The sequence below is a fragment of the Amblyomma mixtum genome, chromosome 3, assembly GCF_055824585.1.
Source record: "Amblyomma mixtum isolate Tamu chromosome 3, ASM5582458v1, whole genome shotgun sequence".
NCBI classification, from domain to species: Eukaryota; Metazoa; Arthropoda; class Arachnida; order Ixodida; family Ixodidae; genus Amblyomma; species Amblyomma mixtum.
Window position 1 is genome coordinate 328,439,681 of NC_143014.1, and position 71,635 is coordinate 328,511,315.

The 71,635-nt window shown below is 46.0% G+C and overlaps 4 protein-coding genes across 5 annotated transcripts; 2 read left to right on the top strand and 2 right to left on the bottom strand.

Moving 5' to 3' along the window:
• Positions 1-23,417: 23,417 nt before the first annotated feature.
• Positions 23,418-28,285, top strand: LOC149355899 (uncharacterized). The gene is made up of 5 exons (XM_089584040.1): positions 23,418-23,699; positions 24,733-24,880; positions 25,152-25,789; positions 26,932-27,007; positions 27,189-28,285. The coding sequence occupies exons 1-5, from the start codon at positions 23,557-23,559 to the stop codon at positions 27,777-27,779; spliced, it is 1,596 nt and encodes a 531-aa protein (XP_089440166.1). The 5' UTR covers positions 23,418-23,556; the 3' UTR covers positions 27,780-28,285.
• Positions 28,286-29,791: 1,506 nt separating this feature from the next.
• On the bottom strand, positions 29,792-33,986 carry LOC149355900 (uncharacterized). Of its 2 annotated transcripts, XM_089584041.1 has the most exons (3): positions 33,809-33,986; positions 32,178-32,286; positions 29,792-31,288 (listed from the first exon to the last, which is right to left on the bottom strand). In XM_089584041.1, exons 2-3 carry the CDS (start codon positions 32,267-32,269, stop codon positions 29,947-29,949), a joined length of 1,434 nt encoding a protein of 477 aa, XP_089440167.1. In that variant the 5' UTR covers positions 32,270-32,286; positions 33,809-33,986; the 3' UTR covers positions 29,792-29,946. The 2 variants fall into 2 exon arrangements, with proteins under 2 accessions (XP_089440167.1, XP_089440168.1); XM_089584042.1 differs by lacking the exon at positions 33,809-33,986 and having other exon boundaries at positions 32,178-32,815.
• A 1,587-nt stretch (positions 33,987-35,573) lies between these two features.
• LOC149355901 (uncharacterized) lies at positions 35,574-36,493 on the bottom strand. The gene is made up of 2 exons (XM_089577713.1): positions 36,364-36,493; positions 35,574-35,932 (listed from the first exon to the last, which is right to left on the bottom strand). Exons 1-2 carry the CDS (start codon positions 36,491-36,493, stop codon positions 35,574-35,576), a joined length of 489 nt encoding a protein of 162 aa, XP_089433839.1.
• Positions 36,494-58,921: 22,428 nt separating this feature from the next.
• LOC149355902 (uncharacterized) lies at positions 58,922-60,058 on the top strand. Its single transcript, XM_089576215.1, has one exon. The coding sequence runs from the start codon at positions 58,922-58,924 to the stop codon at positions 60,056-60,058; it is 1,137 nt and encodes a 378-aa protein (XP_089432341.1).
• Positions 60,059-71,635: the final 11,577 nt, after the last annotated feature.

A 71,635-nucleotide genomic window follows, 5' to 3' on the forward strand; every position in this document is an offset into this window, starting at 1 on the left:
TTTTCGATGTCTCCAGTACCTATGCCGACGAGAACACTTGATCGGGGTGGCACGCTCAACGCTTCATCGAGGACGTTTAAGGCAACGTGATGAGTCGCGCTCGTCGCAACAGGTATGGCTTTTTCCGTGGAAAGCTTGATCGACTTAGATCGAAGGTCGATGATCGCCCGATGTTCGTTCAGGAAGTCCATTCCCAAAATCACGTCTCTCGAGCATTGCTGTAGGATCAGGAAGGTTGTCGCATAGGTTCTCCCATTTACAGTAACTCTCGCGGTGCAGCATCCTGACGGCGTAATCAGGTTGCCACCTGCGGTGCGGATCAGCGGGCCATCCCAGGTTGTTGTTACCTTCCTGAGTCGGACAGCGAGTGGGCCACTCATGACAGAGTAGTCAGCTCCCGTGTCCACCAAGGCAGTAACCGCGTGACCGTCGACCGTAACTTCAAGGTCACTTGTACGCGTTCTCGTATTGTACGTTGTCTTCGGCGTCCGATAACGGCTTCGTCGAGTAGTGAGGCTGCGGTGGGCGTACTGCGACGTTACTTCACTGGGCAGCGGTAAAAGCTTCAAGTCTGGCCGCGTCGTCGTCGTCGTCGTCGGTGTCGTCGTCGTCGGAGCTGTCGTCGTCGGAGCTGTCGTCGTCGGAGCTGTCGTCGTCGGTGTTGTCGTCGTCGGTGTTGTCGTCGTCGGTGTTGTCGTCGTCGGTGTTGTCGTCATCGGTGTTGTCGTCATCGGTGTTGTCGTCATCGGTGTTGTCGTCGTAGTTGAGGCATGGTCTTGAGTACTCGTCGATGGAGGATCTTTATCATTGCGCTTAGAAGCAACCTCACCTCCAGAGGCTGCTTTATTTAGTTTAACCTTCGGGGGCTGGGGGAGCGTCCACGCATGGCGTAACCTCGGCTAGGAGATACAAAGCGCTGGGACGATGGCGACGGGGAACGTGATAGGCGGCTCGGCGATGAGTATTCTTCCCGACGTAAAAACTCCTCGATTTCGGCTGGTCGCTGGCCGGGTCGGGGTCGTGGAGCGTCGTAAGAGAACCCTCGGATGCCCAGTCTTCTGTATGGGCAGTGCCGGAGGACGTGACCGGCTTCTCCACAGTGGAAGCATAGTGGGCGGCGCTGGTCGGGAGTTCTCCACTCGTCGCATTTTCTCGGCTGCGCGCGTCGCTCGTAGGACGGGCGGGTTGGGGCGAGTGGGCGGCGGTCCAACGCAGCTGGCTGTGGGCGATAGGGGCTTGGGTCCCGTCGTCGAGGTGCAGGACGGCGCACAGCTGCGGCGTAAGTCATGGCTGGGGGCTGCAGAGGCTGCGTGGGTGTCGGCGTCACACCCAAGGCCTGTTGAACTTCGTCCCGGATTACGTCAGTAAGTGGTGAAACCTGAGGCTGCGTTCCATTTGGCAGCAATCGTCGGAGCTCTTCTCGTACTACTTGGCGTATAACCTCCCGCAGGTTATCGTTGTTAGCGGCGTCCAGGCAGTTTGCTGAAAAAACGCGCTGCTGGCGCTCATATTGGCGGGCTCGGGCGTCAAGTGTTTTTTCCATCGTGGAGGCCTCTTCTATGAATTCCGCCACGGTTTTCGGTGGGTTCCGTACGAGGCCGGCAAAGAGTTGTTCTTTAACTCCTCGCATAAGCAGCTTGACCTTTTCTTCTTCCTTCATGTTCGAGTCGGCACGCCGGAAGAGACGCTTCATCTCCTCAGTGTACACTGCAACGGTCTCGTTTGGGTGTTGTATGCGAGACTGTAGCAGCTGCTGGGCTCTCTCCTTTCTCACGACGTTTGTGAAAGTCTTGAGAAGCTGCTCTATGAAGGTTGCCCAATTCGCGAGGCTGGCTTCCTCATTCTCAAACCAGACTCTTGCTGGTCCCTCCAGGGCAAAGAAGACGTACCTAAATTTCATGGCATCGTCCCAGTTGTTAAAGACAGCCACTCGGTCGAACTGCTCCAGCCATTCTTCGGGGTCGGCGCCAGGCGAAGCGTCGAAGGTTGGTGGCACCCGGGGCTGCTGCAGAATGATTGGAGTCGTCGTCTGGGGCAAGCTCATGGTGGACGTTGCTGCTGGCTTTCGCTTCCGGGTAGGGTCCGGCAGATTCCCGAACTCTGGTGCGTCCCCTTGCAGGCGTCGGCTAGCGCGGTGGACTGGACTCAGGTCCTGCGGTTGATGACTCAGAGGGCTGGCGTCACGGCTTGTAGGGGGTGTCCGGAACATGGGAGGCTACCCAGCACCTCCACCAGATGTCACGTTGTAGTGACGTCACTCCAGTGGTCAGGAAGACACCAGCCAGTCTTGGAAACGAGGCTCTTTATTTGGGCTGACTTGCGCCCGCAAAATGACTGAATCACTCGGCGGCGGCTTAAGCAACAAACGTGCTCGTCGGTCGTCGAACTACGAATGCCCGCTGCTCGCGGCATCGTTCAATTTAAAGCCGGCAAGGAAACTTCGAGATAACAGGTCGAGATCATCTAGAGTAATCTAGAAACACGTAGATGCAGCTGTTCATGGCTGTGAACAATCGAGATAAGTCCGGTCGCTTCTCGCGTCACGAACAAAAATGATAACAGCTCTTTCCTGCAGCCTTGAGCGTGAACGAACAAACAATACAATGATACGTGGCAATATCAATGTCAAAATCACCGCCACAAGTGAAAGAATAGTTATTTTGGAAAACATAATCTATCAGGCTGTCAAAAAACGTGATAAAATCTTCGACATTACCACACGGAGGTCGGTACACAGCGCTCATGATATCATTACAGGTTTTTATGGTCAGCACTTCAAAATTTGCAGTTATCGCGGAAAATTCTGACATTTGTTCACAATGCAATTCTGTGTCAACGTGAACTACCAAGCCACTGCCACGTCTGCCACTGCGATTTTGAAAGAAATGTTGGCAACCTTCAATTGGAGGGATGTCGGATGCATGATTACACCATGTTTCAGATATCATCAAGATTCTAAATTTGAATGTAAATCCTCGCAACAGTTCATCAATCTCGTCACGCTTGTGGCGTATGGAACGTGCATTAAAGTGCAAAACAGATATGTCAGATTAACTGGTTAATTTAAGTTCAGCTGGACAAATTAATTCAAGGTACTCCATTTTGGAAACTGTACAGCCACACGATAGAGTGTTCCTTTACAGAATCTTGCACAAATCTGACTCATGCTCAAATTTGACGACCAGCTCATCATCCGATTTTCTTGCAAAAATCTGGCCGTTCAGCGTCCAAACCGATTTCCACCCCTGTTTTTACGCTTCCTACCGATAGCTGCGCCGAGAAGTTTCTTTAGGGCAGGGCAAAGGTGTTCGTTGACATAGATGCGGTCAGACTTGTCCAGATTTATGTCAGTGTTAAGAAGCCTTGCCTTCTTTCCCTTCATCAGAACAGCATCTCGCTTTGCTCTGGACTTAAATTTCGCAACAATGTGTTTTTCGGCATCATTTCGTGTCGGCACTCTGTAACATACCTCAATGTCATCCTCTGAGATTGGTTCTTTCAAGCCACTGCCGATCTTCTTGACAATGTCAACATTTTCCATTTCTTGCACAATTACCCCTCGAATTTCAATGTTTTTTTACTGGAATATTGTTCTGCCTGAGCCATACGCCCTTCAAGGTCCCTATTTTTGTTTTCCAGGCTTACGCACCTCTCCTGGAGTGCCCCGTTTTCTTTCTCAATTGTTTGATTCTTGGTGACTTCAGCATTTAGCTTTTCTTTCAGGTCTTTGATATTCTCGTGTGCATATTCTAAGTTTTGAGTTATGTTACGCTGTTCTAACTTCAAGTCGCGAATTTCATTTCGTAGCTCTCTTTCAATGGTTTCTTTAAAGGTTTTCAACTCCTGTTTTAGTTCCTCCTTTAGTTCGTCCTTCATTTTATGCAGATCCTTTGTCATTACTAGCTAAGTACACGGGTGCTGTACAATAACACAAAACAGAAACAGCGATGCAGTAGTGCCTGTACCGGTGATAGCACTTGGCAGCAGCGACAAAAATGACAAGAAAAGCTTCGAAAAATTTACACGTACCTGCGGCAAAGAGCGCAGCAAAGTGCTTAGTCCGATGAAAGCTGTTTCCGCCGCTGCTGCCAAGTGAGGGTAGACGAGGAACGGATGCTTTTCTAGCCGGCAACAGGCCACGCGGTGCAGGTCACAGGGGCCAGGTGATATGCTGTGATGACGTGGTATCGCTCTCCGTTGTAATCCGGGCAGTTAATCAGTTGTCCACTTGTGGTCACGCAGAAGGCAGGTTCGTAGCTCTGATGGAAGTAAACCTGCGGCAAAGAGCGCAGCAAAGTGCTTAGTCCGATGAAAGCTGTTTTCGCCGCTGCTGCCAAGTGAGAAAAACCTATACAGAACCTAGGAACAAAACCTAGGAACGGCCGAAACACTAGGAGACATAATTAATTTCTGCTCGATACCTAGCCACGTATGAATCAATGGCATCGAGAAAGCTGACATGTGTGCCGGAGCAGCCCGTAATGCAAAAATACGGGAAGTAAATGTACCCCACAAAGATTGTTTGAAGTTTGTATAGAAGAAACTGAGAGCAAAATGGGAGGCTTCGTCTTATAGCGAAGTAGACAACAAACTGCACCTAGTATAGCTGATCATCGAGGAATTGAAATAATATGTAGTCATCGAGAGCGGCGCATCGAAGTAATTTTATGTCGTGTTCGCACCGGACACACATCTGACACACAACCTAAATCCCATGGAACAAGATAAGCCAATGTGTGGACAATGTGTGGCAACCAATGTGTGGTGTCCTATTTTTATGTACAAAACCAGAGAAGTTAAGAGGAAATATTGTCCTCAGTTTTACAACAGAGAGATCACTTTCCACCGCAGCCTACTCCTAAGAGATATTGTACTTGTCAACATCTCTTGTGCTTTAGTTTCTTTAAGCAATCCTCCTAAACCAGTCATACTATATTAAAACCGTTCCACACCCTCACACCAAGCAAGCATATATTTAACCTTGTGTGTGGCGCATTATGGCCTTAGTTGCCTATGTTCGATGCAGCCTAAGACAACACAACGCTTACAGATCAAGGCATCCGCTGTAGAGTGCTGAGCTGCTTGAACAGTTCATTTCATTTGGTGTTCGCCTGGGTTCAACTCTTTCAAGGACTTTCGTTATGGAGAATGGGATACCGCAGGTGTGTGTTTTAAGTACTAGATTCTTTGTCATTAAAATGAATTATATAGCCAAAATTACTCCAATGTTCACATGTATTCCGCCTATGACGATCACCTTCAAATTTCATGCACATCTTCCAGCTTAGCAAGTGAGAGACAGATATACAGATCACAATAAACAGAACAGCGATTTGATAAAACATAAATCAAGTTTTGCCCACAAAAACAGTTACTGTTCTTTACTCGCTCAAAATGGCTTCCAGATTGATCCGATCCTATACTTAAATGGAACCATACATCGAGCAAAACAAGAACAAATTTCTAGGCACAACTTTCGAGAGAAAGCTCACATTCCTACCTCACATAAACAGCCTCAAAATGAAAGCTTGCGGTTTCCGAATCTACAACACTACTCGCACGAAAACACTGGGGATCTGATTGGGTGTTCCTTTTGCACATCCGCCGCCCCTCTGCACGTTCTTGCTTTGGCTATAGATGCGTTGTGTATGGGTCTGCGAGACCGTCATACTTTAACGTACTGGATCCAGCACAAAATCTAGCATTGTGTCTCTTAACAGGCGCTTACTGACCATCCACCCTGAACAGTCTTTACGTATAAAGAAACGAACCGCCCCCTGAAAACAAGGGAGCGATGCTTACGTCTGCTTCGGTACAGAAAATAGTAAGATCCCTACCAAAGCATCCTCGTTACTATATAGTTACCAAGTGCTCATCCAGAAAACTGTTCAGTAATAAACCTCAATCGATCAGACGTTTGTTATACGCTCTATATAGCGTATATATATGACATGAACACACACTACAAGAATACTTGGCTGTGACAGAAAAACATGCAAGTTATATGGGAATTTTCGCAGCTGGCTCAAAAAGAGAAACGCATGCCGGAAGTGCTGTAGTACTGAAAGTGGAAAAAAAACGAGACTGCCAAATTATGTATAAATTTTTACGGCCGTACGTTATGATGTGCGTGTGTCTGTGGGCAGAATAGTACATGAGAACAGCGACAGCAGCATAATTTATACTGTTTACCTGAACGTACTTACAACTCTACGGTGAAGAAATACAGATGAATCATTAGTAGGAAATGTCCTAGAGAACATGAAAAAGTCGCAGCCCGAGGACATATAACTTTTTGCTGGGTCCCGAGCCGCCTCGAGGTAGACGGTAACGAGGGGGCCGACACATGCGCTGTACACGTTCAGAGCGGTGAAATAAAGAATGTGAAGATACCTCATAAAGACTACGTGAAGTTAATATTTAGTAAATTGAAGAACAAAAGGAAGAAGGAATGGGATAATGAACTGAACAAAAAACGCACTTCGAAAAGCCCATCTTGGGAGAATGAAAGTCATGCAGACACCAGGAACGTTTCACTGAAGCGATTCTATGTCGTCTTCGCAGTGGACACACACCTGACGCACAACTTCTTACTGAAAAAAAACAAGACAAAACTCGTTCTGAAGAGTGTGGAGACCAGCTCAAACTAAACTATATTTTATTCCCATGGTGAAAAGGCGAAAAACTCAGAAAGAATGTTTTGCAGTATTCTACCGAGGCAACATCCCTTTTCACACTGTGCTACTGTTAGATAAAAATACACCTGGTGATCTGTCGCGCGTTTTTAAGTTTTTGAGAAAGCAGATGTCTTAAACAAGAGATTATAGTTAACGAAATACAACAGACGTTTTCGTCCTCGTGTTTAGCGCTTGATAGCCTTAGCTGCTTATGTGCCATAAAACCCAAAAGAACACAACAGAACTCGCAGATGTCTTGCTGCTTCGGCTCTTGTCAGGTGTATCCGGACAACGTCGGGATTACCGTGAGTCGATCGAGCTGCATCGTCAGCTAAGTCGTTTCAGATAATGCCACTATGTCCTGACAGCCACTGGCAGATGATGTCGTGACCTTCTTTCTTTCAGTTCCCGGTGTTGTCGAGGTTTTATACCTGCTACTAGTTGCTTGTGGTAGCGGTGGCGTAACAGTTTTGATACCTTGTAGGGAAGCATTAGGATAGCAGAACACAGCCCATTTATGGGGTGTTGATTGACCTATGTATTGTACAGGCGCACCGAGAGCGACCCATTCACTCCCGGTGGAGGATGTCTATGAGAATTAAATTTGTTTGTTAATACTGGCTCGTGTCTCAGGAATGACCACTGCGCAAACTGAACTAGTTGATGAGACCAAGCCATCCGTGTATACATGCGTGCGGTCACTATAGTCGGTGAGGGTTAAGGACACTGTCATCTGCTTAAGGCATCTGCTTGATAAGTCCGATTTCTTCGCTATCCTCGGAATTGTAAGGTGCACACAAGGGTCCCACAGACATCACACCGCAGAGGAAGGTTGTGCCACCGGGGTGACCTGGGGGAAGGCGTCGATGGTGCCAACATCCTCGCCGTGTAACGTTATCGCTACTCACACCGGCTGCTGAATCCCACTATATTCTCCAAAGCCTACAGTGTTCGTTATCCTCCTGCATGGTCTGTAGGGACATCTATGGGAAGTGGCTTCTAACAAGGCGCTACAATAGCAACTTCCGGACATCTGCCCGATCGGACCCATACTGAATCAGTCGATGTGCTCCGGGCGCCAAGCCTAGAGCGCTTGAGGACACTGGAGCTCATGTCTGATGATGTGTATCCTTTGACAGCGTTGTATCTATAGGAAAAGTACATAGAACGTTCACTGCAACAAGAAAATTGATTTTTTTTTATGATCGCATTTATAATGTATACTACATGGACGTACATATCAAGATGGTCGCATCGCATTGGGATGTGTTTTCCGCTCATGTGCATTTTAGTTCCAGACAAGGCGATATTGCTGATGTTGCTTATGTTAGGTTACTAGCTGTACGTAGGAATATTCGGGACTCGCAGCCGTGCGAGCACACCAGCAACCTGGTTCGACGGCCCGTTTTCCATGTGCTCGCGGGGGGGCCGAGAGCCCAGGCGCGGCTCATCGTCTATTCCAAGGCTCGACTCGAGGGGCAACAAGGGTCGTTCGTTCGGGACGGCCGGGCCGTGGGAAGCCCTGTTTGGCATGCGCGAGAGAATGGTCACTTTTGCAATAGGAACAGTTTTTGTGCACAGCCCTGCTGCCGCCACCCGCAGAGCAATTACCAAGGCTTCCTGTACGACATGGGAAATGCTAAATAATCTTAGGAGATTCCTTTGATTCGTGTTTTTTTTTTTACTTAGACACTACTCTCGAAGTGCATCCATTTCCATCCGCTACAGTGGCTCAGTGGCTCGTGAGCTCGGCTATCGAGCCGGAGAACCCGGTTGAAATCCTGGCCTCGGCGGATGGAGGCAAAGCGCAAAAGGCGGCTGTATGTTGCGCAGTGTCAGCGCACGATTAATAGCCATACGTGGTTCAAATGAATCCAGAGCCCTCCCCTAGGGGATTCCTCAAATCCCTCATGTAGCTTCCGGACAAGTCACAGAAAATTTGAAAGCTCTGTGACCGCATTGTGCCGTCGATGATTGGAAAGCTTTGATAGCTCCCGTGACATTATTTTTTTTATTTTACTCATCCCGAGATTTATTCATGCGTCGACACCATGGATTTGATTGTATCAGATTTTAGTTCCTCACTTTGGTCTAAACACAGTAAACACAGGGTGGAAATAATAAACTGCATCCATACTTTTTCTCATCTTCATTATGCGGTCGCGTCTGTTTATGCAAATCGTTGCCAATGCCATTTACATTGTTCTCCTCGCTGAACTTTTATAAGACAAAAACAAGCAATCATTAGGTAGAGAATGGAAGGAGTTATACGCTACTGTCACCTTTTGCCAGAATACCACCGCCTGTCTGTGATGGTGCCTCCCTCATATATTGTGGTGAGGGCCACGCCAGCCTTGCATTTCTTGATTCCTTTGTGTTATCTTGCTGCTGTGCTAGCTTGTGCTTTTCTTGTCGTGTTGCTGTTCTTCCATCTTAATTGTGGGGCCTGTAACTTCCCAGTTATTTTCATTCTCCTTTAGCTCCTTCGCCTGACCCTCACACATGTTCCGGCTTATAGTGACATGTGCACAAAATAATGTGTGTGTATGTGCACATTATGATGATAACTTGCATGAAAAGAATAAAGCAATTGTCTTGCACACTGCATGAAGCTGTTTTTAATGGGGCATCACCCTCCACCTTCACTCTCCACCTATATTCGTCCCGTTCCCCAAGCTTTGGTAGCATATATGAAGACATTTTTTTCCAGCCGACCTCTTCACCTTTAGAGACTTTAAGCCTTTCTCTGTTACAAGGAATTTTCCTGCATTAAAAACAGCTGCCTGTTGCTGCTGCAGACGCGAAACGGTTGCCTTATAGCAAAGGAATCGCTGGGCTCTGCGTGACAGATTTGCTTTCACCTTCCGCATAGTGGTGCTACCTTGCATCAGACGAGCACTCATTATCATCAACATCAGCGTGACTGCGCCCACTGCAGGGCAAAGGCCTCTCCTTCAATTAACCCTCTCCTTTGCCATCTGCGGCCACCCTATAGCCGCAAACGTCTTAATCTCATCCGCCCACCTAAATTTCTGTCGCTCCCTGCTGCGCTTCCCCTCCCTTGTAATCAAACTCTAACCAATATGGGCCAGCAGTTATCTTGCCTCGGCATTACATGCCCTGCCAAAGCCAATTTCTTTCTCTTGATTTCGACTTGGATGTCATTAACCCGTGTTTATTCCCGCACCTACTCTGCCCGCTTGCGGTCTCTTACGTTGCACCAATCATTTCTCTTTCCATAGCTCGCAGTGTAGCTGCTGATATGGCTTTGGTAAGTGAGCTGTGTTGACTTCAGACAAACTTAAAGATTAAGTAGGTTTCCAAAAAAAGGAAAAATGAAGTGGAATTATTGAGAGCCATTTTATTTCAGTGAAGGAACATATCGCCACACTACACAATGCATACATGGCGTGCTGTTTGCCTGCGCAGATTTGAGCGTCTGTTGGCTAGGGGCAGCACCAGCCAAGAATCGGCCAGGTGCTTCCTTCAGTATGTGGCGAGTATTCGCCAACAAGGGTCTTAAACGTTATTCTGGCTGCTAAGCGAATGTGCGAATTCGCCGTCGATCTTTATGAGTGTCCTAGCGCTGTTTTTTGCTCCTCGTCGGTTGCTTTGCGCGACAGTATACACTAGTCTCCGCGACGCTGCTCGCGTCTCGAAAGTACGGCGCCTCTCTTCTACTTATCAGCAATCCAGGCGTCCCTCGGTTGCAACTGACGACCGGAATGTGCGGTTCGCGTCGAGTATCCCCCCTTGGTCCGTACATAGCTCCTGCCAGACGTCCCACCGCGCGTGTCATAACACACTGTGACCGCAACTCACGCAATATATTTGCTTGCCACCTCGCTTAGCGGTGCCACTGCACCACACGTACGCACTTAGATAAATTGGTAAATTTTTTTGAGGAAAGGAAATGGCGCAGTATCTGTCTCAGATACCTCGGTGGACATCTGAACCGCGCCGTAAGGGAAGGTAGGAAGGTGGGAGTGAAAGAAGACAGAGAGAAAGAGGTGCCGTAGTGTAGATCTCCGGAATAATTTTGACCACCTGGGAATCTTTAACGTGCACTGACATCGCACAGCGCACGTGCGCCTTTTTCGTTCCGCCGTCATTGAAACGCGGCCGCCGCGGTCGGGTTCTAACCCGGGTATTCCGGCTCGGTAGGAATCGGTGTTTTTCGTGCATGGCGCCATTAGTACCAGACGACTGAAATTAGCGCGGTCCCAGTTTTTTTGAAGCGATAGCTTCACTACGCAGGCCACTTCGCCTCGTCGAGCGTGGTCGCACCTTGGCCGTGGGCTCGTGGCTGCAGCTGTGCGGCGGAGCCGCCGCAAGAGCCGTTGCCTAGCAACCACCGCACTTGCGCTTCGCCGCTCCGCCGCGCCATCTGGCATGACGTCACCTAACCGTTGCGCTCGCCATCGGCAAGAGCGTTAGGTGCGCTATCTGGTATGACGTCATCTAGCTGCCCGGCGGGGGTACATATAAGGTTTATTCGTTTCAGCTGCACCTCCTCAACTGGTTCCCAGCTCGGTTCACTGCGGTGCACGGACGGTTCAGCACTCTTGCGGCCGCAGTACAGTGGTGCAGCTAGCGCGCGATACTAGCGCCACTCTGAAACGAATTCTGAGGTGCAGAGGCTTTGCAAAAGATATGCAAGCCTTCTGCTCCCTGTGTGCCGCTGTGCGTGGTTATAGCGGGGTCGTGCCGTGCACTGTCGGTACATATGCCCGATTTTTCGTGTTTCCGCCGGCGTGTTTGTGTTCCCTTTTTGCTGCTCGTGGTGCCTAAAAGACGATGTTATCCTGTGGTGCCCTGTCAACTCTTGTCGACATAGCCATGGAACTCGTAGACTCGGACAGCGACGACGAAATCGACGACATGGCTGTGGCATTGGCTGAAAAGTTGGTGAGGATGGACAGAAACCGCGTTCCGCGGTACTACGAGGACGTAGTTGGAAGTTATTTTGATTTTGAACTCAAAAGACTCTTCCGGCTTTCACGCGATACTTTCTGCAATCAAGCAGCCCGCTATGAAACGTCTCAGTTCTTCCCAGAAGGTCACGGCGGGCGCCCTCGCATCAGTGCTGAGAAGACCTGCCTCGTTGCGTTAGGTTATCTGGGAAACCAGTGTAGCATGTATTCTCTCGCAGACAAATTTGACATATCAGAGTCCTCAGTGCATGCGTGTATTAAAAGGGTGCTCAGCTTCCTGCATAGCATCAGTGGAGAAGTCATCTCATGGCCAAGCTAGCAAGAACGAGAGCGTATTAAGGCTGGCTTTTTGTCAAAAAGTGCAGGCAAGGGACCGCGGAACACCATTGGCTGTGTGGATGGTTGCCACGTGGAAATAAACGCCCCGCCGGAGTCGGCCCCCTCGTATTTCAATCGCAAAAAAGTTTCCCTTTGTGATCCTCCAGGGAATATGCGACGACAGGAATAAATTCATTGACGTGTTGGTCGGGTTCCCAGGGTCAGCCCATGATGCTAGAGTTCTCCGTGAAGGCCCCTTCTACGACGAAGCAAAGACAAAATGCGGCAGTGACTACCGGCTGGGAGATAGTGCATACCCGTTGCTGCCTTGGCTGCTTACTCCCTACAGAGACACTGAGCACAACTTCCAGGTATGGAAGAAGAAATACAATAAATGTCATTCCCAGCAAAGAACTGCAATAGAGAACACATTCGGCCTTCTCAAGCAGCGGTTCAGAAGGCTGTATCTGGCCGATGCTGTTACCATCAAGCAGTGCTGTCTGGTCATCATGGGTGCATGCGTATTGCACAACATGTGCAATGCTGAACGGGACTTCTTCGACGAGCTTCAGCAAATTAATCAGACTGAAGAGGTAGGGAATGATGATGAAAATGACACTGTCGACCGCAGTTTGGTAGTGTACAGCGAAAGCCTGCGAAAGGCCATAGCGCAGAAGCAGTGCTGAGTCCATATTCTCCAGAAGTGTGTGCCACTGTCAGTGTTCTTGTGAAATGAATAGTGGAACATCGCATCTTTACTATTGCAAATAAAACAGTGTTGCGGCACATTGTCTGATGGAACACGTGAAAATTTATTTATCGTTATCGGAGGATGCCACCTTCTCGGCAGCCGTCACGAGGCGCTCAAAGAGCGTCATTTTTTTTCAAAGCGCTGGGCTCTTTCTTTTCTTGCCTCCCTAAATTCGTCATGGAGGCCTTGTGCTGAACTTTCTTTGCGCGTTTTTTTTTTTATGGCAGGTTTTGCCGCGCCGATGTTGACGGCTGGGGCTCTTCGTCCAAACAGCCCCGCAGGGGCGTCTGATTCATGCAGACGATGGTGAGTTGCGACACCACGGGTACCTGAGCATCTGCAGGGACATCCCCGCAGGGGGATGATGGTGAACAGTGCGTCACCACGGACCCGAGCGCCCGCGCTTAGCCGTGCGTGGCATTGCCGTGTCCGGGGAAACTTTCCTGTCTCGTTCTTACAACTCTCCTGTTTCCTCCTCTCTTCTCGGTGTTTTCACTTTTCATAGGCGGCTAGGGTTAGCCTTGTGTGGTGTAACTACCCTGAGTTGCCCATATTTGGTTATAGCAGTGGTGTACAGCTGGCGTGGGCAGGGCTTGGTTTTCAAGTTCCTGTCCCGTCCCCTTGTTGGGCTCCATGGTGGGTGGCTGGCACCATGGCCGCAGAACATAATTTTTATGGCATCCCTTACATCAAACAATGATCGCACTCCAAAAAGAGTGCGGACCGAAGAACTTACAGCCCAGTACTTTCAAAAAACAAAACAAATGTTTCTAAAATACCGCGTCATCCACAGTGAAGCTGAAAAAACTGCCAGAAAATTGTCTCCCTTCATAGTTTCCAAATGTCTGACCGATGCCTTGGGCACGGGCTACAAATTGTCAAAAATGCCTAGCGGTGACCTGCTTCTGGAAATTAAAAACAGCAACCAGCACTCCAAACTGTCAAGCATAGTTTCAATAGGGGACATTCCTGTCACAACAACTGCACACATATCCTTGAACACCGTTCGTGGTGTGATATCAGAGTTTGACTTTCTCGACCTGACTGAAGACGAAATGCTTGAGGGTCTCAAAGACCAAAATGTCACAAATGTACTTCGCATCAAAATCAGAAACGAAAACAAAGAAATACCAACCAAACATCTCGTCCTCACTTTCAACTCCAGCACCCTCCCTGAATACATCGAAGTAGGTTACTTGAAGATCAAAGTCCGACATTACATCCCAAACCCCAGAAGGTGTTTCAACTGTCAGCGATATGGCCATGGCTCGCTGAGTTGCCGTGGTCGACAAACCTGCGCAAAATGCGCCTCACACGAGCATGTCTCTGAGAACTGTGAAGCCGCAGCCCTGTGCTGCGCAAACTGTGAGGGAGATCATCCCGCCTACTCAAGATCCTGCCCAAGATGGAAAACTGAAAAAGAAATAATTACTCTAAAAACAAAAGAAAACATTTCATTCAAAGAAGCTCGTAATCGACTGTCACACAGCATCAACACATTCTCTTTCACTGCAGGAACAAATTTTGCTGATGTGGTGCGCAGGGGCGGCACACCACACCGGTCTCCGGCCAATGCCCAGGCAAAGCCTGAGGCAGGGCCTTCCCCGTCCCCGGCAGGCGCAGCCAAGGCTGCCCTGCCAGCTCTCAAAAAGGGCCGGCCGGCCCCTCAGTCGGCTGCCCACAAGGCTTCCCCCAGTCGGGAGAGGCCTGTAAACCGCACAACCGCGGGATCTCCGCGGGCCTCCAGAGCCTCTAGCGAGGCGATGGACACAACGGAGAGCTCGCCTCCGCTGCAGCGGCGGCGCAGCTCTCTTGAAAGAAAAAGAAAAGATGAGAGCCCAGTAATGGCACCCCCAAAACCACTATCGTAACTTCTTGACTACACTCCCCAAAATTGTCCAACATGGCTTTCTTTATACACTGGAACTGCCGTGGAGTATTAAATAATTATTCGGACATAAAAGAACTTCTAAACACATTTTCCCCTGTGGCTTTATGCCTACAGGAGACAAAATTAGGTCCCAAACAGCAGAATATCCTAAAGAAGTATAAAGTATTTCGGTGCGACCGAGAGCAGGCTAACAGGCTCTCAGGAGGTGTTGCTATTGTTGTGCAGAGTGGAGTTGCAACGCGTGAAATCAAGGTTAAAACAAAATATGAAGCAGTTGCAGTCACCGTTCTTGCTTATAAAACAATAACAATATGCTCTATATATCTTCCACCACACCTCACTGTAACACTTCATGATTTAGAGGCACTTTTTAAACAGTTACCAAAGCCATATCTGGTAGTAGGAGATTTTAATGCACATTCCTCTTTTTGGGGGAGTGATCAAACTGACAACCGAGGGCATATTTTAGAAGATTTTATTTTGTGCAATAACTTCTGCCTGCTCAACACAGGGAAACCAACATACTGCTCTCCGAGTTCAGGAAAAATGAGCTGCCTAGATTTATCTTTTACCTCTCCATCTGTTTTTACTGATTTTAAATGGGACGTCCTCGATAACCCTTACGGAAGCGACTACGTGCCTGCAATAATTAGTTTATCATCATCACCGAAAGTCATCCCGAGCAAACCACGTCGCTGGAAGCTACACTTAGCAGATTGGGCGCTATTTAAAGACATGGTCACTCTCGAGGAGATCTTTTCGGATGAGCTTAGTGTCGATGAGCTGAATGAAAGGTTCACAACCTGTATTATTACTGCTGCGCACCAATGTATTCCCCAATCCTCAGGAGTCGTACAACATAAACATAAATTATGGTACACACAAGAATGTAAGGAGGCAAGAAAGAAACAAAACAAAGCTTGGGGGACTTTTCGGAGATACCCAACGCATCAGCATCTCGTAAATTTTAAAAAGGCGAAAGCCAATACGCGCCGCATCCGGCGTGATGCCGAGAAGACCTCCTGGAAAAACTACGTATCATCTATGAATAGTTCAATTACGTCAAAAAAGATGTGGGAACAGGTGCATAAATTAGACGGAAAATTCTCTCCCTTTACAGTACCATTTCTAACAGCCCCTGGAACACAAACAAGTATAGATGAACAGGCTTACATACTAGGACAACATTTCTCTGACGTTTCAAGCTCTTCGCACTACACACAGCCATTCTTAAAACACAAAAACACAACTGAAAAGCAGAAACTTCCAACGACTGGCAGTACAAACGAAACATACAATACATTATTTACAATTCAGGAGATCCGAAACGTACTGTCCTCCGGTAAACAGACAGCACCTGGCCCAGATGACGTACACTATGAAATGCTTGCCCACCTGTCCGAAGCTGCTGTAGCGGCACTTTTGCTATTTTTCAATAAGATATGGGTGACCGGAAAGATGCCAGAGGCTTGGAAAAAAGCAGTTATCGTACCGTTCTTAAAACCTGGAAAGCCGCCCACCTCCCCTAATAGTTATAGGCCGATAGCTCTTACAAGTTGTATAGCAAAATCATTTGAAAGTGTGCTCAACGTCAGCCTAATGTTCATTCTGGAATCACGTGAACTGCTCGACATCCACCAGTGCGGATTTAAAAAAGGATGTTCGACAACTGACCATCTCGTCCGCTTAGAAAACACAGTCCGAGAGGCGTTCATACACCAACAACACTGTCTGGCAGTCTTCTTTGACATGGAGAAAGCGTACGATACCACATGGAGATATGGGATTCTACGTGACTTGGCAGATCTTGGCATCGTGGGTAGGATGTTGAACTGCCTGAAGGATTTTCTGTCGGACCGGTCTTTTCAGGTGCGCTTGGGTGCAACCCTTTCGAAGAGCTTTGTCCAGGAGAATGGGGTACCGCAGGGCTGTATCCTAAGTACTACTCTTTTTGTAGTGAAAATGAATTCTATAGCGAAAATAATTCCCAGCTCCATTATGTATTCCGTGTATGTCGACGACCTTCAGATTTCTTGCACGTCCTCCAGCCTGTCAAAGTGTGAGAGGCAGGTACAACTCACATTAAACAAGGTAGCAATCTGGGCAGACAAAAATGGGTTCAAGTTCTCTCCACAGAAAACAGTGGCTGTTGCTTTCTTGCTTAAAAGAGGCTTGTAGATCGATCCGAACTTACACCTAAATGGAGCCACACTACCGGTAAAAGAAGAACATAAATTTTTAGGAATAATATTTGATAAAAAATTTACATTTCTGCCGCACATAAACAACTTGAAAGTAAAGGCCTCCCGTGCAATGAATATCCTTAAAGTACTCTCAAGGAAACGCTGGGGATCTGACAGAGCATGCCTCCTTCACATCTACCGTTCTCTAGTGCGCTCGTGTCTAGATTATGGGAGTATAGTGTACGGCTGGGCAAGGCCTTCATATCTAAAAAGATTAGATCCAGTTCATAATCTAGGTGTCCGCCTTACTTGTGGAGCATACAGAACGTCTCCGGTAATGAGCCTTCATGTTGAAGCAAATGAGCCATCATTAGAAGATAGAAGAAAAGTACTTACATGTTCATACATTCTTAGAGTAAGGTCGAGACCAAAACACGTGTGTTGTTCAATCGTCACAACATGCCCTTCCCGAATAATATTTACAAATAAGCCCCAAGCAACCAGGCCTTTGCTAATGCGGTTTGAGGAGATCTGCCGAGAACTTGACTTATCAGAAGCATTACCAAATGTTGCAGAACGTTGCGACGCATTTGCCCCTTGGTACAGTTTTCCGTCAGTCTGTGATATAAGCCTTACACAGTTCAACAAAAGACAAACTCCACCAGAACACATCATACAAGAGTTCCTTACGTTAAAGGAAAAATATGATAGCTACACCGAGTTCTACACAGACGGATCGAAAACTACAGGTTATGTTGGAAGTGCAGTAGTGGAAGGGAACTGGGAAAAAATAGTAAGGCTTCCTCAGTGCGCATCAGTTTTTACAGCCGAGTGTTATGCTGTGTTTCTTGCTACGGAGAAAATAATAAGCAAGAACATCGAAAACAGTATTATCTACACAGACTCCCTCAGTGTACTGAAAGCACTACAGTCCAGAAATGCTGTCATGCCATCACTAAGTACTATCATACATAACATAACAAGGATCATAACACAAGGGCATAAAATAAAATTATGTTGGGTTCCTAGCCATGTTGGAATTGATGGTAACGAGAGAGCGGACACATGCGCCGCTCAAGCCCACAACAAGGAAATACAGAAAATAAACATGCCACACAATGATTGCATGCAGCTAGTTCAGAGCAGAATGAGAAACAAATGGCAGAGCACATGGAATAGTCAGATAAATAACAAGCTACACTTAATAAAACCAATATTACGAGAATGGAAATCATGTACTCATCAGGAACGCTTTTTTGAAGTTATTTTATGTCGTTTACGTATTGGACACACGCACCTTACCCACAACTTTCTACTAACAAAACAAGACAAACCTACCTGTGAAAAATGCGGAGATGAACTCACAGTAACGCACATTTTAATCTCATGCATAGGACTTGAAACACTCAGAAACAAGTTTTTTTACCCCGTTTTACAACCAACACATCCCTCTTCATCCGTCATTGATTTTAGGTGAAGAAGCTCTTATTGATAAGTCAAGTGTTTCTAACTTTTTAAAAGAAGCCAATGTACTAGAAAAACTCTAAATTTTTACCCTGTGCTTTACAATTTATTGACGAACCTCAGCCAACCTCCCGTCGCGAGAAGACGGCTGAGGTCACTATTACATCGGTTGGGGACCTCGAGATCCTTGCACAGCCAAGGATGGCTGCCGAGGGTGCCGACCCTTTTTAAAGCTTTTACCATAAGTCACTTCTAAAATTTTCTCTTATATTTTTACTAGGTTGCAGGAATTAACTTTTTAGGCCCTTTACACCGCCGTTCTTTTAGACCTTTGTCTAACATCTATATAAAACAATTTTCATACCCTGAGCTTGGCGCATGATAGGCTTAGATGCTTATGCGCCATTAAACTCAACTCAACTTAACTCGTCCAAACAGCATGGTTCCTGTTCAGTGTCGTCAAATGGAATGCTTAGCTTCTGAATAGCTTCAGCTTGAGAATTAGCAGTAAAGGAAGCCACCTGCTTTTTCCTATTGTTTTTCCAGGTGCGAGGAGCACAGTTGGAGCTATATGGTGTTCTTTTTCAAGAACTTCGCTCAACTCCCTGGAGAAAGGAAGACAAATTAGAAGCCTGAAAAAGCACAATGCACAAAATAAACTAATACACTCACTCTTCGTATTCGCATGAAGCCCTGGAATGCCCAGAAGAACCATTGTTTGCCTTGGCCCTCTTGTAAGCCCGCTCAAGGCTTGTCATTTTGTTTTGCACCTGCAATGAAGTGGTCACAGAAAACTCGGCAGATATCAGATCGGCCAGTTTTTGCCATAAGGCTTTCTTTATCTCCCCGCAGGGAGGCGTCTGCAGCATGCAGACGTTGGTGAGTGGCGACACCACGGGGTTAACCCGAGCATCCGCAGGGACATCCCCGCAGGGGGATGATGGTGAACAATGCGTCACCACGGACCCGAGCATCCGCGCTTAGCCGTGCGTGGCATCGCCGTGTCCGGGGAAAAGGAGATCCTGGTGGTTGAGCCGATGCCGGGCGTTTGGACCCTTAAGGCCCCTCGGCGGAGGAAACACACCACTTTGGCCCCAGCTTCCTGTAGACGGCACCTCCGGCCTGACCCGACCGGGGGAAATCGGCAGTCGCCTTTTCCTGTCCTCCTCTCCATCTTTCACTGTCCTATCTCCTTTCTTACAACTTTCCTGTATCCTCCTCTCTTCATCGTTTTTTTCCTCTTTTTCCTGGCGGCGAGGGTTAATCGTGTGTGACCAACTACCCTGAGTTGACTACCAACTACCAACTACTCCATGGTGGGTGGCTTGCACCATGACCGAAAAACATCAATTTTTTATGGCTCCCCCCCTTTCAAAACCTGATCACTCTCTCAAGAGAGGGCGGACCGAAGCAGATGACTTTTTTCAAAAAAGAAAAGTATCCTTTCCAAAATTTCACGTCATTCATAGCAAAGCAGAAGAAACGCAAGAAAGAATAATATCCCCATTCCAGGTCTCAAAACGCTTGACGGATGCCTTAGGCCTTGGCTACAAGGTGTCAAAAATGGCCAGTGGCGACTTACTTCTTGAACTGCGCGACAGCATACAACACTCAAAAGTTGCAACAATTGTATCCATTGGGGACATCCCTGTCTCTGTGACCCCACATCGGTCTCTGAATACTGTACGAGGCGTCATCTCAGAAATAGATTTTGTCCACTTTTCTGAAAAGGAAATGCTCGAAGGACTTACTGAACAAGAAGTGATAGATGTCCACCGGATCAAGATCCGGAAGGATGGCAAAGAAATGGACACCAAACACCTGATCTTGACATTCAACATGAGCACATTGCCTGAATCCATTGAAGTAGGCTACCTGAAAATAAATGTAAGACCGTATATTCCCAACCCACGCAGATGTTTTAACTGCCAGAGATTTGGCCACGGCTCCCAGAGTTGTCGCGGCCGCAGAACTTGCGCAAAATGCTCTTCGAAGGACCACCAATCCGAAGAGTGTGTTGCTAACCCACGGTGCGCAAACTGTGAAGGCGACCATGCTGCCTACTCCAGGGCTTGTCCGTCCTGGAAGAAAGAGAAGGAAATCATTACTCTCAAGACTACGCAAAACATTTCTTTCAAGGAAGCAAGAAGGAAATACTCTCAAACAAACAAATTCTCCTTCACTGCAAAAACAAACTTCGCCGATGTGGTGCGTGGGCGCGGCGCACCACACCAGGCTTCGGCACCCGTCCAGGTCACACGTAGTGAGCCTGGGGCGGGGCCATCCGCGCCGTCTGGTGGAGTAGCTCACGCTACTCCGCCTACCCCAAAGGAGGGGACGCAGACCCCCGGGTCGGCGGGCCCAAAGACCTCTTCCAACAGGTCGAGGTCAAATTCGAAAATCAATGTGCCTCCTGCACGGTCGTCTAGTGCCTCCGCAGAGGCGATCGACACGACCCCGGGCAGCCCCTCGCCGTCCACGTCGGATGGTCGGCGGAGCTCCCTGGATCGGTCAAAAAGAGACAGGCCCCGAGTCACGGGGCCATAAACAACTTGACCTAGTTTCTTCAGTCAGTACAAACAAAAATACAATGGAACTGTAGAGGAATGTTGAGGAACTACAGTGACATAACTCATATTCTAGGGTCAGTGATGCCTCTACCCCTATGTCTGCAGGAGACCAATTTTGGTCCACAACATTCAAATATCTTAAAACATTATACAACTTTTAGGCGTGATCGCGAACATGCAAATAGACTCTCGGGAGGCGTCGCAATCATCATCCAAAGCGGCGTCCCGGCTCAAGAAATCAAACTGAAAACAAAACTTGAGGCGGTTGCGGTTAGCGTCATCAGCTACAAAACCATTACAATATGTTCTGTATATCTTCCCCCACACATCACATTAACATGCCGAGATCTAGAAGGCCTGATCGATGAACTGCCGGAGCCATTTCTGGTAGTTGGCGATTTTAACGCTCACTCGCCGTTTTGGGGAAGCGAACGCTGTGACTCTAGAGGCCAAACAATCGAAGATTTTATACTTTCGAATAATGTCTGTCTTTTAAATACGGCAAAAGCCACATATTGCTGACCAAGCTCAGCAAAAATGAGCTCTCTCGATTTAGCTTTCGCATCACCATTACTTTTTAACGATTTTAAATGGGATGTTTTAAATGACCCCATGGGCAGCGATCACTCACCTACCGTCATCAGGCTCTCATCGTCCACTCCAATCATCCCCACAAGACCACGGCGCTGGAAAATTGAGATCGCCAACTGCTCACTTTTTACAAAAAGTGCCACTCTGGAAAAGGAATTTTGTGACGACCTTAGCACAGATGAAATTAATGAGAAGTTTACTGAATGCATAATATCGGCCGCAACACTCGCTATACCACAAACAACAGGACTTGCACAAAAGAAACACAAGGTGTGGTGGACAAAAGAATGCACATTAGCAAAAAAACAACAAAACAAAGCCTGGAGCGCTCTGCGTCGATATCCCACTGCAGAGAACTTACTTACCTTTAAGAAGGCAAAAGCCAGAGCGCGGTATGTGCGAAGAAATGCAGAAAAAACCCCTTGGCAGAAATATGTCTCCTCAATAAACAGCTCAACAACATCAAAGAAAATGTGGGAAAAAGTTCGTAAATTAACTGGTGACCATACCCCTTTCACACTTCCTCTCTTGACAGCACCCGGGACACAAACATCTTTAGAAGAACAGGCCAACATACTGGGCGAGCATTTTGCTGAGATCTCAAGCTCATCCAACTACACAAACACATTTCAGAAACACAAAGCAATAGCTGAAAAACAAAAATTTCCATCTGGAGCAGGTTTACATGAGGATTATAACCAGCCTCTCACACTACAAGAATTAAATAAGGTATTAACTTCTGGAAAAAAGACAGCACCAGGACCAGACAACGTGCATTACGCTATGCTTGCACATCTCTCCGAGGCTGCTGTAGAGGCACTGTTAAAATTCTTTAATAAAATCTGGATAACTTGAAATATACCTGACGAGTGGAAAAAAGCAGTCATAATACCTTTTCTCAAACCCGGAAAATCACCAACAAGTCCTAGCAGTTAAGATCAATAGCCCTCACCAGCTGCATTGCTAAATCTTTCGAAAGTGTAATAAACATTAGATTGACCTTCATACTTGAATCTCGGCAACTATTAGATACACATCAATGTGGGTTTAAAAAGCATGCTCGACCACAGATCACCTTGTCCGTCTAGAAAACACCATCCGGGAGGCGTTCATCCACAAGCAGCACTGTATTGGGGTCTTCTTCGACTTGGAGAAGGCCTACGATACTACGTGGAAGTTCGGCATCCTCCGTGACCTAGAGGAGCTAGGTATCCGCGGCAGGATGTTGAACTGCTTGAACGACTTCCTGGCTAACCGCACATTCCGAGTCCGCCTAGGAGCAACTCTCTCCATGACTTTCACCCAAGAGAACGGCGTACCCCAGGGGTGCATTCTTAGCACGACACTCTTCATAGTAAAAATGAATTCCTTAGCTAAAGTAATACCCAAGTCCATAATGTATTCAGTTTATGTAGATGACCTACAAATAGCATGCACGTCCTCTAGCATATCAACCTGTGAGAGACAAATACAAATCACACTAAATAAACTAGGTGCTTGGGCAGACAGACATGGGTTTAAATTTTCTCCTCAAAAAACGGTAGCTGTTCTTTTTTCATTGCGACGAGGCCTACAGGTCGATCCCAATCTATACCTGAATAACACTGCGCTCCCAATTAAACAAGAACTCAAATTTTTAGGTGTAACTGTCGACAAGAAACTCACATTTCTACCACACATTAACAACCTTAAAAAGAAAGCTTCTCAAGCCCTCAATGTCTTAAAAGTGCTCTCACGGAAGCGGTGGGGGTCCGATAGAGCAAGCCTTTTACAAATATATCGCTGTCTGGTGCGCTCCAAGCTGGACTACGGGTGCATAGTATATGGTTCGGCAAGAGCATCCTACTTAAAAAGATTAGACCCCATTCATAATCTTGGTCTGCGCCTATCATCTGGATCATACAGAACATCACCAGTAGTTAGCCTTTACGTTGAAACTAATGAAGCCGCTCTTGAGGATCGAAGAATCGCCTTTACATGCACATATTTCCTAAAAATCCGTTCTCTTCCGAAACATCTCTGCCATCCAATAGACCGATCCCACCGGCTAGTTTCACGGCGCCACCGCTGCCGCGGTGCATGCTGGTAGATGTAGTCATCCGGTCGCTCCAGCCGCACGGTTTGTGTATGCGTCGCGCGTCCGGACGATTAAAAATTCCGTGTGGAGCTATCCTGCAATGGGAGGATTCACCTGTTGCGTTCCTGGGTGCTACAACAACAGTGCAAGGAACAAAGGCCTCGGGTTTTATGTCTTTCCTAAGGACCAAGAACTCCGACAGACGTGGCTTCAGCGGATAAACAGGGCCGGACAGACTGGCAGGTAAGACAGCTTTTTACGACGTATAAAGCTTTTTTCCAAGTAAATTGTGCACCTTCTTGTATTGGAATGAAACACGAGTAGTTGAAAATTTCAAACAGTATAATGTTTGGGCACCTGTGCCTTCGTATGCCTATTCCGGAATGGATCAACCATCGTTAGCACGCTGCACGCCGATGTTTCTTGCTCTAGGTCCCGCGTTTCTCTGCTTCATTATCATTGCGTGCTTTTATTACAGGTAGAGATATTTTAGATCTGAACGGGGGTTCCGTTGTTTCATTTACACCACTGGTAGGAAACACGCATGCATAAGGAGAAGGTAAGCTGACTGACGAGTTTACAGCGGCGACACAAATAAGTGCGAACTGCGCTGTGTCGACGCGCTTCGCCGTTCGCCTTTCTTTTCATGGTGCTTCTAGATGTACGGTAAAAAAAAGGGGTACCGTCGTCCATGACTTTATCGTGAACGACTCCAGAGTCGTCTGTTCTTACCATGCGCCGTGGTACAAGCGCGGTACAAGAAACGCGAACGGCGGAGCGGGTGAAGGCAGTACTCCTTGATTTTTTTTATCGCATGGCGCAGCCAGGCGTTACATTTGCTAGCGACGTAATATGCTCGCTTCACGGGACCCTTGGCAACAGCTTAGCAGGGACATCATGGCCCAAGTTCAGGTGAACTTTTGCGTATTATCCCAAGGTCTAGCGGTATCTCTAAACTTCGCCTTTACTTCCGCGATGTTGTAAGCTGGCATAAGCACGCGACCGATTTCATTGCAACTGTTGAGCTAAGTGTCTGCAACAGTTGTAGATTATATGCATTTGTAGTTTTGTAAAAAAAAAGAAAATTAAATGCACCATATTGGCACCATCCTGATGTTCTTGAACAATATGTACTTTTAATCTAGAGAAAGTGTGACTGTAGTAGCGCAGGGAAGGCATGCAGCTTGAGCATACCAAAATGCATAAAGTACAGTGCAGTAGCCCTGGCCATGCTTTGCAGTATCATAGTTGTAATGCTGAAACTCTCTCTACCCAGGTTCTCAAAGTTTGTGCCGACCACGGGACACAGAGTATGCAGTGCCCATTTCGAAGGGGGCAAAAAGACGTATATGATCCGTGTTCCCACAATTTTCCCTCTGAGACAGCAAAAGGTGAAGAAGAGGCGACTGCTGACAAGAACTCAGGTAAAATAAGCACAATGAGGAAAGAAAAGCAGCATGTCATGCTTACGTATACTTCATTTCTATTTTTGGGATAGTTTGACACAAAGAGATGGCTAGATTAATTGTACTGTTGCATAGAAAACAAGAGGGGATACTTAGTAAATTTGAACTCATGGGAAGCAAAAAAAAAATGTGTGTGCAAAGCATCACTTACAGCCGCATTGCAAACATTACAAGATTTCTTAGGTTACTAAAACACATTGGTTTCTTATGCTTTATTTTCACCTTCCAGCCTGAAGTTCCCAGCACCTCAACTGTGCCTACCGAACAACGCGGACAGGAAGTCTCCGCCGTTGCCAGCAGCAGCTATGACAGCGACAGTTCAGAGCCTGAAGCGGACATAGTCCTGGACCACTCGTACAGCAGCCAAAAATTAAGTTATGATGAGCTAGTCAAGAAAGTTTCCGAACAAAAGCACATTGTAACAGATCTTTTGGAGCAAGCTGAAACAGCAAATGCACAAGTGGCAGAGCTAAAGCGCCAGCTGGAACGAAGTCGGCTTGATCACGCCGAAACAAAAAAGTTGTATGACCGTCTTCAGCAGAAGAACAGGTGCTTGAGACTCGAGCTGTCATCCATGCAGAAAAAAGTAAAAACTTGCAAGACTGAAGCTGCTCAGAATATGGAAAACACGTATGAAGGGCTTGTGAAAGATGAGAAAAAGCTTCGCTATTACACAGGCTTCACGTCCAGTGAGCGTTTGGAGGCTTTTTGGTCATTTTTAGAGCCAGATGCGAAACGTCTTCAGTTCTGGCAGATGAAAGAAACCAGCAGTGAGGACAGAAAGTTCACCTTGCCTTTGAATACCCAGCTTGTGCTTGTCCTGATGCGGCTGCGGCTTGGTCTTGATGGCCTTGATCTTGCATACAGGTAGGCTGTCAATATTTAAAGCTTGAAACATTTTTATTTGGCACTTAGAGCCATTTATACTTAGGTTTTGTTTGGTCAATAAGTGTGACTAAGAAATTTTCCCCATCTGTTTATGAGGAAATTTGCTGCGAAAACATTTTGTATGAATTCACTGTGCAGAGTAAACAGGCAAATCCGACCAGCCTTTTTGATTTATGCCGTTACTTTGGTGCATCTTGATTGACAATGCAGTACCCAATATGATTGTCACTCTTGCTTACATTCACATACACAGTATGTGTGTAGGATGCTCTGAAAAATGTAACCAAAATGTGCAGCTTAACATGTTTTATCAGAAGGACAGCTTCAGTATATGCAGTTACTCCTCATACAGTACTACCTCATTATAAAGACATTTTGATTCTTGAGTAACAATGTCCAAAGAGTTAACCACCTTACATTCTTAAAACACATTGTGATGAACAGCTGTTCAGTGCATGATGGCCATAGTTGCTTATGCTCTGTAAAACTACCAGCTGAATGCCTTAGAGCGTAGTGTTGTACAGTGTATTCCAAATTACAATTTTAAGCTAAAAGTTAATCATCCGTGTTGTTTAACATCATGCAACCTGAATTTTAATAACGCAGGGGCTACCCGGCCAGTGATCACCATGGGTAATGTGTTAGATCTCCACAATACGATGTCGATCTTTTAGGAAAACATTTTGTCCCTGTAGATTCTAGCAGTCCATGAGATGCCCGATGACTTCAAGGGACCATGATGCTCCTTTTATACACACATTAATATTCCAGGAAATATTTGTACATATCAGTGGATAGTCACGTTGACAGGGGGGCCACATCATACTCGTATGCGTGCCAGCAATAAATTAAAGAAATGACCATTAACAAGTGCTACTTTCGTTAGCGATTACTTCCATTGATTGCCGCATTGAATTCAGGAGCTAAGCTAAGGGTACACGCTACATTCCTACACATCCTTTGTTATATTGCCTGCCTCTGCTACTAAAGTTGTTTAAGCACCGGTGTTATGAAATCTTTCAACTAGCTGAAACAGTAGCTTCCTCTTCTCACTTATTTTGTTGTCTAGCAGCTGCAAATTACTGAAGTGCACATTTTGATAAATGATGTTTTATTAACAGGTTTGGCGTGTCGAAAACCACGGTCTCAAGGATCTGGGCAACATGGTTGGATTTTTTGGACAATAGGCTTTGCCAGGTATGTCAGCATCACTTCTTTTTTCCTTATGATGTTCCTTATTGTGCCTTTTCTCTTCTGTCTCTTCAATGGTCTTGATGAATCACAACATCCACAGGGGGCCTTGCAGTATTGCAGTAAAACGGGTACTATATATGTATGTATAGATTACAAATATAGCTTCTTTCATACCTCATTCTAGGTCCCAACCTGGATGCCACCAGAGCTATGCGACAAGTACAGGCCAAAACCATTCAGCGACAAAGGCTACAATACTGTTGACGGCATACTCGACTGCACAGAAATTTTCATCGAAACGCCATCGTCATTCCGAGTCCAAAGTGAAACGTACTCCACATATAAAAAACATAATACCGCAAAGGGATTAGTTGTTTGCAGCCCCAATGGATTTGTAACATTTGTGTCAGATCTGGCTCCCGGGAGAGTGTCTGACAAAGCACTTACAAATTCTTCCGGGGTGCTAGAGAAGTTTGCACCAGGGCGAAGTTTGATGGCTGACAGAGGATTCACGATAGAAGAAGAGTGCAAGCAGCGGTCCCTGCACCTCAACATACCACCATTCCTGGAAGGACGGCCTCAGCTCTCGGAAGAAGATGAAAATGAGACACGACGGATTGCTAGTGTGAGGATACACGTGGAAAGGGTGATCAGGAGGATCAAGACATACAAAATACTCTCCCAAGTGTTCCCAAACAGCATGTCTGGACAACTGAACAAAGTGTGGCACATTTGTGCACTCTTGACTAACTTCGCTGGTGAACCATTGCTGTGAGCAGATGCGAATTCTCAGTGTTTGCTGTTTGATTTGATTTATGGAGATTAATGTCCCATAGCAGCTCAGGCTATGAGAGACACTGTAGTTAAGGGCTGCAGAATAATTTTGACCACCTGGGGTTCTTAAATGTGCACTGACACTGCACTGTATATACTGTATATAAGTGCCTTGTGATTCACCTCAATCAAAATGCTGCTGCAGCAGCCAGGTTTGAGCCCGGTCTCTCGGGTCAATAGTCGAGTGCCCTAACCACTCAGCAACCACAACAGGCTCTTCACGTTTTCAATGGAAGGCTGTGCCAGTATGCTTGTACATGTCATCATCATGATCCATGTTTTTCGTTGATTGACATAGCCATTATCAGCCTGTGCTCACTGCAGGGCAGACTTCTGTATTAATGTAATGAGCTGCATGCACCTCATGTCCCAAACTTCTATTCTCATCCGTCAACAAAACAGCACTCCCTGCTACGCTTTCCCCCCTCTCAGAATCTCATCTGCTGCTTTAAGGGACCATCCGTTGTTTCCTTTGCATTACGTGTCTTGCCCATGCCCATTTCTAGATTTCAACCATGATGTCAATAACTGACTTATGGTCCCCGACTAACTGCACTTATTTCTTGTTGCTTGTAAACGCATGATCAACACTACACTATTGGAGAAATCATGTCGTCATTTCTGACACTCTCCCTGATTGTAATTTTTTCACTTCCTCCATGAAGGAATATCATGGCTGTGCAACTGAGATTTCTCACTACCTTATTAGATGCCTCCTCTACGCAGTTGTTGCAGAATGTCTGCACAATTTCTGAGACTTTGACCGATTCACAAGTTTTATAATTTATGAAGGCTGTGCACAGAAGTTGGTTACATTATATGCTCTTATTTATCAACTCATTGATGTTGTGAGAATGGTCCATTGCACAGTAGGCTCTCTGGAAGCCAGCCTGATCTTTTGGTTACTCGAAGTACGTTGGTGACAATCATTTATACATGTTGAATACAGAACAGGCAGTAAGTTCAGTCCAGTGTTTCAAGGGGTTCCCATCTTTTAAGGTGCTAGCATTCCCCAAAGATTCGGGCATGTTCAAGGTTGTCACCCATTGCGTACAGAGGATGACAAGCTTTCCTAGCACATTGTCTCCATTTCCCATTCCTTCCAATAGACTCAACTTTGGTAGTACCAGCGCATAAAAAAGACAATTACTGATGTATGCACAACAGACATGCTTAACCGTTGCTATCGCAGTCAGTCTGTTTGAACATGTTCTGCAATCCAATGCATTCATAAAACTGCGGAAAAAGGTAGCTATTTGTCATCAGCATGCTGACAATGCTGTAGTACAGTGGGCATCATTCTTTTACTTGGAAGTATATGTAGACTAAGCTCAGCTTTCAAGCACATAAGTCACTAGACAGCCACCTTCATGTCCGTGCATGGTCACGTGGTTAAAAAGCATCCGAAATCCAAAGAATGTTTTGTGCTTTGTTATAAGCCATTGAGTTTGTCTAAGAGAGGTTCATGTACAATTAATAAAAGCAATGTTTAAGAAAGCATTCATTTTTACAACAGGCGTCTCATGTGTCACCTGAAATACCATTGACTTTCAAGTCACCAGTGAACTTGAAATTTTTTTTTGAATACTTGCACAGATCATGACTGCCATGATTTGAAAATTGTACTCAACAGTGTCTGAACAATGTCACTAATTATTGTTCATTTTATGCTGTCAGCCAGAAAATGCTAAATTGTGCACTAAACACAAGCTTAATACCATGTTAAAGAATCCAGCAGTGAAATTTATTGTTCCTGATTGCTTCAATGTGCATGATTCATTGTCCTCATGATTAAATGATTAGATTATGGCGAGTAGTACAATACGCATGCCCAAGATGTTTCTGTGCAATGTATTAATACACCTATCCTACATACAAATGCTGTTTGTGAGTTCCCACAATACAAAGATACTTTACAAGCACAGCTGCAGGTGTCAGTTAGGCTACTTTAATAACAAGGTAGCTTTTTAACAGCTAACCCTGTCTTCCCGGATCCATAATGCTGCTGATTAACATTTGTGCTGATCACAGGCAAGTACACAAGACAGTTTGAAAAAAAAAAAAAACAGCAGTATTCATTTTTTCACCAAACTTCAGTACACAGTACTTCAGCAGTTGCTGGAAATGTGGGGCAGCAAATACATAGTAACAAAAAATTTGCAACGTTTCACTACCTCTGCAAAGAAACCACTGTCAAAGGGCACGAGAATCTGCACACACTTTTCTTTGCTGTACACGAAGAGTACACAGGAATCCAGACCAGTCACACCCATCTGGACTTGCACCTGCGTATAATACCTGCTGCTTTTCTTTAGCTGTCCATCACGCAACTGCATTTTGGCAAAGTCTTCAACCTTGACAGGAACTTTGATTTCCAGTAGCCGCAGTGCACAGCATTTGCACTTAACAAGGCCATCTGGGCTTGCTCCTAGGAAGCTATGCTCCTTAGAGAGGAAGAGGCCAGTCTCACTGACCTCCAGCTCCAAATGCCCGTCATTTTGGTCCTGAAAGGCTTGTCGTGCTTCGGGCTCGCACAGTAGTCCCCGCTTCATTGCAAATGTTGCCCTAACTTTCTTCCCTCCCATTACTGCAGCAGTGAGACATCGGGCATCATGTGGTCCCATTTTTGTTTGGCATGTTTTGACCCAAGTGTACACTCTATGTGCCAGTGATGCTGTAATGATGCCCTCCCTGTACCTATGCCAAAGAAGGCAACCACTCTGAAGTCGTGTGGCTGCCTCTAAGGCTGCAATTTCTTCCTCTGTGTAAGGCAACAAAGCGTCCCCTTGTTTAGCTCGCTCCAGCCACCTTGCAGGTAGTCCAGGCACATCTTCAGGGTCTGAATCTACAGCTTTTTTTCGCTTTGCTGGCATGAAGTCATTGGCTTCCAAGACATCTGCAAAGCAATCCAGTTTGCTGGCTCTCAACTTGCCATGCAGGTTTATAAGATGCAGTGTGGTCAAATCCATGTTCTCACTTCGCAGTGATGAGTACACTGCTCTTCTTTTGTGATGTTTTGGTGCGTCACTGAGTCTTTCAGTGGTGTCCTTAGAAAAAACAATGTGCTGGAATTTCTCAGTGACTTTCTTAGGGTCTCGTGGGTTGTACCACTGACGCTCGCCTTCAGTGCATGCCACGGCATCTGGTACATTATTTAGATCATGCTGTGCAATGTGCATCAACCCATACAAAACACAGCACACATGTTTGCATACTCCGCCTTTCCCAGCAATGCATGAACAATTGCCACTTATCACTTCTCCGTCACACTTAAGCAACTTGACACCAACATTATATGCTGTCCGTGTTGCCATAGATGCCAGAACTTGTGCCTTCACCACGGTCTCTGCCGTGTCTTCAGTTGAAAATGTCAACTTCTGTAAATGGCCTGACGTGAAAAGCCGGAGGCCACTCTCTCGGTGTTTTTGAGCCCCTTTGCTCTCAATGTACCTGCACAAGAAAATAAACTTCACCATTAATATCATTTCCAAGAATTTTTTTTCAGGCATGTATATCTACACATTCCAGCCACAGACTGTGCGATGAAGCGTCCTAAAAAATGCAATGAGGCCATTTACACAGTCTCTGTCCACTCCCCCTGGCCCACAAATTTCCACCTCTCAAAATTTTCTGGGGAGAACCCCGATTACTTTGCATATTAAGTTTTTTAGCACTGTAGAAGCTCTGAAAATAAATTCCGCCTTCACATGAGCTTAAATCTGGTCTGTACATCCGAAAAAGGCAATTTAGGAGGACTCTGTTGGTTAAAGTCAGACACAAAGAAATCTTGGCGCTGCTTTATAAAACAGGCATTTGGAATTTTCACGAGCCATCTTGACATGTTGCGGTGAGTGTATTTTAGATAATATAATAGTGACTTTGCATATACAAGCACTAGTTCCCCCAAAATCAGCAAAAAGGCACTTAAATTGCTTAATAAGCACCATCCCCTTTCCCACTTCCGAGATTTTACACTGGCTTGAGATTACACCAAACCAAAATATAAATGCAGCACACAGATCAACAAAATAAGCACTTCTAAGCATTACTACATTTCAAACGAAAGAATAACTATAGGATGCATTTTGAATAATCAGTAAAAAAGCAATGTGCACAGTAGAACTGAAACCATTACCATAACGAGTAAATAACACTGAGTATTGTAAAAACCTTGCAAACACTTCATAATTAAAGAATTTGTACCAGCACACTACTGGTTTGAGAAAAAAAAAACAAAACTTTCTCAAACATTTCACCATGTGCATGTTCCCTCACGTTTCGAATACACGCTCATCAGTTTTAGAGAACAATGACAGCATACTGTATACAGTTTGCATACCTGACAATGTGCTCCTTTCCGAAGAAAGGGTTCAGTGACCGCGTTTCGCTGGTCCAGCCTTGACTGTTGTGACTGCGTAGTCCAGTTGACATGGCAGAATCGTGCACAGCTGTCAAAAATGTACAAAAGTCTGGTCATACCACATGCCAGGGCAATTTCAAATCGAACACTGCATGCTCAACTTCCTACAGTCCATACACTTTCTAAGACTACATATTTTGATGATGGCATTTCCATTGTCATAGGTGAAACAGAAGCATTTACACACCATGCAATGCTAAGAAAAAAAACCAGGCAGTACCAGATAATCAGTGCCCCATAGTCCATATATAAGCTAAGGTAATAAACAGGCTGCATATAGTGCTAACGTGATACAACCTTCATTTCATCATGCTTGTATCCTACAGATATCTATTAAATCCGGTGTCATGCTGTGCTGTTAATCTGATAACAATTTATTTTCCTAGAGCAGACATAGGCTTCAATCAATGCTCTTTTTCATTTTCACTGATTTTATCATTCAGACACTCCCTAAAATCCTTTGAAGGTAGGTACTGTATTGAGGCGGGGATGCACTTAAAATGCTTAAAGCATTTTAAGGCAAATCTAAATATGTTAAGTTGCAATTACAAGGAACTCTAAATATCAAGTAAGGTTTATGAGCTGGCAATAATTAGGATAACAGTAGTGAAACGAAAAGGCAGGAATAAGACAAAAATCATGATGCAAAAATCAATCCAAAACAAATGAAACAATGTAAATAAAATTACTTCCAGTATTAAATGTATCAAATGCAAGATAATACAGTTTTATGAACTGATTTGAAATCACAGCACCTGCTAAAATATGCAGCCCTTAGATGACCGAGTGCAATCGCGAGAAAAGCGGCACCGCGCGCATTGCTTCCTCTGTATGCTTACATACAGCTTAAACCTGAACATGCAGCGCTGGCAGACGAGGGACGAAGGATAGACGACACACACAGGGCGCTGAACTAACAACTTCAATTTCGAAGGAGGGCGATCCGCACGTTTTATACCGCACCCAAAACCCGTGATTGTAAGGCACATGCGCAAGTCAAGCTCAGACCTAATCGGCCAGTATGAATCGTTAATAAAATCTTATTACGGCTACTTATATAAAGAATGACGCGTATTCCCCAGCGCGAAGATGGTACACTCGAATCAAGCTACGCAGTTGAATTTTTCGAAGTAGTAACCTGACCATTCGCTTTAACACAAATAAAAAATGTCACCTAGCCTACCAATGGACCTCCAGATATCACTGCGGCTAAATATTGGTCATCGGCAAAAGCCACATAAGTACCGGGGCTCAAAATACTCGGCGCCGCATTTCAAGACTGTCGCCAACAAGTACGCGGTGCTCCTATATCCGTCGCTGTTAACGTTACACTCATTGCGAAGCACGTGAGCGAAAACAGTGCAGCAAAACAAGTGCTTACATCAAAAAAGTACTCATACATACCTCAAATTGTAGTGTAACAGAATAACACTGTAGCAAAAACCAATGCGGTACCCGGCGCACATCAACAACAGAAAAGGAAGAGCAGCAGAAACTTTCGAGCGTACAGCTGTCATGAAAGAGTCAATAAAATTTCGTAAAGTACTCACATGACGAAATTTCCTCGGTGGTGAATTCGGAGAGACGTGCGGGAAGTTTGCGCGTACTCAACGAGCGCTGATTAGAACGGTGCAGCTGTAGTGCGGCTCACGACGTGACTACAACTAGCATGGCGGCGGCGCGACTTCCGGAAAACTGGCGCATGCGCAGATCGGTTGGTGGGATCGGTCTATTATCACCAAGTGCCCATCTAAAAGATTATTCATCAACAAACCACACTCTATCAGACCATTACTACTGCGCTTTGAAGATAAATGCGAAGAGCTAACAGTGCTAGATGCCCTACCAAATATTGCACAAAGGAATGAATATTTGCCACCATGGTACAGCCTGCCTTCAGTATGTGACTTCACAATGACACATTTAGACAAAAAGCAAACGCCAAACGAGTACATATTACAGGAATTCTTTGCACTACAAGAAAAGTATGACACCTACATTGAATTTTATACCGATGGCTCAAAAAAAAAGTCATGTTGGAAGTGCAGTAATCCAAGGAAAAAATAAACAGATAATGCGACTACCAGAATGCGCATCAGTTTTTACTGCTGAGTGTTATGCCATCTTCGTAGCTGTAGAAAAAGTAGTAAGGGAGAACATCAAAAATAGCATCATTTACACCGATTCCCTCAGTATGCTCAAAGCACTGCACTCCAGGAATGCTACTGAACCCATAATAGGAAACATCATACATAACATAGTTAAAATCACAAAACAAAAGCAAAACATTAAATTTTGCTGGGTTCCTAGCCATGTTGGAATTGTAGGTAATGAGAAAGCAGATGTATGCGCTGCACAAGCCCGGAATGGCCAAATAAAGCAAGTGAACATACCGCACAGGGATTGCTTAAAGTTTATCTACAGTAAACTCAGAAATAAGTGGCAGGCAGCATGGGAAGAGCACCCAAACAACAAATTACATTCTGTTAAGCCCATTTTAGAGGAATGGCAATCATGTAGGCATCAAGAACGTTTTACCGAAGTTATTTTATGTCGGCTCCGCATTGGACACACCCCCCCTCACGCACAACTTTCTGCTAACCAAACAAAACCAACAACTCTGTGAAATGTGTGGTGCTGAACTCACAGTGAACCACATTTTAATTTCATGTATAAAACTAGAAGAACTAAGAAAGAAATATTTTACAACATTTTACAGGGAAAGCATGCCATTACACCCCATGTTACTTTTAGGTGATCGAGCACTGGTTGACACCTCATGTATTTTTAGGTTTCTCAAGGAAGCCAGCATTTTAAACAAACTCTAAGTATAGAAAACTTCACTTTTAGCAAAAACTCTAACCTTGTGTTTGGCGCATCATAGCCTCAGTTGCTTTTGCGCCATTAAAATCAATATAACTAACTAACTAGCTTTCTTCGTTCTAAGGAAAGAAACGGGCACAAACTCAGACACATGGAAACTCAACACTTCTGCTCTACATTTTGCATCTAAGTGCATGTCGAGCTCAAACAAAAATTACGTAGTAACACTCTCATTTCACATAAGAACCATGCATTTTAAATATGTTTATAAATGTACTTGATATTATAAACTACTTGCTATGCATCTCTTAATGCTGGTCGTGATCAAGTTCATAGCTATAGTGTGTCATCTAAATTCAGAGCTGTATTATAATTCCCATCGCCGAACCCCTGAGCATGCAGAAAGCTACACGATTATGACAGCTGCAAGAAAGCTATCTGCTGCTTCAAAAAGGCCAGACTTGATCACACATTGCCCTCCACTGCCTGAAATCATGCAAAACTATGCCCACTCGAAGCTAGACGATCAGTGAAATATCCATGCAGCGTGACTTGCCGAAAAGCGCCCTTCCTCCCGACATTTTCCATCAGCTCCTTGTACTTCAGGATCACAAAGCGGACCTTCGGCCTATTCCAAAGGTCAGCCTCAGGGGAGCCTGGGCACTCATCGGGCGTAGGCCCCACAGCCGCATAAACCTGCGCTACAGGTGATGGAGCTGTCGACGCCACGGTTGGAGACGGGGCCATCGGCGCAGGCGACACAGAGGCCGACTCCGGGGGTGGAGACGGAGCCATCGGTGGTTCAGCCGTGTGCGTTGTCTCTCTCACTACAACGGACACGATCTCCCCATCTGTGCACACGAAAAAAAATATGTGGGAACTTATGACGGCTTGGGCGCTTACGATTTGGCGCTAACACTGGAACAACGCTATGCACTAGATGTTAGGCGTTAACAGAATAACAAACAAGTATGTTATCATAATTTAACATCAAATAGGTCGTAGCGAGAAATACTGCAAAAAGGCAGTAGACAGCTGCAGTGAACAACGATCTCCACCAAAAAAAATGAACCTTGCAATTTCAGGTCACACAGAAATACAGAAACCAACGCGCAGCGAACGTAAACGACAAGCAAACGCAGCAACGTGCTTAGAGAAAAACCGTAAAGGCATGCATCGCTGGCGTTATGTTGTTATTGCGCGCTGCCTTCCACGGGCGCTACTACCGCTACCAAACAACCACGTGCGTGCACATGCGCACACACGTCGTTAGTGCACGTACCTGGCGTGGCGTAGGCAAAACCTTCACCCTGACGAGCGCGGGCCCCGTTTTCGTCGACCACAGGTCGCAGCGTCGTGAGCTGGCCATCTATTAGCACGTTAAGTGCTCCGCCAATTTCGCCTGCTTCCATCGTCTGCTGTCGCTGCACCAGCGCTGCCCACAACCGGCACCACCAACTGTGGGGGTTGAGAAATTTCGTGAACCAGCCCTGCACCTTTGCTGCACTTTTTGAAACGAACGGTAGGATGCAAAGGGCGCTAGGCTGCACCGCTGAAACGAATGGCAGTGTGCAGCACCACGTGAACCAGTTCAGGAGGTGCAGCCGAAACGAATGGACCTATATATAGAGGCAGTTGGTTCGTCAGTAGACGAACCGTTATGGAGGACGATGGACCGTATACGGCACTTGCGCACTTGATTGAAACCAAGCGTAGAAGGCGTGCCGAGGAGACAGCAGATAAACTATGAAAGGCTGTGGTAAGCCAAGAGAAACTAATAAAGGACAGGGTCAGCCAAGATAAACAAAGCTAGCCACCAAAAGCTTGGCCATAACGAAACTAGGCGTAGCCGGTGTTAGGAAGCTATCGCTTCACACCAGGTTTAACCAAAGCTAAACCACAGCCAACTTTTTTATTCAGTAATTTTGCAGGCAGTAAATAACTGAAATTTTGTAAAATTGGGCATATAAAAAAATATGACCAAGCGGCGGCACATATTTTGTTGCTGCCGCGTGAGGACTCCAGCTTGTTTTCCGTAACACGCAAACTACGCGATCATCGATCCAATGTGATCACGGTCGTGATAATTAGTCCACGTCTTCTATACAACGCAGACAAGCGCAGTCGACGCACTGGCAGCGGTCGATTTGTTTCGAGTGAGTGAGTGAATAACTTTATTGCTGTAATAAAGTATTATTCTTAGTGGTTGCTCGTTTGAAGTGCCCGCTGCAAGGCAAGGTCTACCTTGACCGCTCTTTTGGGCATGCAGTCGGAGAACGGTTATCATGATCATCGTGACGCCTTCGAGATGCCTGACGAAATGTTCCATCGGCATTACCGACTCACAAAAGATTTGGTGGTGTGGCTGTGCGATGAAGTGCGCGACGATCTTGAGCGGCAGCGCGTGTTCACAAGCATTGCTCTGACAGTGGAACAACAGGTGCTATGCGTACTCCGCTTTTACGCCACAGGCAGCTTGCAGGGAATGATTTCCACCGACGAACATTTGTCCATTAGGTAGACAAGTGTTATGGCTCTGTTATGCTCCGACGTTCTCGGCGCGCGCCTGCGCGGCGGTTGTGATCGGACACGTCACGTTGGCGACGCTGCGCCGGGCTGAAATTCGACCCAAGGTCAATTGAAATAGGTCGCGAAGCCGGAGCTCGAATGCGGTCCAGAACCAAGTGCTAGCGACATCAAATTAGGGGTGGAACTAAAGCGCCAAAATGAAATGAGTGGACAAACACGACTAGAAGAGGAAAATAATTAGGACATATTTTGTGTTTCAAAAGCATTCAAAAACAATTGCAGTGATTCCTTTTTAAAATGTTTTAGTTGTGTGCATTTTGTTAGAAAGTATAGCGCTTGCTTAGTAAAAATTTATGACAGCGTTCGCTCAGAGTAGCGGCAATGGCAGCGGGACGATGCCAAGGTTGACGGTGCTCCGATGTCATACCCTTGTCTATCTTTTGACCATTCTGCTAGCCCTACTTTTTCCTCGTTGCTTGTTGCTCGAGTTCTTGGTGTGCATCGTTCGTGTACAGTTTCCGCTTTTCCCTTTTGCCAGCGCTTCTGTGTAGTTTCGTTCGGTTGGGTGCGGTTCTGTCGCTTTTGCCCCAAAAGGGCATCGTCTGTGGCCATGGGGCCCCCGTACGCAAAAAAGAGGTGTGCGGTTGCACGATGTGCGAGCGATAACCTGTCTGGCGGCGTCACATTTCATCGCTTCAGCGCTACACCTGGGACATTCACCGCGACACCTGAGGTGAGGACGAAGGAAAAAGGCACAACGAGAACTGACTACCTAAAAATAGCGTTGGTGGTCGGCACTCGTCGTGTCTTCTTCGTTCTCGTGTCGGGTGTCGCGCTGAAGCGTCGCGGCGTTCAGCAGTTTATTTTTCCCGCCAAGCAGCACGTGACGCTGACGTCACAAATATGACGTCACTAAAACACGTGTCTTCAACGTGCGTTTTTCTTTTAATTATGACGTCACTGTTTAGTTGTCCACGCATTTCGAAGACGGCGCTGGCTGCGCACCATGAGCCGCCATGTTTTGAATGTATGGGCTTCTATGCAGCCTAGGCTACCATAGTACATCTACCTTGTTCGACCCCCTATACTACAGCCGCGTCGACGCGAGACAGCGCTGAGCGACAAGAGGCGCGCATGCGCAGAAATGCATTCGTCCGTCCTGCTCGTCTCCGATTAGCGGCTACGCGCTCCGCAGGCGACGCGAGCGGTGCATTCTGGGTTCGCGGCTTCGGCGCGCCCGGCGCAGAACAGGCACGTGTTCCATTTCGACGCCAGCACCGTCAGAGCGCGCCGGAGCCGCCGAAGACGTCGGTGGTCAAGCTGCCTCGGAATATAGAGGGTCTCGCTTTGGCCAACGGCACGTGGCAGTGCCGCGCGTGCGGCCGCGTTATGTAGGAGTATAACAGAGCCCTTATCGCTGTATTCACGCAGCTGCCTGGGACACGAATAGATTTCGTTTCCATACACTCCGGTGGAACTGGCGACTGCGGGGTAGGCAGCTGAGCTGCTGGAAAGAAGACTCCAGGGTGCATCGGTGCCATCGACGGGACTTTTATTTGCATCGGCGCACCATCTGACGTACTCAACAAGCCGGCGTACTTTTGCCGCAAAGGGTACTACGCATTGAACGTCATAGTGATAAGAGCTACAATAAACAGGTTTTTAACGGTGCACTTCGATGCCTTTTGTCTTTTGTAGTTATAGTCGAATACAAATCAAGAACGAAGCTCTAGGAGGCCCTCCAGGCAATAGTGTCGACCCATTTTCGTGACGCCTTGGTCAATCCGGTTAAGCCGTGGTTAAGCTCCTTGCACCTGCAAGCCCCTGAGATGTCATGCTAAGAGGTTCAAGGCGATTAACCACGGCTTCACCAGATTAACAGCGGCGTCATGGAAATCGGTCGACACCACTGATTGGAGGGCCTCCTGTGAGGAGTATCTCGGCATGCACGTGCGGCACACTCACGCGAGCTTTTGATTACAGTAAAGACAAAACAACCTATTGGAGAGGGCGCGGTAACATATGTGACCGCAGTGGAAAAAAAAATATTACGATCATCACGTCTGAAAAAGAAACCCGAGATGCCCGCAACCTTGCAAGCCACAGGATTTCAGTATGTCTACGTTCTGCGGGTGTTTTCTAGCCACGTGGCACTGGAGACGAAATAAATGAGGTACTAGACTGGGCACTTCTTTCAGCAGTGCATGTCTACATTATTAAAGAACTTATTCGGTATATTAATGGAGTAAGGAAGCAGCACAAACAAAATACATGAGGGACGCGCGTGCTCTCGAACAGGACATGCAAAAATAGTCACTTTTTCACGCTATAATGCTTCGTGCTGATGCTTTTTCATCACGTTCACAGTGAAATTTAATTTCTAATGCGTAAGTCTACTAAGTGTTCCAAGTACTTGTCTTGGAAACATGTGCAATATGTTGCATTCAATGTATTGCTTATGATGTGTTTTTGCTGTACATGATGTAGTAGTCATAGCAGTCATTGGAGAACTTTCGTTCGGAATTTCGCTTTATTTCCTCAGCACAGCTTCGAGAAAGGACTCTAAACAAGTTTAGTTTTATGGGGTTTGACGTCCCAAAGCGACTAAGGCTATGAGAGACGCCGTAGTGGAGGGCTCCGGAAATTTCGACCGCCTGGGGTTCTTTAACGTGCACTGACATCGCACAGTACACGGGCCTCTAGAATTTCTCCTCCAAAGAAATTCTAGCCCCCGCGGCCGGGATCGAACCCGCGTCTTTTGGGTCAGCAGCCGAGCACCATAACCGCTGAGCCACCGCGGCGGCGGACTCTAAACAAGTGTTATCGGACCATTACATGTCAATAATTGCACGTAAGGTGACATTAGGATGTAAAACCACTCAAATAAGAGAAATATTGCTGAACATAGCACAAGTAAAAAAAAAACAAAAAAAACTGGGCAATGTTTATGATCACTGCATTGAAGTGGTAATAAATATTGGTATAAGCTTAACATGTATTGCAATAAGCATAAATAAGCATAACATCTGCAGCATAGCATGTATGTCACATTATAGCTTAAACTTGTAAACTGAGTAAATATAATAGAGACATGTGTGCCCGTTTCTTCACAGGTGTGCGATGCAAACCTTCGTATCAGGGCACTCTATGCGACCTTCCTGGGATCTGTTCACGATTAATTCGCGTGGTGTGCTCACCCGATACGCCATGCCCTGTGCCATCACAACTTCCTCCAGTCTGGTGAATACCTACTAGGTATGTGAGTGCTGGCACACAGGAAAAATATTTGCAGTGAACGAATATGAATGCAGCGAGTAGCTTTAACAGAGCATTTTAATTTAACTTGTTGAGCAAGTACACAATGAACGCTTACCATGTCACATGGATGCGATATGAAAGGTTAGCAAGTTTATGAGGCATATGCGTTGGTTTGAGCACCATTTTATTGTTACCAAAAATGTTCGCTCGCAGTATGTAAACAATGAATACTCCATAAAAGTTATAGAGGCACAGAGGACAAGTAGAATTTGGGCTGTATCAATAGGGCTCCGGAAATTTCGACCACCTGGGGTTCTTTAACGTGCACTGACATCGCACAGTACACGGGCCTCTAGAATTTCTCCTCCAAAGAAATTCAACCGCCGCGGCGGGTTCGATCCCGGCCGCGGCGGTTGAATTTCTTTGGAGGAGAAATTCTAGAGGCCCGTGTACTGTGCGATGTCAGTGCACGTTAAAGAACCCCAAGTGGTGGAAATTTCCGGAGCCCTCCACTACGGCGTCTCTCATAGCCTTAGTCGCTTTGGGACGTTAAACCCCATAAACCAAAACCAAACCAATAGAGTACCACGTTGTAATTACAAGGAGGTCACCTTCACCAAGGAAGGAGCTTTTATAAGCTAGAATAGGCCAAAAAATAGATGCAGGTTTCGCCATCACGATCAGATTTTGCAGGCAAAAGTGCACCGACACCAATTTTTGTTCGCTGAGCCCACAGGCTATTGACTTCAATGCGGTGGCACCACACCCTTTTTGGCAAGGACATAAGGAGCTGCAATCGCATAGCGGGAAGAGTTCGGAATCCAATTTTCTCGGCTGTAAATGTCTTTTCCTGCAAGACAAACGACAACACAGCCAGATAAGGCCAGATAATCTGGCTTTAGTGAGAACACTTACTGGACGGAGTGTTCCTCAGGGTTCGTTCAAGGAATGCAAGCAAGATATGCGCAAATAACTTATAAAACCGCCATAAGTAACACAATATTGAGTAGTACATAAGCTATGAACAGTGGCGTATAAAAGTAAAAAAAAGAAAGGTCAATGAAGATGAAATATATATTCATTCATTATTGGTAAGCGCGCTACTTTACAGCGCAATCACACAAAAAACACACACAACGACGTAGACTGAACTCGCAGCTCTTTAATATGCATGCGACAATTGTCCTTTTCTACAATCAAAGCGCAAATGAGGAGTTCAGGTTAGGCATGTGTCGTTGTATCTGTATCCGTTTTCTCTCAATGCTATTTCTGCTTCGGTAAGGTAATAGAAGAACCGCTGACACATTTATCAGGATCGGCTTCAATAATTGCAAATGCCTCTCTTATCTCTCTTTCAATCCTTTCTTTTTCATGTCCAATTATGCCTGTGTCAACATTTCAACATTCCACAGACCGCCATCATCAAAAGCCTGAGAAGAGTGCATTGAAATTTTCGGTTGCCTAAAATTACAGAATGAGTGCGGAACAAGTGTTGGAAATTATCGGGACCTCGTTGGTATGTACCGTAATTCACTCTATGTCAAGCATGATGAAAACGTCTTTGTACTATCTGATGGATTATGCATCGGGTCCTGCACTGCGCCGGTTTCGTCTGATATTTACATTGCAAAAGGGAACCGGACTTTAAAGGTAGCTTTGGAAAATAGGGGCGCCGTAGCTTGTTTTCGCTTACGTGGTCGATTTTTTGCTGTGCTTCCCGGTGAAAAAAGTGGTGTTGTGAATGAATTCGCAAAGGTATTCATAGGACTAGAATTTACCTATGAGGCTCTACAGAAGTCCAAAATAAGATTTTTAGAAATTCACGTACAAGCAACTGGGAGCCACACATGCTGGTCATATTCAACAAAAACTGAAAAAAAGGATTTCAGAGATTTGATTATGGCCACTCAAAACTAGTAAAAAGGAGCCTCGCGCATTCCAGCATGCTACAAAGCAATCGTGTAGTCACAAGATTGAGGGAAGCCTGGTCACGCAAGTTGAGAGACTAAACAGCAGCGGCTACCCAAACGATCTTCTTGCATCTGAAGCAGAGAAAGCGCTAAAGACGATAACTCGAGGAAAGATCAAAGAACGGGAGTCTGAAAAGAAGCCCCCAATTCCAGTACCGCGCGTTCATAGGATATCCCATGGACTTAAAAAGATAGACAGCAAATATGATCTTCCGGTGGATTTTACAGTGCCCCGGAAGTTGATTTTAATGCGCGCAAGGGTAAGCACAATTAAAAAAAAACGGAAGAAAAAAGGAGCAATTGCGGCATCGCCCGCACAAAAAAGTACGTGGACTGTGATGCACGCATAGTTTAAAGCATCCCAGTCTCTTGCGGGATGCAATACATTGCCCAATCCGGAAGATGTATCAATAGAAGATTAAGTGAGCTTTCTAGCAATTGTGGGCACGTCACGCACCCAGGAAACTTAGCCACGCATTGCGCTCGGCACGGGTGTCATCCGTCTTTCAGTGACACAGGCATAGTTGGACATGAAAAAGAAGCGATTGAAAGAGAGGTAAGAGAGTCCTCTGCAGTTCTTGAAGCGGATCCTGATAAATGATTCAGCGATTCTTCTATTACCTTAACCGAAGCAGGAATAGCACTCATAAAAAACGGATAGAGATACAACGGCACGTGCCTAACCTGAACTCATCATTTGCGCTTTGACTGTATAAAAGGACAAGTGTTTCATGTGTAATAAACAGTTGAGAATTCGCGCTTCGTCGTTCTGTGTGTTTTTTCGTCTGATTGTGCTGTAAAGTAGCGCGCTTAATAATGATGCAAACCAACTAGCCCTCATTTTAGCACTGCTTAGAATCGTTGAACACAAATATTTAACCACTCAAGGTAATGATGTTTAACGTATATGAGTAACGTAAGTAATAAATTAACAATTGGTAGTGAAATTCATGTATACCGGCAAGTGTACCAGGTGTACCAGCTAAATGTAACCAAGCACCCGCTGCGGTGGCTCAGCGGTTACGTACGGCTCTCGGTTGCTGACCCGAAGGATGCAGGTTTGATCCCGGCCGCGGCGGCTGAATTACTATGGAGGCGAAATTCTAGAGCCCGGTGTACTGTGCGATGTCAGTGCACGTTAAAGATCCCCAGGGGGTAGAAATTTCCGAAGCCCTTCACTACGGCGTCTCTCATAGTCTGAGTCACTTTGGGACGTTAAAACCCAACAAACCAAACTAAATGTAACCAAGCTTTTAAAAAGCCCGGGACGTCCTAGCCGTCTGAAACCAGGCGAGGGTCGTTTAGGGTCGCGTGACCTAGTCTACAGTATTTTTCCTTCGTCAAGGTTAACTAATCAGTGAAGCTTAATTAGAAAGCTTTATAATTATTGACTTGAGTTACAAAGTATCGGGGGAAAAGTTGTAGATCGCTTTGAAAACAGCTTACTGAAACATTTGCAGCAAGGTACTATTTACTTAAAGTAGTTTTTTTTTTTACCGGCCTTTAATCATAACTCGCACAATAAGAAAAATCACGAAGAAGTTTAGCGCACTCACGACGAACGACAAGGGAGACAAGACAACTCAGGCGCTTTTTCGTGATGAATTACCAACTAGCTCAGATGTCGATTCTTCTTCAATAAACAAAAGCTTCTACGTGACAATGATGCCACTTCAACGTCCCAAGACGCGCCTTAGAGAATAAAATTCAGTTTTTTTCTGAAGTCCTCCCCTCGATGAGACTTTGGGTGCACATTGGGGCAGAGATGTGACCAAGGAGCTGGTCACGTGATAACTTTCTTTTAAGGCTAATAAATAAAACTATGCAAATCGTAGCTTGACGCAAACAGCACAACTAGCGGTTTTTCGAGGCGATCTAAAACTTCTTAATTGACCCTTCCTTCCTTAAGTCAATAATTAAAAAGCTAGTTAATTACGCTCAACCAATTAACTAACTTTAAAGAATGTAAAAATACTGAAGACTAGGCCACGCGATTCTGAACAATCCTCAGTTGGTTTCACTGGACTAAGACACTCTATTTTAAAAGGTTTGTTACATTTACCTGGGACACCAGGTGTATAAGCACGAACTAGCAACCTATAAAAGTGAGATAAACAAAGTGTCACTAATTGCTAACATGAACAAAATGAAGAAAAACAGCAAGCAAAAGAAACAATGATGTTGGACAACGATCATGAACACATTGTGAAACATAATTTTTCATTAACATGCAAGTGATGGCGCCTACCTATTGCAGCCGTGGCTCATCACGCCTAATACCGGGTATCACGCGCGTGGCAGTCCAGCAGCCAGATTCTATAGCGCACATTCTTCACTCAGGTTCGTTGTTCAGCGGACACTTGGGGTCCTCAAGAGTCGCTTTAGATGTCTTCAGAGGCACCGAGGACTGCACTATGAACCTACCAGCGCTGCGAAGATTCTTGCAGCGTGTGCAGTTTTGCACAATGTGTGCATTTATGCCCGGCAGCCTTAGCTCGACACCATCTACGACAGTGATGACCTTGACGGGGACACAGGCCGATGGGAAGAAGAGGAAACCCCCGCACTGTACCGGGTAGGCATCAGCAAGCGTGAGCAGCTGTTACAGGCATTCGCTCACAGGCACCACCGGTAGACACCCTGTGAGCCCCACTAGCTGCCTCACCAGCACCAGCCACGTCGTCAGCACCACAAGCCACGTCAGAAGCATCTTCAGCCATATCATCAGCACCATAAGCCACGTCAACTACATCAGCCACCAGTTTTGTGAAGTGCCGCGTACTTGCGTACTGTGCTTCATTCAGCAACAAATATGTTGCAGCTTTATGTTTGCTGTTCTTATGTGGAATGAAAATGCTATTTCAACAATTATTTTTCCATGCGTGTGTCATGGCGCATGTTTCATGACATGGTGTTTTGCTGCGTCTGTAAGCCCACAGAACGTTTTTTTTCCTAGCATCGTTTTCTGACAGAGAAAATACCTGTAGGCATGAATAAAGATTATTATTATATTATTATTTAAAAACCTGTGCTGTATTCTTTTTCCATGTCAGTATCAACTGAATGTGATTCTGAACACAGTGCTGAAGGGATGCTGAAGAAATTGCAGTCCACTATGCACCCGTTCAAACTAGTGGGGGATGATGGCGTGCGAGGTTTCGAGTAGCTGGAGTTCTTTAATGTACACTGACATAGAGCACGCGGGCATGTTTTGCACTGGTCTCTATAAAAAGTTGGCCACTGTGGCCGCAACTTGATTCTGCGACCTTGTGATGGCCAGGAGCCAAAGCCCACCGCCACTGAGATAGAACAACAGTGGCTAAATCGAAGCTGTAACCTCTACCTGTTGACTGGGCTGTGATGATTAGTGGTGCAGTGTTCTGAAAAATAGACTTTGTGCATGCTGCTTTTTTGCGCCATGTGCATCAGCATTTCAGTTGGCACAGAAAAACGGACCATGCACGAATATGTGCTTTAGTTGTGTGCTCTTTATATGAACAAAGTGGCTACACTGAGTGCACCAGTGCAGTGTGATTGCGTATGCAGCATGCCAAAAGACGAACCAGAGCTTTCAGCACCTAGTCTTAAAAGAACATTGATACTTTCTCCTCAGTCTCGAGCTTCACTGTCGTGGTGAAGTTATGTCTTCGCGTTCGGGACGAAATCCACTGGTGAGTACTGTATTAGTGCTATTTTGGCATTGGCAGTTCTGTGGGCCATGAGGTGAGCAGTCCCACTTTGTAATGCCTATTTCTTTCAACTTCATTAATTGCGTAAACATTTCGTGTTTTGTGCGCCGCTTTGCGCGCCGTGGGCGACTTCTTTTCTTTGCTACCTTGGAAAAGATTGCGCACAACTTCCACTTCATTGGGCCTTGTGTCACCGATGACAAAATGGTTCTGCATTAGGCAGCAGTGTTAGTTGAATTCTATTGAAAGCAGCTGTCAGTGGCTGTCTCCCTGATGTAGGATCTGAGATTCTTTTCACAACACATGACAGTGCTGGTCTTGTTTTAGTCTCTTGACCACACATTTTCTCCTTATTGCTAATCTTGAAACAGTTGAAATAATAATTTTGTTTTGCAGCTTTTCTTCTATTTGGCCGCTGTAATTTGTTCTCACTGTTGTGGGGCCTGCGTGTTGGTTAGTGAAGGTTCCAGTTTGTTTCTTACTATGAGCAAGCGCATTCGCCGGCTTTGTTTTAACGCGCATTCAACAGGTTTGCAGGGGTCAGAACATTCGCTGACAATATGGGTCTAAACCTGAGGAGCAACACACTGCTGCCAGTTGTGTATGTAGTGGTCTTCATCATGTTTATTACGATTTGAGTGAGTCAGGCACATAACCAGGGGATGCCGCAAGGTGGTGCCCCCCCCCCCTTTCCGGATACGGTAATTACCTTCGGCCCCTGCAGAAAAAAATTCTGGCTATGTGTCTGCAGTGAGTCCATAGCTTTGGGAAATCTGGGGCTGCAGGTAACATGCTTAGATCCTGATTCATCCGTAAGGACATACAACCCTGAGCTGAGGACCCTGGTGAATTTGGGGCCATGATACATGCGCAACCTTCCAAGATTGTAGTCATCAAGTGTTGGGGATACATATGAGTCTCTCTAACCTATCAGCAAGTCATCATCCGTGTATTTAATCTCGCACACGGCCAATATGCCTGTAGTACTTCTGGCACATCATTTTTTTTTTGGTTCGCCGCTGGTTTTTCACATACTGTAGGATGGTGGCCATGTCTTCTTCCTCACGTACTGCCTTTCGATGCAGTTACTAGGTCTGGTCTATGATTGCAGAGCGCTCAACAACATTCACTGCAAAGGTCTTTTTTTTCCTCCTCTGATGGGTTCCCCGACAGTGTGTCAGTGATGTAGATTTCTTTGTCTGTAACAATCTCGCAGAAGGTCGTATGTCTCAAAAGTGAATCTCACTCTCTGCAGCCTTAGAGGGCATTGGTGAGGGGGTTTCCGAAAAATGGTCCCACTGCACTGTGACACTTCTCTCAAACACCTAATCGCGAATGTACTCCACCCAAGGACAATGGCTCCTACTTCTTCATGAAAGACGCTTTGAGCAAATCTTGCATAATGAAAGTTATATGCAGCACAACTCTTTTATCTTGTTCATATGTCACTACATTTCCTCGTGGAAGCTACATATGCAATGGACATGCGGTGTGTGGTGATAAATTTCAAGGCATACGGCAATCATGTGTTTTGCTGATGCCTAAGGGACTAGGACAGATCCACAGTGTGAAGCATATGCTGCGCAGGTTGGTTCTACTGTTCAAAATGTCTGCAGTTCACAGGTTCCACATTTCACAAGCACCTAACTTCGTATACGGTGGCTGTAAATTGCAATGATGTTTCCATTTCTATGCTCCTGGAGAGGGAGGATGAATAATTAGGCGCGTTTTAACCACTGCTGATCTTGGTTAGAGAGCGAAAGCTATGGCGTATCGGGCAACTATATGCGGCTTGGCTTCTGTAATGTTGGGTGCATTTTGGACACTCGATAGCCCTAGCAGGTGGCTGTTAACGGTTGATCGCGAGAGTTTGCTCACCCAATCAACGCTGCGGCCTATTGCTGCAGTGCCGCGTGTCTGGAACAACATTTTCTGCGCTAACGTTGTCAGCATTTCTCCCTCACCACACCACGTACCCCGAAGCGCGATTCAGGCGTACAGTGACCCAGGCAGCCAGTTACGCACTTCCTGTGCTTAAAATCATCGCAGTCTAAAACGCTGTCAACGCCAGCGCCAATTAACCCAATGAATGCCTATGGCCTATCGCTTCAGTGCCGCGTTTCTGCCACAACGCTGTAAATGCCAACGCATGCAGCGCACAGCTGACACTACCGCTACGTAGCTTAAAGCACGACTGAAGTGCCCATAATAACAGGGGGCCAGTTATGCGCCTTTCCTTTGCTTTGGAAGCTACCGCTCTTCATCGGTTTCGTAGCTTAAAGCACGACTTAAGTGTCGACTGTCCCAGGGGGCCAGTTATGCGCCTTTCCTTTCCTTTGCTCTGTCTGAAGGTCAAATGAAAGTGAAATCTTCAGACATGGTGACCTCGGCTTTACGTAGCGTAGTGAAGCTTTCGCCTCAAAATATTTTGTTATAAATATATACGGTGCTTGCCTTCTTGAGTGAAGCCCTCGTTCCAGGACTCCATATGCCACCGTGATCCTGCAGGCCCGCCAGGGGAGCTGTCGCTGGTCTCATCAGTTCGAGCCGATCCGCTGAAAGCGGTCTCAAGAAGAGGGACTCTGAGTCCTTGCATGGTTGTCCATCGCTATCTTCTCGGCACGCTCGATGAGCCTGTGTTGGTTTGCCGGCTCCGTGCTTAACCGGGCATCTTCCCAAGGGGAACGGGTGGAAAAGGTTATGGGTGGGACACCACTGGCTGATGTTTTGCAAGTCCAAAAATAATGATGCAGAGCGTAGGTCGGTGTTCTTAGCAGCTCGGGCATTTGTCCGGGTAGATGGTGGGGAAGAACAAGTGTTTTTGATACAGGTTAGAATAACGTATGAGTCTGAAGTCGACGTCATGCCACAGCTTCGGCCTTGGTTAGTTTTGGATGTGGCGTTGGCGTTGTTCTTTGTGTACGGTAATATTCTGCGATGTGGATGTAAGTGTGCAGAGCAGCGAAGACGCCCTCTGTGTCTGCTTCCTCCTATGCTTCTGTCGTCATCGCCCGGAAGGTTGCTGCTCGGGCGAGCGCTTGCGTGCTCTCGTTGCCAGGAATTCGAAGGGAGGCATGACCAGGTGTCCAAACTATGCGCACGGTGGGGAATATATCGATATTGATTGGTGAGAGCGGAATGCGCAGCGTGCAAAGATAAAGTAATTATTGCAAAGGCGCGGCACGCAGCTTTTGAGTCTGTAATTACTGTGCATATCGGACTGGCCTGGTGCTCGTCATATGTGGCCATGATGTAGGTGTCGTCACTGGTGGCGGTCAGGGTGCCTGGGAGTACAGGAAATCGATTACATTACCTTTTACATCTTGTTTCAGTTGACACACGCTGCCTATTGAGGCTTTCAGCAGTGTGTTATGTCAATTTGTGCTGGAATCCTTTGACATCAAATGCCTTCCTTCCAGGGAACGCCAAGCGAAGGTACAGCCGGCCAAATCTTTAGCTGGCGCGTGCCGGCCTCTTTTCCGGCTCTCCTCCGCTTTGCGACGAAGCAAACTTGCGGAAAGCTCAATATTAATCACAACCTTTGTGAGCCTGTGCTTAAATTTGATATTTTCGCAAGTCTGCTGCGTGATAAGCTACAGGAGCACAGAAAACGCGGCCGTCACGCACGCTAGCTAAAGATTTGGCCGGCTGTACAAGGTTGTTTTTTTTTATAAACCTATGTGCAGTGCTATTTACGCGGAATGCTAACAAACCAATCTGAAGCAATCTTTGTGGTACTTTTTCTGTGTGTGCAAATTCGCATAATGCGTACTATTTGCAGCGGAAATCTAGAAATTTTATTCAGCATGTTCACAGAGTGGGACGCACTGAAAGGGTTTAGTATATTTCAGAAAGTGCACTACACACCTTGCCTGCATAGCGCTGTGCATTTGTGTGCTGTGAAAATGTAGGCCTTCTTGCTCTCAGTAATTTGAATAAAAAGGGTGAGTATATATTTTAAAGGTGCTTGACTAATTTCTCTCGGGCATCGTATGCTGCACCACGTTGTCAGAAGACTGTTATGACCTGCGGCACATAACCTGCGTACCCCTGTGCATGCCTCATGTGTAAACTTGCACTCCCCAGCATGTAATCCACAACAGCTACAGTATAGATGTGTCTAAATATGCATCCTTCTCACAGTCACGGCAATCCCGGCACAAGCATGCGCACACGCTGACTGAATACTCTTGCCGTACGAACACAGTCAAGCATTCTTTATTTCCTCTAGATATCAGCGAATGGAATCAACTCGATCCATCGATTGCAATGTCGGACTCACTATCTTCCTTTTCCTCAAGATTAGTAGAATGTAACAAGAATCAGTGAAGTGCCAATAGTCCTACATGTTACCAGATGACTGCTCAACAATTATTATTGACATCTCTTGATATGTTATTTTTAAGGATGATTGCATGCCTATTGCGAGCCGTTACCTTCTTTTTTCACTTTCTTCTAATTCCTGTTGTTAAATACCTAGAATACCAGCACGCCTGCTGGCATGAACGACTGCTGCTATAATTGTTTTCTTTTTTGTTACAGCTCTGAGTCTTCAAGGTATTCTTTGATAACCTGCCTACTAGTAGTTATAGAACACTTATTGTAAGCGTTCTCTTTTTTGTTGATGTGCTTGTAATTTCTCTGTATTGTTTTGAACTTTATGTTGTACTGATTGCCCACCTGCTACGGACTCTTACTGAGACTGGCAGTATTGTAAATAAATAAATAAAATAAATAAAACTGCTTCGCTATTTCACACTTCCTGCCTGTGCTGCGTTCAATGCAAGTGCTGCGTTCTATGGAAAGCTCAAGACATTTCTCATTGCATGCAGACATGGGAAACTGCAGAAAGGTTTCTCACCTACGGAGTCTGTGCTCTCGGCCGTGCGCTGAAAACAGCGGGGGCTCTGCAGGCACCGGAACAGTCCTGGCGGACGATGGTCAGAATACATGAGTCGACCTTGCTGAGAACTGCTCCGGGGTTCGGCAGCCCTCCGCCCGTTCTCCTGCATTAATGATACGATAACTTCCTTTTACACAGGTGCACTTCAGTGGACGGACGGACAAAACTGAACATGTAACCCTGTTATGCATTTCATGTATTCGTAATGCGTCAAGCCTCCGTAACGCCTGCCGCGCTCAATAAGCACGTGAGCTTACCTTTGGTCGGAAGCAGCTAGCGATCCTGCTTTCCGGGACGCTCTCACGCGCTCCTGCCATGGCCACCTCCACCCTTCTGGCGAGCGAGTAAGCCGGCCCTATGGCATTGAGTTCCGCTGCCAGCTGCACCCACATCACCCGCTTTTCTTCCAGCGTAATGCTATCACTGACCTCGTGGGCCAATGCGCGGTGATACTGCATGAAGTTAAGGAGTGCCACAATTTGAATTGCGCTCCAGAGCGGTGCACAGGTACCGCGCTGCTCGCTATTGCCTTCACTGCTTCCTTCGAAATCCATTTTAATTCTGACACGATTGCGTGCTTCGTAGGTAGCGCCTCCCCCATGTTCGCAGCAGACGTTCGTGAATGGGCAAAGGTACAATTTTCTCATTTAAGGAATTAATTTTCATTATTATATATTTTTTTCAGTTGACGCAAATAAGTCATAAAGCGAAAAATTTTCAGCTTATCATTTTGTTTTGCCTTCACTGTATGGCCCCGCGAAGACTCCATTACTTTCGCCCTTAACGCCGCTTGTGGCAATAATTTCAGGCGACACGTCGCGCGATATAAGCTGAGGGGCCGCTGATTCCCTCCCCCAACGAAGCGAGTCAGGGAGTGTGAAATCGTTCTCAGTCAGCGTTGTTTACGCTTTGGCGCCAAGTTTCGTCGCTTCTGGCGGACATAGCGGCGGCAGCGTCGCGAAGAACATCGCTGCGCGCATTTACCGATAAACTATCTTCACTATTAAGGCGGAAGCCTTTAATGCCTCATCGTTGTAAGCAGGAGTTGTCGACAGAAAATGTCACGCTTTTCAATTGGTCGAAATGATCGTGACGTCACAGTGCGCGAATTTCAAATGGGGCCAATTGTACTTTGGCTAGTAACCAGGCAACCAATCAAAGGGATCGTATAGTGATGCTCCAAGTAAGTGGGACTGAGTTTAGTTAATTGCTTAATTAATCAATTAGCCTAATTAAGATAGAGGAGAATGAAGAGGTCAGAAGAAAGAGGAAAAGAAAAGAAGGACGCGCGTCGCAGCGACAACACCGTCCGCGGAAGGAGACGCTGCTGAAAAAACAGATAAGTACGAAGCCGCGTTCGCTCCACCACCACGCACTTCCCCACTCAGTTCGACGTTGCTCGTTTCATATACGTTGTGTCGAACATCCTAGACAGTTCCAACATTTGACAGGTGAATGACAGAACAAGATGGATAGAAATACAATAACATAAATATCAAATAGCCTAATTAACCTTTCTAGTTAGACCGCATAAATCAATAAAACCGAGAACGAAATTGGTCGAGTTGGGGAATCGAACCAGGGTCTCCGGAGTGCGATACGAGCACGCTAGCCACTCCGTAATGCCAGCTGAATGGTTTTGGAATGAACAAAGGCGCGTCTAGCTAATACGGCGTCTTCGTTCACTCCCATCTTCCCCCTTTCCCTTACGGCGAGGTGCAGGTGTCCACCCAGATATGCGAGAGAGATACATTTCCTTTCCTCAAAAAATAAATTTACCGTCCAGCAAGGCGTACAGCCGAATTGGCGATGGCGTTCTGTGGACTCCCTGGCAGCGTTGCAAGACGCTGTCGCGTTCCACTCTTACAGTTGAAGCTTAACATGTTAACCACACATCAGTAACACACGCAGACAGCCAATGGACGCGTCATTCGCTGGCAGCACTTGAATCATCATTCACAACCACATTCGTGGCAGAATGCTGTACTCAGGCTTTCGCCTTGCACCACTTTAGTCGCCAAAGTGACTCCTAATTTTTCTTGCTGCTATTCGCGTCGTGTTGAGAACCACCACCCAACGCCAGAGCCATATATTCCTTTGCTTCCAAACGCATATGTATGGACTGACACGCTGCGACCGCAGCGCATTTCACGGTTTCACTCAGCGGCTGGAGTGCGCGACGCGTACGCACCCATGCTCCGCAGCTCCTCGGCTTCAGGCACTGCTCCAGAGCATGAGCGCTTTTTGTATTTGGCGCCATGTAGCAGGCGATAGCATTTATTTTTTTTTTCACACTTCTTTTTTTTTAAATTTCGTCATACAATTCTTTGTTTACGTACCTTGGCGCCACCCCGATGTACACGCCATGGGTACGCAGCGCTCTGGGCGGATTAGCGAATATCGAGAATCGGTCCCCTGGTAGAACGAGACACGAAGTATTGAAGACTGCAAGCAAGACATAAGCGAAGGCAGGGGCGAGTACCTGCGTTGCGAAAATCAGTGGATGAGGAGGTTGCGTCATGGCACGGCTACCGAGCCCACAGAGCGCAAGTAGAAGGCGGTGATTTTTAAGTGCTCACAGGCTCGATGTACCTGTCGCTTCCGCATGCCATCCGGTGTGGAGGGACCACGAACGGAGCGCAGCTTTCACCGACGCGTCTGCGGCGCTCAAAGCGAAGAGTACGTTGTTCCCGGCGTATAATGGCTGTACCGGGCGTGGTAGAACGAGACACGAAATGCCGAATATTACTGGCGAGACTTAGACAAATGCAGGCTCAAGCACCTGCGTTGCGAAAATCAGTGGATGAGAAGGCTGTGTCAGGGCGCAGCTATTGAGCCCACCTCTGGATGCGGCCAATGATATGGCGTGCGTCGGATAACCGAAGAGCGGAGAAACAGTACATTCGAAAGAAGCACGGCGATATTGGACACTTGAACGCAGCTCTACGGAAGCTCTGTCCGATTGCATCTACCAATAAGGAACGCTCAAGCCACAAGCGAATGCGTTCCGCCGCATCAAATCCAAAATGCAGCACAAGTGCGGAACCGCTTGCGTTCGAATAGGCGTGAGACCTAACACACGACTGCTAGTCGCAACTTGTGTCAGCCATTGGTCGGGAGTCGAACCGTCAACAAACACATGCTTGTGTGGGCTTCTGTGGTGGCGCGTAAGGATGCGCAAGAAAGCCTTATGTGCGTCTTCGTTTCATTTGGCAGTGGGTTCACAGCTGGATGCAGCTGTGTGGAACCTCCGTCCGATCGCAGCGATCAACAAGAAACATTTAGGCCGCAAAGTGCATTCGAACGCATTCCACCGCATCAGTTACACTGATCGTCCCATAAATTTTGTGTTTGAAGTCTTGGACTCTACAAACGGTGGTGACCGACCGCTTAGGAGCACATGACTGTTACCGAGAATCCGCTACAAGGCTGATAATAAACTAAGAGCTTGCGAGAGCTGTTTCACTTAAATCATGTGTACAACAAGGCAACCCTTTATCGGCTTTGTTACCGCTTTATATCTCAAACCCCAATGTCACAAACTGATCGAAAAAAAGCTTTTCGTTGCTTATAACTATCTCAATGTGACATTAAAACTTTCGAATATGCTGCTGATGCCTTTTCCTGTTCTTATAAATAGAGTGCTCGAGGTTTTCCATTTAACTGTACCTTTCTTGTTGAGTTCGGGCACTGTTTTCAACTTTGATAAATCAAAAGGGTTTTCGCTAAGTTACTGGGGTACTAAACCAAGTAGTTTTTATGGCATCAGTTTGGACATTGAAGCCTTACAGTACATGCGGGTTCCCTTGCAGCAGGTCGCCAAAGTACCTCTTTTTGGACTCGCAAATGTTCCCACCCGTTCATTATCAGGCTTGGATGGGCCGAAACCTCTGTGTATGCACTCGCAGAAATTTGCGATATCATCTTGCTTACGACACTCATCTCCGTTTCGCCAGTGCTGCATTTTGCGCGAAAAAAGGCACAGGCGCGGCATAAATTGCGATCTTTGTGAGGCGTGGTCAATGTAAGCCTCTGCGTGCAAACAATTTGCATGTACCTCAAGAGTCGGGGGGAACTGGTGTTGTGCTCTTGCTTGTTTTTTTAACTCGTTTCGTTGTTTTTCTTTTTCAAAGTGTAGAAAAATTCTTTCCTCGTATCCGCACTTGAAAGGCGACTAAGTGCTCATCTGCCTTTTCTTTTCGCAACCACTGGACGTAGTCATGATAGGCGTGCATGAAGTTTTCAAAAAAGAGTTGCTGATATATTCCTATTTCTCACTGTTCGCGTTTCCTTAAATACTTGTATAGCTTGCCCTAAATGCAGATGGTTTGGGTTCGGTCTTTATTCCATGTACCCATGTACTGCCAGCCTTCTTGCTTGCTCGACAACAGTGTAATATAGGAGTTGGGTTGATGTGTATTCGATCGGCAGCAAAAACCTTTTTTTAAAATTCCTACGTCGACCTTACCTGTTACGATATCTCTTCGCGCCATGAGAACGTTTGTGCTGTGGTGAGTGAATTGCTGCCTTTGTGAGCAAGGACTACTGATGATTGCTTTGTGTTGGGTCCGGATTCTGTGTTTTCTTGGGGCATACTTTACCGCACTGTTAACCAGGACATTCAAAATCACTCGCTACACAATAAGATTTCAGCCTAAAAATGATGACTCTAGGATTCCGTGTGACCGTTTTTCCTTAAAGCGCTGTTCAGTTGGTGGAAAAGCCGCATGGTAAATCGTCACGCAGTGCCACCACGTTTAACAAAGTGTCTTGTCGAGAGAGCAGTGGGCTTTGGTAGAGGGTATACGCCTATGAAAACTGACCTGACTGGCCCCCTTGCTTGACCCATATGCGTGTGTCCCGGAATTTGGATGTACGGGCGAAGTGATAGCGGGTCGGAAAGAATGATGGGTTGGGAGAATTCGACCCACTTCAGTAAGGCTTCAGTGTTGTTATTATTAAATATACTACAACAAAAGCTGCAGTGACGGCCGAATGGTGTAACGGATCGTTTTCGTCATCAATGGTTCCAATCCTACTTGTGGCTGTAATTATGGAAAGTTTTCCTGCTGCTTCCCATCAGGACGGTAAAGTTCGGAATGCGTCGGATAAATTCGGCTACATGCTCTTCTTCAGGTTAGTATGATGGTCGCCGAGAATGGGAGGTAAACACATGTCATGCGTAAACAGAACGCAGTGGGCCATATTAATGCCTCCAGTGGCGGACCACTTTTAATGCGTTTGGGTTAGAGGCCCCAGTTTGTAAAGAACTGGCCGTCGGCGGCGTTTTTTTTAAGCCCCCACCTGCCACCTGCCACAGCTGGGGAGGTAAAGGGTAGAGGAAAGACGAGAGGCGAAGGCGACGGGTGGCGGGTGGAAAGTGTAGAGAGAAATCGCTCTTTCCTCTCTTAGTGGAGGTGAGAAAGGAAGTGGGAGAGTGAAGATGGAGAGGAGAAGGCGACAGTCGGGGGATGAGGGATGCGTTTAATAAATGTTTCTGCCGCACTCATTCGACACTCAAAGGGAGCACAAACGCAGAACGGAGAGAGAATAGGCCTAATGCTAAGGCAGGCTGCCGCATGAGCCGCATTGATCGTCCACACTTTTTTGTTTTTGAGGAGACGATGATTCTTGGCAGAAGTAGAAATCGACACGCGTGCTCATCCTGGAAGCCTTCAACGTCAGGAAAATGGCAACACATTGCAAAGGGAAACGTCTTTCAAAATGCGTACGGTCGAATACTATTTCTGAACCGCGCGTCACTGAGAGCCTTTCAATTTGGGCGTTAGAGGTTCCATATCAATGCTTCTATTTGAGCATGCATGAATACCAGTATGCAGGGTGTTTCAAGTAACTTGAGCCAGGGCTGAACAAAGCTAAAAGTGGTAAACCGCAGCTTTGTAAAACCAACGACACTGCCGTATGTGGCGCCTCTCAAATTGTTTTAAGTTCCGATTATTTACGTAGGTACCTAAGATGACATGCGAAATTTTTATTATGCCCTTTAGAGCGAAGTGCATTTAGCAGTGTTGTAGGGAGAGTTCACAAGGAACCAAAGGAGTTTTTTTGTGGCAGTTTACGTCAGGCGGGATACTTTATTCTGTAATTTAAGCAAGGCGCGCGCAACATGAAAAAACACGTTATTGCACTAATACGCTACTGTATCGCCGCTCTCCTAGCTATGTTTTGAACGAAGGAAACGAGTCCGCCGGCCGTGTCCAAGTGAGCCGCCACCGCCCACCTCGATGGGTGGCACAATGAAAAATATAAAGAAAACAGAGGCTACCTTGAACTACGTGACCTGACTACTTTCCCTTTATCCTTTGCCCTATGTATTATCTAAAAAAAAAGCTCCGACTTAATTGGCTTTCGATGGGGTGCCTATCACTTATCGGTGATTATGATGCGGTTTCCATGTTTCGAACAAATGTGCTGATGCACTTTCAAGACTACGCTTGCAGCGGCGTCGGCCGCTCACTTTGACATAATTAGCGTGCACACTTCTTAAAACCCCTTTTGTCAGCGCTACAGTAGTGTAGCGCGGAGCGGAATCACTTGGCCTTTTCATATTTCGCCTTGGTTTAAATAAATGCTAGAAAGAAGAACCACGTAGAGATACTTTGCTACAAAAAGCTGAATCGACTATTTTTACAACTTAATGCAGCACTCTCGGGCCTAAAATGATGCTACAAATTTTGCATGATTGATAGATTAATCGCAATGAAAAAAAATCTACTCTGAGGAACGCCACACGACAGCAACAAAAATGTCGCTTAATAAATAAACATTAGTTTCACCCCGCTGTGGTGTACCGCTTTTTTGAAATCCTTGATTCAAGTTCCGTAAAACAGCCGGTATATACTATGCTTGTTTTGACGAAGTAGAGCACTTTTTAAGGTAAAGTATCTATTAGTAACGCTTGCTATCTTCACCTATTGTGCGATTCATCATTTGTTAGCGCTAACTATTTTCTAAACTGATATGCACCAAGTAACCTACCCTGATGAATTAATATTCGAAAGGAAGCATTCGCGTCGGCCTTCGGAAGCACTGGATTAGTATTGTGCTTTATCTATGTAGCCCCTCCACTTGGCACAAACTCGGTGAATCATTACTTGCATTAGAATCTAGTCTTTTCAGTCTAGTTTCATTTCAGTGGAGCAGCACCTTTCTGTCTGCAATCAGTATCGCATGCCAAAAACGGCGATTTCCCGCGTTACCAGGAATGTGTCAGGAGCGTAAATTGCTGGGCTAGTTGGTTCATAATGTTGTCAGGGTGGAACCAGCGGAACACAGACGCAGGACCAGAAAAAGGAGGAACACACAGCGGTGTGGTGTGTGTTCCTCCTTTTTCTTGCTCTGCGTCTGTGTTCTGCTGGTTCCACCCTGACAACCAGGAATGTGTAATCGCAGTTCAATTTTTTCAACTCGCCTATACTAATAAATACGTGGTTTTTGCTAAGCGTTTATCAAGAAAAAGGAATCATAACGATGCCATGGACGATGCACAAGACGGAATGCCTCAACGATACAAGCTCCCAGCTCGGCGCGTGTACGTCAACCGACTGCGGCCTATCAACATATTTTTTGCGTGCGTCACCTATTCTGGATGCTCCGCCACTTCTGGACGCAGTGGTCGATTCTGTCTGGCAACGTGGGACTCTGACTGCTGATCGGGCGGTACAAAAGTGCGCGCCTTTCGACGCCCCTCTGGGCCACGGCACCGCCACTGCGATCCCACGCTCACCACTGATGTATCTACAGGTTGGTTACTATGACGCTTATTCTTACCGTGACGATGACGTCTGTCTTTTAGCGGTGTCGTGGCCACCTCATGTTTTGAAAAGTTTCCGCGCTGGTGTATCCTATTTATGGTGTCTGCTAGTTTTGGGAGGCGATGTCGAGCTAAACCCGGGACCCATGACTAAGGCTCAAGAGGAAAAGCTGGACCTTGTGGCTGGTTCCATCTTACGCCTTGAAGCTAGCAATGCAGTCCTTCAAGACTCTGTCAACAAAGTGCTTCAGATTCACGCAGACTTAAAAATTGACTTAGAAAAACTAACAAAGCGAGTTCACGATCTAGAGCAGAAATTTGCAACCGCACCATCTGCTGAGCTCGTGGTGAACAGTGACAAGGGTCTCGCAATTGTACAGGAAAAAATTGACGACCTTGAAAATCGCTCTAGGCGATCCAATGTTCTATTTTACGGTATAGATGATCCAGAGAAGTGGGAAACTTGGGAGGAGTCTGTACGTCTCGTAAATGACTTTTGTAAAGAAAAACTTGGGCTTACTGTTGAATCTGTTTCCAGAGCACATCGCGTGGGCCGCTTTTCTTCAGACAAAAAGCGGCCTATCATAGCCAAATTTTTTAATGAAAGAGAAGTTGACACTGTCATGAGCCGCGGCTATAAGTTAAAAAACACTAATTTAAGCATCTCGCGCGATTACTCCGAAGCCGTTCGCGAAAAGCGACGGAAGCTTCTCCAGTTTTCGAAATCTATTAAGAAAGATGGGGATAAAGTGCGACTCGTTTTCAACAAGCTCTTCGTTAACGATGATCTTTACATGTGGAACACCAACGAAAGTCGAGCCATTCTTGTATCAGGGCGCGAGGATGGCGAATGACGTCGTCCCTCTGTTTCCGTTAACCTGAGTTCATCGACCACCTCACCTGCCAAATTACATTGTGGTAATGATAACGAATGGCTGTTTTTGTACACCAACATTAGAAGTGTTGTAGCTAACGGTATTGCACTATCATCTTTCATCGATTCATGTCAAGCTTCTTTAGTGGTACTAACTGAGACGTGGCTGAACGACACTATTCATGATGTCAACATCTTTACCAGTGCATGCAATTTCAAATTTTTTCGCTGGGATAGACAATTGCGAAGGGGGGGCGGTGTTCTCATCGCGATAAATGAAGATTTCATTGCCACACCTATCGTTATCGATTCTTTCCTTGAATGTGTTTGGGTTTCTTTGAATGATGGTGCATTTCGTGTCATCATCGGCGTTTTCTACCGTCCTCCCGACATGTCTGGTGCGTTTTCAGATGAATATCATCGGGTGCTCAGTGAAATGTATGCGCGTTTTCCCAATTCCGCTGTTATTATATTTGGAGATTTTAATTTTCAGAGAATTAATTAGTCAACACTTTCCGTAGTGGACACAGATGCAGAAGCACATTCTTTTCTCAGCACTTGCCTTGATTTTTCATTAACACAACTCATTAACCAACCAACACGATCAACTAAAGCCTCTTCCAATGTACTTGACTTAGTTCTCAGGAACAAACCTGATATATTTTCAGGCATAACTCATGAGGAACGCATCTCTGACCACGATGTTATCACTGGGTACATTAAATTTCGCGCTAGTAAAAAGATAACTACTAAAAAGAAAATAAGATGTTACGGCAAAGCAAATTTTGATGCAATTAATGCAGAATTATTAATGTTTTCTGATAAATTTTTGCATGATTTCTGCTCTCGCTCTATAGAGCAGAACTGGATCCTTTTTAAAACTGCCCACAATGATCTCATCGACCAGTTCATTCCCATGTTAACCATTACCTGTGATAGCAGTTCTCCTTGGTTTACCAACCGTCTTCGGCGGCTGAACAACAAAAAGAAAAAACTATACAGACAGGCAAAACTGAATGGTCTTGTGAGTTCACATGACAAATACAGAGCATGTGAAAAGGATTATACGGCACTATTAAAATCTACTCGGCGCAACTTTTTTTCTCATGACTTGTCTTCCATGCTGAAAAATAATATTCGCCGTTTTTGGCGTGTGGTAAGCCCAGTAATTCGACCTGACATCACTCTTACAGATTCTGTTGGTGTTCCCATCCCTGATTCAGAGTGCGCTCAACTTCTTAACGATGCGTTTGTAACTGTGTTCACAGATGAAGACATTACTTCCTTGCCTACATTAAGCGCACTAGTGGAACTAACTATGGACGAGATAGTCATCAGTGAGCCTGGTGTTTTATCTCTAATAAACAATCTCAAAACATCTTCTAGCGCTGATCATATGGGCTTCAATAATAAAATTTTAAGGAATACATCACATAGCATTTGTTCCATGTTAACCGCAATATTTTCCCAGTCGCTATAAACTGGCACCATTCCTAACGACTGGCGCATAGCTAAGATAATACCCATTTTCAAATCAGGTGATCGTGCTTCTCCGCTTAACTATCGTCCCATCTCGTTAACAAGTACAGTTTGTAAATTACTCGAGCATATTATACATACTCAGGTCATCAACTACCTTGAAGATCATAACATTATCTTCGATCATCAGCACGGTTTTCGCAAGGGCTACTCATGCGACACCCAACTTGCCGGTTTTATTAACGATATTCATGCACTGATTGACGCTGGTTTTCAAGTTGACGCAATATTTTTAGATTTTTCTAAAGCATTTGATCGCGTTCCACACCAAAGGTTGTTGCTTAAACTTTCCCAACTGAACATTCACCCTAATATTATTGCATGGATAGCAGATTTTCTCTCATCTAGAATTCAGTTCACATCAGTTAACAACTCTAACTCATGTTACGCTAATGTTACGTCTGGAGTTCCACAAGGCAGTGTACTGGGACCTTTACTTTTCCTCATCTATATTAATGACTTACCCAATTGCGTGACGTCCAGAATCAGACTATTTGCTGACGATTGTGTGCTTTATCGACGTATAACCTGTAACACTGACAGCCAGCCACTGCAGTCTGATCTTGAAGCGATAAGCACATGGTGTTCTAATTGGTTAATGCCTTTAAATCTTTCCAAAACTAAGCTCATGTCTTTCACCAACAAGCCACGTATTCCTACCGCCTACTTTCTTGACAACAATAGTGTAGAATTCACCACAAGTTACAAGTATCTTGGCATTAACCTTCAATCCGACTTATCATGGAATCATCATATTAATCTCACTCTTGCCTCCGCTAACCGTACTTTCGGTCTTCTCAAACATAATTTAAAAGAGGCCGCGACACATGTAAAAAAACTAGCGTACACTACATTAATCCGTCCGAAACTCGAATACGCGTCTGCCATTTGGGATCCCCATCAGAATTATATCATCAGTAACATCTAAGCCCTGCAAAACCGTGCTGCGCGATTCATCTTTTCTGATTATTCATGTTACACCAGCGTCACCTCATTGAAGACTAAAGCCGAGTTAGATAACTTAGCACTGCGCCGAAAAATTTCCCGTCTATCACTCTTCCACAAGCTTTATCACCATCCTTCTCTTCATGATGAATTCTTTCAGCCACCTCCAGTTATCTTTCCACGTCGCGATCATCCTTACAAAGTTAAACGCATTAACTGCCAGTCATTCCATTATGCCTATTCTTTTTTACCACGCACAATAACCGAATGGAACGCTTTGCCATCAGAAATTGCCACAGAATCTGATCTAAATAAATTCCAACATCTTATGCACTCATGTTTCAACAACTAAAAAGGTATTTTTTAGCGTTCTTTTCTTCCGCCTTGTCTTCTTTTTATTTTATATTTTTTGTTTTGTACTTCAGCGCACCTTTTCCAGTGTCGTCTTTTTCTTTTTCTAGCGGTGCTGTTATTTATGCTCAAATTTTGCTGTTATGTGCATTGTTGCGACCCTTTCTGTGAATGCCTATTTATGATTAATATTTCGTGATTTCTATTTTTAGTGCAATATTTTTAACCTTATAACAATGCTTTGTACTTATTCCCCCCTCCCCATGTAATACCCTCAAATGAGGGCCTTTGGGGGTATTTTGAATAAATAATAAATAAATAAAATTATGATTAAACATTTTAATCTTCGGACCGACGTATTTCAATCTTCCACATGCTACCCACCAATGGAACGAGCTGTTTTTATCAGAAACGAAGGAGGAAAACAGTAAGTAGTTAATTTTGTCCCTTTTCGTACTGTGCTGAATATATTTGTGGCATTTCATGAGTAATCTTTCTGCTACGCGGTGCTTAATGTTACTGTTATTCTTGCCCGCATTTGGGTGCTTATTTTTCCTTTTCACTTTTGGCTCTCGCTATGGTTTCAGGTGTATTGCTTCTACAACTTGTAGTTTTGCTTCTGCCACATGTTTCAGGAAAGCCCGAAACTATTTGTAAAAAATAGGATTTTTCAGTTACAAAGATGCCATGCGAGGCAGAGTAATACCATTGCTGGCAAGCATAAAAGAACAGGCGGGTCACGTTAACTACTGAAGTGGCTGACTACTTTCTATCCGCTAACTGCAATTGCATGTGCATTTGTAGCTGGGTGGCAGTAATGGCAATATCATTTTCAAAATTTCGAAAATGCGATGAAGCTCTGCGTTGTGGGGCAAGAAACCTTTGGCTATGTAGCAGTGCTTAATATTAGACATCACTCGATGGCCCTTATGTTATGCATCCTGCTCTCCCCCGCGCGGGCTGGGGCAATGAGCAGCGGCAACCACCGCGGAGCGGGAGGCAGAGAGATGATCACCTGGCACGTGCATTGCGGATAGGATAGGATAGGATAGGATAGGAAAACTTTTAATGTCCAACAGACAGAGTGATGTGAAACTGTGGGCGTTGGCTCGCGCCGAGCCAACGAAGTGCACTTTTTGAAAGCTCGCGTGTTTCAGCATTGGCTCAACCACAAAGCCTAAGATAAGAGCATTTTAAAAATTCTAAAATTTGGTACGACAATCACTGACGGGAAGCTACGAATCTCTCATTGCAATGAGATGCCTAATTGTAACCGTTAAAAAGTTAACTTATGTGCAACTTTTTCCTGGGTTAATTGATGCTTCATTCTTTTCGGTAAGGACTTTTCGCAACATAAAAACATTCACAATGAGAAAGAAGTAGCGTTTACATGAATGCTACAGAAGTTTAATCAAGCTCCATAGCAACGCGGATTGCTAGTTGGTTTGGTTTATGGGATTTAACGTCTCAAAGCGACTCAGGCTATGAGAGACGCCGTAGCGAAGGGCTCCGGAAATTTCGACCACCTGGGGTTCTTTAACGTGCACTGAGATCGCAGAGTACACGGGCCTCTAGAATTTCTCCTCCAAAGAAATTCAACCGCCGCGGCCGGGATCGACCCGCGTCTTTCGGGTCAGAAGCCGAGCACCATAACCACTGAGCCACCGCGGCGGCAGTTGGGTATAAGAGTTAATGGAGAGTACCTAAGTAATCCGCGACTCGCTGGAGACATAGCCTCGCTAAGTCACTCATGACATGAACTGCAAAGCATAATCAATGAGTTAGACAGGCAGAGTGGTACGATGGGTCAAAAATTGACATGCACAAAACCAAAGTAATGTTCAACAGTCTAGCAAAGGAACAGTGTTCGCAACTAGTAGGAAGGTGCTGGAACTAGTAAGGGAATACCTCTATTTAGGGCAGGTAGTGACCGCTGATCTGGATCATGAGAGCGAAATAACTAGAATATTACGAATGCGGTGGAGCGCATATGACAAGTTCTCTCAGATCATGAATGACATTTTACTGATTTCCCTCAAGAGAAAAGTATACAACAGCTGTATCTTACCGTTACTAACCTATGGGTCAGAAACTGGCAAGCTAACGAAGACGGTTCAGCTTAAGTTAAGGACAACGCAGCGAGCTATGGAAACAAAAATGATAGGTGTTTCGTTACGAGATCGGAAGCGGGCGGAGTAGGTGAGAGAAGAAACGCGGGATGATGACATCCTGGTGGAAATCAAGAGGAAGAAATGGGCTTGGGCAGGGCATGCAATCCGAAGGCAAGATAACCGCTGGTCCTTAAGGGTAACGGAGTGGATTCCAAGAGAAGGCAAGCGTAGCAGTAGGCGGCAGAAAGCTTAGGTGGTCGGATTGGATTAAGAAGTTTCCGCGAATAGGGTGGCCGCAACTGGCAAAGGACAGGGTTAATTAGAGAGACATGGGAGAGGCCTTTGCCCTGCAGCGGCGTAGTCAGGCTGATGATGATGAGTATTAGTTGCTGAAAACGACTATGTGGAATGCACAGCCTGTGTGTGTGTATATATTTGTTTGATAGTAGGATTAGTTGAAGAAGACAATGTGTAATTCACAGCGCTAGTGTGTTGCAGTTTAATACGAGGTGTGCTTGAGCACAGAATGCTATACCAGTCACAGTTCCAACGACTGACGAGGCAACAGCAAATGGTGTAGGAAACAGCAAATACGAAAACAATGCGCACCATCGCGGCCTTACCAAAACCTATCCCATCCAGATTCTCTAGGAATTTGCACCACTGAATAAACTGACAGAACTAGTTGATCAACGACAGGCAACAAGAAATCTGAAGCGAAAGTAGGTGCTTGTACAATATGGAGAGAGTGCAAACACCTGAAATTGCTGACCCCCCTCCATGGAAATTCACGACTGTTACGACGAACAAGACGACTACGTCGTAAAGAGAATCCGAGAACTCCACCTCTGGTTGATGTATGGTTGGTTTGGTTTGGTTTTTGGGGGTTTAACGTCCCAAAGCAACTAAGGCTATAAGGGACGCCGTTGTGAAGGGCTCCGGAAATTTCGACCACCTGATGCGCTGATATCGCACAGCACACGGGCCTCTAGAACTTCGCCTTCGGGATCGAACCCGCGTCTTTCGGGTCAGCAGCCGAGTGCCGTAACCACTGAGCCACCGCGGCGGGGCGGTTGATGTATGCTCAGGAACATGTATTGCATATACGGACTCGTCGATTACAGAAAAAGGGCGGTAGACCAGCAGCCACTAGCCCGACACTTAAGAGCTAAATGTACCATCGGGGACAAAAGTAGTATAATACACACGGCGAGAGCCGGAGCAACGGAAAACTGCGCTGCAACGCCATCTACAGGCTGAATCTGCGATCGAGACAGCCAATGCGTGACCTTTATTATCAGCAAGCATGTCGCTTGGCTTTTTTCAATGCTTCACGCTTTATCTCGCCCAAAATGCCGCAGTTTTCCGTTGATCCGGCTCCCGCCGTGTGGCGTATACCACTTTTGTCCCCGATAGTACATAATGAATAACGATCAGACCACCCGAACCCACTTATGATGGAACTTTTCGCAATGCGCGTTGCGGCCGCCGCGGTGGCTCAGTTGTTACGGTGCTCCGCTGGTGACCCGAAATACGCGAGTTCGATCCCGGCCGCGGCGGCCGAGTTTTTTTGCCTCAGGTGGACGAAATTTCCGGAGCCCTTCGCTACGTCGTCTCTCATAGCCTGAGTCGCTTTGGGACGTTAAACCCCATAAACCAAACCAACAAGCAATCCGCGTTGATATGGAGGCTATACAGAAGCCGATATCTTAGACAATAGAATCCCTTAGAAGCCCTTAGCCGATAGCCCATATACTATCGGCTTCATGGGCGATCGGCTTCGTAGCCGACAGCCCATAGAAGCCCTTAGCCGCCACAAAACAACAAAAAAGAACGACAAAGACACTGTGGAAATTAGGAAATCCATTCACTCTATTAGAAAAAGAGGCGCATCCAGATACATTGGACACAAGACGATGCTGGACACAATACAAGAGAAAAATTAGACAACCTTACACACCAAGTTCCAAACACCAATGCATACCTCATCAGGCTCCTTTTTGATGTCCGCTCAGCTGTCCCCATCTTAGCATCCTGTTTAAAAGAAAGTACACGTGTCCTCATTCCTCCGTGAACTTTTCCCCTCCCTTGTAAGTTAACGGGCTTGGAGGAGGTATCCCTTAAAAGTGTAAGGGCTGCGGTGGCGCTTACCCCTTGTCTCGTGCCGATGGGGCTCTCAAGAAGACGCCGAACCACCACCTGCCCGAGCTGTTCCACACTGGCAGCAGAGGTGGATGTTCGCCATCTGCTGTGGACTTGTGTAGGGACAAGGGCTTCAAGGACACGGATTTTGCAGGAAGTGGGACTAAAGGCAACAAGGCAGAAGGATTTCTCCACGTGGCTGACCGACAACATTCAGTGAAGGAGCCTTCCCCAGTTTCTGCACGGAAACAGCTTATACCGCTGCTACACGGGCGTTTCGAATGTCTTTCAACCGAATGCCTTTCGACTCGACTGCCAAACGTGCGCTGCTACACAACGTTTTTGAACGGCATTCGGTTGGGATGACATTCGAGTCGATGGAGCTCCACGAAGACATTCGAGATTTTGGAATGGCTTCGAAGCACAAGCGCGTGTACTCTAGAGCGCAGCGTCTTCGCGCCATAAGTTGGAGCACAACTATTGAAGAGCAAATACCTTCGTTAAAGGACGAAATTTTAAATATTTTTTACATATAATGCACAAATCCTTGCTAAAAGTGCTGTTTGCAAGCAAATTGACCGCATACTCTAGAACCCAATGTAGAACCGAGAGGGAGCCATATTGGAACTGCCAGTTTTTCATTTTGTGGTGTTGTTGCGATTGCTTTGTTTTTGTTGTACATTTTGTAGTTGTGTTCGTGTGTCCCTATGTGTGTGTATGTGTGTGCGTGCGTTTAGTGAGCCTTTTTCCTTTTTTTAAATTAAGTGAAGTTTATTGTACTTTTTCGTTTCAATTTTTTTTAAATTTCTGACGTGCTTTAATGAATGAAATGAAACTAGAAAACGAGGTACAATCAAAACAACGAGTGCAGCCTTCTCAACCGCGGCAGGTTTGCACAAAGCGAGAAACAAGTGTCTTGATTAACTGTTGGGAGGAGAGGCTGGCCGAACTGCGTCGCCGAAAGCGTAACAGCAACATTTATGAAGAAATTGCTGCTGAGCTTCGCGCTACGGGCTTCCAAAAGACAAAACAGCAAGTTCACACAAAGATAGAGAATTTGTCCGAGAAATTCCGGTAAGAACTTTATATATCGCGCGCCGCTGCCGCCGCACAGGAGGCCAAATTGTGATCGGCACAGTGTAGCTGTCCCTTATTTAGCAGCTGACGTGCTGCATTGCTGCGAGTACTTGCGGCCCCGTTTACGAATCGCGCAGATCAGAGGCAGGCATGCAAAGCAAGGGGAGCGGTGATACATTTTCGGAAATTTTTGTTGCGAAGGCGATCACTCGCGTGCATCCGGAACGTCGCTGGTTAGGACGCCTGAAGCGGTCTACTGGGTCAAACGCACCTCAAGCTGGTGTTTTATCGTTTCGACTCCATCGAAATGAAGCCCCCGTTTCTGGGGTTCGCTTTCTCGTTCAGTAGCAGAACTCCTTACCCAGTGCGATACTGCGGCGTTTATACAGGTGTTTTTGTTTTTTTTTATATTCTTCTGAGAGAGAGTGCAAAGGGTGTAGACGCGTTTATCGTCCTGACTTTGTACTACCGCGGTTATGAAATCACTTTGCAGCATGCATCCTTTCAGACATGACGGATTAGAAGTACAAGGATTACAGGTGGAAGTAAAAAAAAGGCATTTCAAAGCAAACTGTACTAATCCAAACAAACTAGTTGTACTGCCAATTGCACCCATTTATGGTGGCTTTGGAGAATTAACTGTGATGCAAGATAATAGGTTGTTATTCCCAAAATGGGTTCATGGGGGCCTATAATCTGCAATCCATTTCAAAAGTTTTTCAACAAGATAGGCTTGGTTAAGTGCAGGACACAAACTGTGCAGCACTTTGTATGCTTATTGCTTTGTGGCATGCATCCTTTCCTTTTAAACCACCTCATCGTACCTTTTGCAGCACTAAGCTGCTGAACCTCCTCAGTTGCCCTTTCTACATGCTCAAGCAGCCAGCATGTAGAAAGGGCAACTGAGGAGGTTCAGCAGCTTAGTGCTGCAAAAGGTACGATGAGGTGACTTTATCCCAGCCCACAATATTCTAATTATCTGGACCCCAGCCCACTCGGGTCTGGTTGGAAACGAGGCCGCCCACAGGCTCGCCCGCTCCTCTTTACCTCGGGGAGCCGTGGACACCTCATACGAATTCAGCACTAAAGAGGAAACCAATACCTTTAATAGCATCACAGACATTCAGAAAAAGAACAAAAGGATCTATCCTCCTCCGGATAGATCGCTTAGCTCGGCTGAGGCCTATGACTGGAGAAGACTCCAAGCTAGAAACTTCGCATCCCCGCTCTGGAGGAGCTGGACAGGAGGTGACACGAGGGAGGATGCGGAGGTGTGCGAGTTCTGCGGGCATACCGCTACACTCGAACACATACTATGGAGATGCCCCAGTGCCCCAGGATATGGCAGAATCAATAATGCAGAGGAATGGGAGACCATACTCAGAAGTGCCGACCTTAGCATACAACGATACGCTACCCGCCTGGCAGCAGAAGCTGCGCGACTATACCGTTGCTAGTCTTCCAGCTGCGACGCTGCCCCTCCCCGGACGCCTGCGTGCGGACCCGGAGGGGCACGGGTCTTCTTCTGGCGGAAATAAAGTTTCTTCACTCACTCACTCACTCACTAAGCTGCTCAGGTATTTTTCAGTCAAACAAGAAGGCCTGCTATTCAATTTTCAAACAGTACTCTTGTCGTTTATTCCAGTTTCTGGCAAAAGAAACAGACTACAGGGTCCGGCGCCATCCCGTGGCCGCACTTCCACCGCCTGGCAACATTTCTGGGACGCCTTCCTATGAATGACGCCTCACTTGTGCGTGAAAGCACTGCTTCCGTAGAACAGGTATATGAGTCATAAGCACGCAGTTGTATCCTTCCTGTTCCTTCACTTTTTTTTTCAGCGTAACCCAGATGACGCTTACAGTTACATGCATGGTTTCATATTGTGCTAGAGCTGCTCCCCAAGGGAAGCTTTATATATGGTGAAAGGTGTTTTTAAAACTTGAGGTCAGGTTTTTCACTGTGCATCCATTTTATTGCATTGTGCAGATCATTCGGAGCATGGAGTCTGGAGAACACAGCGTCACAGATGACGAACCGTAGTGCTAAGCTGCAGTCCACGACCGCAGCGACCAGGAGGGGGAAGAGAGCTGCTCACAGCTGCCTTCTGCAGACCCTGCTGCCCACTCAGCTGGAGGTGCGCAACAAATCCAACAGTGTAGGCAACGGCAGCCAGCGCGAGGCCGCAGGAGGCCAGCCTCTGTTGATTTTGCTGCGTTACTGGGGGAGCAGAAGAGTTTACGAGAGGACCTCCGGGCGGCGAGACTAAAAGACTTCGACCTGCGGGAGCGCCAGCTTGAAATGCAGGAGAAACTGTATAGCGCGATGACGAAATATTTTGAAGGACCAACAAAGAATGAAAAAAAAAGAAAATAAAGAATGTTGACTCCACGATGTTGCAAGGAATGATTTATTGAAAGAACAATAATCTCTGCATAGCTCGCAGTGCAATAAAATTTACAGGGTGTATAGGACAGGCATGACGACAGTGTACAGCAGTGGTTGAAGGGACACAACAGGTTAAAGCACATTGATGCCTCGTTAATCTGAACATGTTGGTTCCACAGCAAACGTGTCCATAAAGCAAGCCATTCAATAACGAATCGTGAGGAAAACCCTTTTCCACAGAAATAAACACTTTATGGTTCAACTTTTCTTATGTACGTAGCGGTCAACAGTGAAGTCGAAGTTAAGACAAAATTATAGAAAAGTGCGACAAGCTTCACAACGAATAATGCAAGAAGAAAGCTCAGGTTATCAGAGCTGCGCACTATTTCAAAAGCATACGAGATGAGCCGCAAGTGTCAGAAATGGGGAACAATGCTCGAGAGCACCAGTGCAAGAAAGTGTCACCGTTCTGCGCAGCCACAATGCTACCCTGGGACAGAAATCTCTTGCTACAAGTGCAGTGCCAAAGAAGATCTTTCAACACAGTGTCAATGAAGCAAGAACGTTACCTGCTCCCACTTCTGTTGTATGAGCACTTCACCCCTTCATGCAGGACGAAACCATTGCAAACAGGCCTTCCACGCGGAACAAGATTCATCCTAGCTTGGAATCAGACGTACATTCAACCTTTCTCGTAGCCATGAAAATAGAAATGGACTGGGTTAATGATAACCTGGTCGAAATCAATAAATAATGAGAACTGGCAGGGCATGTAACGTGAAGGCAAGACGAGTCTTGTCTCTCCTTGGCAGACCGAAGCATGCACAGATATTTACAGCTTCCCACGTACATATACACACACAAGGGTGTTAACAGCATCCCGATGAATCCTGTCTTTCCCCGGTTGACTGATGAGCACACACACACACTAACAAGCCGCCATGGTGGCTCAGCGGTTATGGCACTCAGCTGCTGACCCGAAAGACTGGTTCGATCTCAACCGCGG

Coding starts and splice junctions, on each gene's coding strand:
- LOC149355899 (XM_089584040.1), top strand. CDS start 23,557: ATGGGAGGATTCACCTGTTGCGTTCCTGGGTGCTACAACAACAGTGCA. Junction 23,700..24,732: donor AGGGCCGGACAGACTGGCAG/GTAAGACAGCTT, acceptor CTCTCTACCCAG/GTTCTCAAAGTTTGTGCCGA. Junction 27,008..27,188: donor TGGACAATAGGCTTTGCCAG/GTATGTCAGCAT, acceptor ACCTCATTCTAG/GTCCCAACCTGGATGCCACC.
- LOC149355900 (XM_089584041.1), bottom strand. CDS start 32,269: ATGTCAACTGGACTACGCAGTCACAACAGTCAAGGCTGGACCAGCGAA. Junction 31,289..32,177: donor GGAAAGGAGCACATTGTCAG/GTATGCAAACTG, acceptor TTTCTTGTGCAG/GTACATTGAGAGCAAAGGGG.
- LOC149355901 (XM_089577713.1), bottom strand. CDS start 36,493: ATGGAAGCAGGCGAAATTGGCGGAGCACTTAACGTGCTAATAGATGGC. Junction 35,933..36,363: donor TTTTGCCTACGCCACGCCAG/GTACGTGCACTA, acceptor TCGTGTGCACAG/ATGGGGAGATCGTGTCCGTT.
- LOC149355902 (XM_089576215.1), top strand. CDS start 58,922: ATGCCATGGACGATGCACAAGACGGAATGCCTCAACGATACAAGCTCC.